This window comes from Heterodontus francisci, chromosome 17, assembly GCF_036365525.1.
Source record: "Heterodontus francisci isolate sHetFra1 chromosome 17, sHetFra1.hap1, whole genome shotgun sequence".
NCBI lineage: Eukaryota > Metazoa > Chordata > Chondrichthyes > Heterodontiformes > Heterodontidae > Heterodontus > Heterodontus francisci.
In genome coordinates, this window is record NC_090387.1 from 90,347,903 (window position 1) to 90,419,399 (window position 71,497).

Consider the following 71,497-nt stretch of genomic DNA (forward strand, 5'->3'; position numbering starts at 1 on the left):
CTGGCAGGCTGTAGTGTGCCTATTCTGTAAATGAGGTGCTGTTCCTCGAGCTTGTGTTGATGTTCACTGGAACACTGCAGCAATCCGAGGGCAGAGATGTGGGCATGAGCCTCCACTACCTCCTCCACTCCCAACATCTCGATCCCCTTACCTGCCTGACTTGCAATCATACCCTCCTGTCCCTGATTACTGACCACCACCTCGTCCCCTTCACACGGCACCTTCCCTTGATATCATCAGAGGTGTAATACCTGCCCATTTACCTCCTCTATCCTCACTATCCATGGCCCCAAACATTCCTTTCAGGTGAAGCAGCAATTTACTTGTACTTAGAGTCATAGAGTCGTACAGCATAGAAACAGGCCTTCGGCCCACCACGTCCATGCCGACCATAATGCCTATCTATACTAATCCCACCAGCCTGCATTAATTCCATATCCCTCTATGCCTTGCTCATTCAAGTACCTGTCTAGATGCCTCTTAAATGTCGCTATTGTTCCTGCCTCCACCACCTCCTCAGGCAGCTCATTCCAGATACCCACTATTCTTTGTGTGAAAAATTTACCTCTTTGATCCCCTTTAAACCTCCTCCCTCTCACCTTAAATCTATGCCCTCTAGTTTTAGTCACCCCTACCATGGGAAACAGACTCTGGCTATCTACCCTATCTGTGCCTTTCATAATTTTATATACCTCTATCATGTCCCCTCTCAGCCTCCTTCGCTCCAGGGAAAACAGACCCAACCTATCCAATCTCTCTTTATGACTCAAATCCCCCATACCAGGCAATGTCCTTGTGAATCTTTTCTGCACCCTCTCTAGCTTAATCACATCTTTTCTGTAGTGCGGCGACCCAAACTGCACACAGTACTCCAAATGTGGTCTAACCAACGTTATGTACAACTGTAACATGACATCCCAACTCTTGTACTCAATGCCTCGGCCGATGAAGGCAAGCATGCCATATGCCTTCTTCACCTCCCTGTCTACCTGTGTTGCCACTTTTAAGGAACTATGTACTTGCACCCCAAGGTCTCTCTGCTCAACAACACTCCCCAGGGCCCTGCCATTCACTGTATATGTCCTGCCCTGGTTTAACGTCCCAAAATGCATCACTTCACACTTGTCTGCTTTAAATTCCATTTTCCAATCCCTTGCTCACTTTCCCAGTTGAGCTATATCCTGTTGTAACCTTAGACAACCTTCTTCACTGTCCACTGTACCACCAATTTTGGTGTCATCTGCAAACTTACTAATCATGCCTCCTGCATTCACAGCCAAGTCATTAATATATATGACAAACAACAGATGGCCCAGCATCGATCCCTGCAGCACACCACTGGTCACTGGCCTCCAATATGAATAACAACCCTCCACTACAACCTTCTGCCTCCTAACACCAAACCAATTATGTATCCAATAGCTCACCCTGGATCCCATATGTTCGAACCTTCTGGACGAGCCAACCATGCGGGACCTCATCAAAGGCCTTGCTAAAGTCCATGTAGACAACATCCATCGCCCTGCCCTCGTCAATCCTCTTGGTCACCTCCTCAAAAAACTCAACCAAATTCGTGAGACATGATTTCCCATGCACAAAGCCATGCTGACTATCCCTAATCAGACCTTGCCTTTCCAAATGCATATAAATCCTGTCTCTCAGAATCCCTTCCAATAACTTTCCAACCACTGATGTAAGGCTCAACGGCCTGTAGTTCCCTGGTTTATCCCTGCTGCCCTTCTTAACTAAAGGCACAACATTAGCTATCCTCCAGTCTTCCAGTCCCTCACCCGTGGCTAATGATGATACAAAAATCTCTGCCAGGGCACCAGCAATCTCCTCCCTTGCTTCCCATAGCATCCTAGAATACACCTGGTCAGGCCCTGAGGATTTATCCACCTTAATGCACTTCAAAACTTCCAACAACTCCTCCTTTGTAATGTTGATATGCTCCAGGATATCGCTGTTCCCTCCCTTGCACTCACTAGCTTCCATGACCTTCTCCACGGTAATTACAGATGAGAAATATTCATTTAAGACCTCGCCCATTTCCCGTGGCTCCACACATAGATTATCACACTGATCCTTAAGGGGACCTACTCTCTCCCTAGCTACCCTTTTACTCTTAATATACTTATAGACTCTTTTAGCAATCTCCTTTATCTTATCTGCCAGGGAAATCTCATGGCCCCTTTCCGCCCTCCTAATTTCCTTCTTAAGTGTACTCTTACATCCCCTATACTCCTCGAGGGACTCGCTCGATCCTAGCTGCCGATACCTGACATATGCCTCCCTCTTTGTCCTGACCAGACCCTCCATATCCCTCGTCAGCTAAGGTTCCCTAAACTTGCCAGCCTTGCCGTTCCATCTAACAGGAACATGCCGGCCCCGAACTCTTCCTATCTCACTTTTAAAAGCCAGACGTCCCTTTACCTGTAAACAGCCTCTCCCATTCAACTTGAGAGTTCCTGTCTAATGCCATCAAAATTAGCCTTCCCCCAATTTAGGACTTCAACGTGAGGACCAGTCCTATCCTTTTCCATAACTATCTTGAAGCTAATAGAGTTATGGTCACTGGTCCCAAAGTGCTCCCCCACTGACACATCAACCACCTGCCCAGCCTCATTTCGTAAGAGGAGATCGAGTGTAGCCCTTCTCTAGTAGGGCCATCCACATATTGTTTCAGAAAACTATCCTGGACACACTTAACAAATTCTTCCCCATCTGATCCCTTAGAACTAAGGCAGTCCCAGTCAATATTAGGGAAGTTAAAATCACCTAATATTAGAACCCTATAATTCCTACACCTATCTGTGATTTCCCTATATATATGCTCCTCCAATTCCCTCTGACTATTGGGGGACCCTTAGTGTCATCCCATCAAAGTGATCACCCCTTTCTTATTTCTAATTTCTACCCATATGGCCCCGCTGGACGTTCCCGCCGGAATATCCTCTCTACGTACTGCCTTGATGTCCTCCCTAATCAATTGTGCAACTCCCCCTCCTCTCTTATCTCCACCTCTGTCACGCCAGTATGCCAGAACATTGAGCTGTCAGTCCTGCCCATCCCTCAACCACGTTTCCATAACAGCTATAATATCACAATCCCATGTACCGATCCATGCTCTAAGTTCATCTGCCTTACCTGTAAGGCTTCTTGCATTAAAGTAAATGTAGTTTAACCTACCAGACCTTCCACGCTTCCTGTCCTGCCCCTGCCCGGTCTGCCTACTGGACTTGCTTGCTTTAACCTCTACATTTGCCTCAACTATCTCATCAGCGAGACTACTACTTTGGGTCCCACCCCCCTGCAAGACTAGTTTAAACCCTCCCGAGTAGTACTCGCAAACCTCCCCGCAAGGATATTGGTCCCCTTCCAGTTCAGATGCAACCTGTCCCTCTTGTACCGGTCACCTCTGCACCAGAAGAGATCCCAATGATCCAAGTAGCTGAAGCCCTCCCGCCTACACCAGCTCTTCAGCCACGCTTTCATTTGCCTTATCCTCCTATTCCTACCCTCACTAGCATGTGGTACAGGGAGTAATCCTAAGATTACAACCCTAGAGGTCCTGCTTTTTAACCTTCTGCCTAACTCCCTATATTCACTTTATAGGACCTCATCTCTCTTCCTGTCTATGTCATTAGTACCAATATGGACTACGACCTCTGGCTGCTCACCCTCCCCTTTCAGAATATCCTGCAGCCACTCTGAGACATCCTTGACCCTAGCACCAGGGATGGAGGCAACATACCATCCTGGAGTCTCGTTTGCGGCCACAGAAACGCCTATCTGCACCCCTTACGCTAGAATACCCTATCACTATAGCTCTTCCCCCCCTTTTCCTCCCCTGCTGTGCAGCAGAGCCCTCCGTGGTGCCACGAACTTGGCTGTTGCTGCTTTCCCCTGGGAGGTCATCCCCCCAACAGTATCCAAAGTGGTATATCTGTTTGAGAGGGGGATGGCCACAGAGGACTCCTGCACTACCTGCCTGCACCTATTACTTTGTCTGGTGGTCACCCATCCCTTTTCTGCCTGTGCAGCCATTACCTGCGGTGTGACCACCTCACTAAACGTGCTATCCACGATGTCCTCTTTCAATTTACTATACTGTATTCGCTGCTCACAATGTGGTCTCCTCTACATAGGGGAGACCAAACGCAGATTGGGTGACCGCTTTGTGGATCATCTCAGCTCAGTCCAAAAGCATGACCCCGAGCTTCCGGTTGCTGGCCATTTCAACACACCCCCTTGCTCTCATGCACACATCTCTGTCCTGGGATTGTTGCAGTGTTCCAGTGAACATCAACGCAAGCTTGAGAAACAGCACCTCATTTTCCGATTAGGTGCGCTAAGTATGATCTGATAGCCATTACAGAGACATGGCTGCAGGATGACATAGATTGGGACCTGAATATTGAAGAGTACATGACATTTAAGAAGGACGGGAAGCTAGAATAAGGTAGAGGAGTGGCTCTGTTAATTAATGATGGCATTAGCACAATCAAGAGGATGACCTAAGTTCAGGAAACCAGGATGTAGAAGCAGTTTGGGTAGAGATGAGAAATGATAAAGGCAAGAAGTCATTTGTAGGAGTGGTGTACCAGCCCCCGAACAGTAAGCACATGGTAGGACGAGGTAAAAAGGAAGAAATAATGGGTGCTTGTCAGAAAGGTACGGTAATAATCATGGGGGATTTTAATCTACATAGGGCAGCACAGTGGTGCAGTGGTTAGCACTGCAGCCTCACAGCTCCAGCGACCTGGGTTCGATGCTGGGTACTGCCTGTGTGTAGTTTGCATGCTCTCCCTGTGACCGTGTGGATTTCTGCCAGGTGCTCTGGTTTCCTCCCACAGCCAAAGACTTGAAGGTTGATAGGTAAATTGGCCATTGTAAATTATCCCTCGTGTAGGTAGGTGGTCGGAGAATGGTGGGGATGTGGTAGGGAATTTGGGATTAATGTAGGATTAGTATAAATGGGTGGTTGTTGGTTGGCACAGACTTGGTGGGCCGAAGGGCCTGTTTCAGTGCTATATCACTATGACTATATAGACTGGAAAAATCAGATGGGTAAAGGTAGCCTAGATAAGGAGTTCATGGAATATTTTCAGGATAGTTTCTTCAGACAGCACATTCTGGAACCAACCAGAGAGCAGGCTATGCTTTACCTGGTATTGTTCAATGAGTTAGGATTAATTAATGACCTCATAGTGAAGGTGCCCCTCGGCAGCAGCAATCATAATATGATTGAATTTTACATTCGGTATGAGGGAGAGAAGAGTGGGTCTAAGACTAGTATTTTAAACTTAAAATAAAGGCAATTATGTGGGCATGAAAGCAGAGCCAACACAAGTGAACTGACAAAGTAAGTTAAGGGATAGGTCAATAGAGATGCAGTGGCAAACATTTAAGGGGATATTTCAGAATACACAGAATAGATACATTCCAACAAGAAAGAAAAATTCCAAGGGGAGGACCCATCATCCGTGGTTAACTAAAAAAGTTAAAGATAGTTTCAAACGTAAACAAAAAGCATATAATTTCACAAAGATGGGTGGTAGGTCAGAAGATTGGACAGAATATAAAAAGCAGCAAAGAATGACTAAAAGATTATCAAGGAGGGAAAAATTAGTGTACAAGAGAAAGCTGGGTAGAAATATACAAACAGTTAGCAAGAGTTTCTATAGAGATTTAAAAACGAAAAGTTAACAAAGTGAACGTTGGTCCTACAGGAAGTGGAACTGGGGAATTAATAAGTGAGTGTAAGGAGATGGCAAATGAATTAAACAGGTATTTTGCATCAGTCTTTACCATAGAGTATACAAGTAACGTCCGAGAAATAGCTGTAAATCAGGAAATGGAAGGAAGGGAGGAACTCAAGAAAATTACTGAGCAAATTGTTGGAGCTGCAGGCTGACAAGTTCCTGAGTCCTGATGGACTTCACTCTCAGGTCTTAAAACAAGTGGCTAGTGAGATAGTTGATGCAATAGTTTTAATTTTCCAAAATTCCCTAGATTCGGGGAAGATTCCATTCGATTGGAAAATAGCGATTGTAACTCCTTTATTCAAAAAGGAGGGAGACAGAAAGCAGGAAACTGCAGGCCAGTTAGCTTAACATCTTTGAAGAAGTAACCTGTGCTGTGGATAAAGAGGAACTGGTGGATGTACTGTACTTAGATTTCCAGAAGGTATTGATTGGGTGTCAATTCAAAGGTTATTGCAGAAAATAAAAGCTCATGGTGTAGGGGATCGGAAGATTGGCTAGCGAACAGGAGAGCAAAGGCATAAATGGGTCAGTTTCTGGTTGGAAAGATGTAGTGAGTGGTGTGCCACAGGGATCAGTACTGGGGCCTTAACATTTTATAATTTATGGAAAAGACTTGGATGAAGCGACGGAAGGTATATTGCTAAATGTGCTGATGACACAAAGATAGGTAGGAAAGTAAGTTGTGAAGAGGACATAAGGATGCTGCAAAGAGATATAGAAAGGTTTATTGAATGGGCAAAGATCTGGCAAATGGAGTATAATGTGGGAAAATGTGAAATTGTCCATTTTGGTAGGAAGAATTAAAAAAGAAGCATGTTATCTAAATGGTGAGAGATTGCAGAGATATGAGATGCAGAGGGGTCTGGCTGTCCCAGTGCATGAATCGCAAGTACAGCAAGTAATTAGGAAAACTAATAGAATTTTATCATCTATTGCAAGGGGAATTGAATACAAAATTAGGGAGGTCATGCTTCAATTATGCAGGGCATTGGTGATACCGCATCCGGAGTTGTGTGTGCAGTATTGATTGATGAAGGAAGGGCAGTGGATGTTATCTATATGGACTTCAGTTAAGCCTTTGACAAGGTCCCTCATGGCAGACTGGTACAAAAGGTGAAGTCACACGGGATCAGAGGTGAGCTGGCAAGATGGATACAGAACTGGCTCGGTCACAGAAGACAGAGGGTATCAGTGGATGGGTGCTTTTCTGAATGGAGGGATGTGACTAGTGGTGTTCCGCAGGGATCAGTGCTGGGACCTTTGCTCTTTGTAGTATATATAAATGATTTGGAGGAAAATGTAGCTGGTCTGATTAGTAAGTTTGCGGACGACACAAAGGTTGGTGGAGTTGCGGATAATGATGAGGATTGTCAGAGGATACAGCAGGATAGAGATCGGTTGGAGACTTGGGCGGAGAAATGGCAGATGGAGTTTAATCCGAACAAATGTGAGGTAATGCATTTTGGAAGATCTAATGCAGGTGGGAGGTATACAGTAAATGGCAGAACCCTTGGGAGTATTGACAGGCAGAGAGATCTGGGTGTACAGGTTCACAGGTCACTGAAAGTGGCAACGCAGGTGGATAAGGTAGTCAAGAAGGCATATGGCATGCTTGCCTTCATCGGTCGGGGCATAGAGTATAAAAATTGGCAAGTCATGTTGCAGCTGTACAGAACCTTAGTTAGGCCACACTTCGAATATTGCGCGCAATTCTGGTCGCCACACTAATAGAAGGACGTGGAGGCTTTGGAGAGGGTACAGAGGAGGTTTACCAGGATGTTGCCTGGTCTGGAGGGCATTAGCGATGAGGAGAGGTTGGAAAAACTTGGATTGTTTTCACTGGAACGACGGAGGTGGAGGGGGCGACATGATAGAGGTTTACAAAGTTATGAGCGGCATGGACAGAGTGGATAGTCAGAAGCTTTTTCCCAGGGTGGAAGAGTCAGTTACGAGGGGACATAGGTTTAAGGTGCGAGGGGCAAAGTTTCGAGGGGATGTGCGAGGCAAGTTTTTTACACAGAGCATGGTGAGTGCCTGGAACTTGCTGCCAAGGGAGGTGATGGAAGTAGATACGATAGCGACGTTTAAGAGACATCTTGACAAATACATGAATAGGAAGGGAATAGAGGGATATGGGCCCCGGAAGTGCAGAAGGTTTTAGCTTAGGCAGGCATCAAGATCGGCGCAGGCTTGGAGGGCCGAATAGCCTGTTCCTGTGCTGTACTGTTCTTTGTTCTTTGTTCTATTGGTCTCCTTATTTAAGGATGTAAATGCTTTGGAAGCAGCTCAGGGAAGGTTTACTAGATTAATACCTGGAATGGGCAGGTTGTCTTATGGGGAAAGGTTGGACAGGCTAGGCTTGTATCTGCTGGGGTTCAGAAGAGTAAGAGGCGACTTGATTGAAACATAAGATTCTGAGGGTTCTTGACAGAGTGGATGTGGAAAAAATGTTTCCTATTGTGGGAGAATCTAGAACTAGGAGTCACTGTTTAAAAATGAGTCGCCCATTTAACCATAGAAAATTTATGGCACAGGAGGCCATTCAGTCTTTCCTGAAAAAACTAGCTGCCCTATCTAATCCCACCTTCCTGCATCAGGTTCATAGCCTTGCAGGTTACAGCAATTCAGGTGCATGTCCAGGTTCCTTTTAAAAGAATTGAGGATTTCAGCCTCCACCACCATTCCTGGCAGTGAATTCCAGACGCCCACCACCCTCTGGGTGAAAAAGGTTTTCCTCATGTCCCCTCTAATCCTTTTACCGATCACCTTAAGTCTGTGCCCCCTGGTAATTTACCTCTCTGCTATGGGAAACAGGTCCTTCCTGTCTACTCCATATAGGCCCCTCAGAGACAGAGATGAGGAGATTTTTTTTTCTCTGAGGGTTATGAGTCTTTGGAACTCTCCTCCACAAAAGGCGGTGGAAGCAGAGTCTTTGAATATTTTTAAGGCAGAGGTAGATAGATTCTTAATAAGCAAGGGGTGAAAGGTTATCGGGGGTAGGCGGGAATGTGGAGTTGAGGTTACAATCACATCTTGTTGAATGGCACTGCAAGGGGCCTACTCCTGCTCCTAATTCATATGGTCTACGTTTTACTCTACTTTCCCATCATAAAATTTCCCAAGGTGCTTCACAGGAGCATTATCCAAATAAAGTTTGACAATGAACAATGAGATGACTTCAGCACAGATGACCAAATACTTGGTCAAAGGGGTAGCCTTTGAGAAATGTCTTGAAGGATGAAAGAGGTGTTCCAGAGCTCAGGATCTAGGCCACTGAAGTAAAATATATCAAATACACTCCCATCAAACACACCCAGACAAAGCCAGTTGAGCTTCTCTGTGATGCACCAAGGTCACCATACTTCTCCCCTCCGCCCCCCACCAAATTGTTTTTATAACAACTCCGGATGATTATTGGCTTAATTGTGCTGCAACATTTTAGCCAATCAGAGGGCGGCATCAACGGGTGACGTCAGACACTGTCTGAACGGCAGGAGACGTGATGGGAATCCCTCTGCCGCCGGCCCGAGGCCGGGGATTCGGTGTCAGTGACAGGCCTCCGCTTCCACTCGGGCAGACATTTCCGGCCGGCGGAAGAACCCGGGTGAAACACGCGGGTTTGAGAGGGCCGCATGCGCAGTGGGCACCGCGATCGGCGAGAGGGCCGCATGCGCAGCGTGAGTGATGTGTTTGTTGCTGTTGGAATAACCTTTCACAACCTTAACTGCATTACATTTACCAACTCAGAAGTTTTTGTTGCATCATTGAGTGATTTTCCCCTTTTCCCCCAATGTATATGTGAGGAATGTAGCTCTGTGATAGAGTGTCAGCGATTGGCTCTGTTTATAATTCATCCAAGATTGTCGCAGAATCCGTAATGACTGGATCTTTCCCTCTCAGCAGCTTCTGGATTGGATGGAGCATTCCCTGTAAGGAGCTTCTATAAAGGACAAGTGTCATTTCTACATAGAATTTTACACAGAAACAAGCCTTTCGGTCATACAGGTATGTGCCGCTGTTTATGCTCCACACGAGCCTCTTATCACCTTGCTTCATCTGACTGCTGCTTCCATTCCTTTCTCTCTCATCTGTTTATCTAACTTCTGGAGGAAAACAAATCTCAGCCTGTTCAGTCTATCCTGATAGTTGTACTCTCTCAGTCCTGGTATCATTCTTTTTTTTTTACACTTTCTCCTTTTTGTCATATTAAGACCAGAACTTTGCATAATATTATTAGGGGCAAATGGTTCGATCTAATCGCCATTACAGAAACATGCTTAAAAAGTGACCAAGGTTGGAAAATAATCCAGGATATACAACATTTGGAAAAGACTGACAGAATTTAAATGGAGGAATAGCCCTGATAATAAAAGATTTTGGCTCAGAAAATCAGGAAGTACAATCAGTATGAGTTGAGGTTAGGAATACCAAAGGTCAGAAAATGCTGGTGGGAGTAGTTTTAAGCCTGCTAATAGTACTTATAATCATTGGATAGAGCATTAAGGGAGAAATAATTGGAGCTTGTAGAATGTTTGCACAACAGCCTCCGAGAACCATACGTTGTGGAACCAACTTGGGGTAAAGCAATTTTAGATCTAGTATTGTGTAAGAGGGGGGTTTATTTAATAATCTCATAGTAAAATATCCTCTGGGAAAAAGTGATCACAATAAACTTAATATGGAATTCAATTGTGAGAGCGACATGCCCAAGTCCAAAACAAGAATCTTGAACTTAAACAGCCAATTATATAGATATGAAGGGAGAGCTGGCTAAGCTTGATTGGGTAAATAAGCTAAAAGGTATGGAGGTAAATATACAGTGTGAAATATTAAATAAATGATGCAAAATGTTTATCAAAAGTATGTTCCATTAAAGAACAAAATCTCAGCGAAAAATATCCATCCGTGGCTTACCAGAGAAGTTAAGGATAGTATTTGAGTAAAAGAAGAGGACTAGAATGTTGTGAGAAATCTTAGTAAGCCTGAGGATTGGGAGAGTTTTAGAAGCCAAAATGTTGATAAGGTAAAAAATAGTATAAAAGTAAATTAGCCAGGAATATAAAAATGGATTGTAAGAGCTTTTACGAGTAAATAAAAAGGAAGAGAGAAGCTAAAGTGCACGCTGGTCCCTTAGAAACAGAGACATGAGAAATTTTCATGGGGAATGAGGAAACGGCTGAGACGTAGAACAAATATTTTGTGTTGTCTTCACAGTAGAAGACGCAAGTAACAGCAGAAATAGAGGGTAACCACAGGGCTAGTAAGAGTGAGGAACTTAAAATAATAAATATCAACAGAGAAAAAGTATTAGAGTAACTTAAAGAACTAAAAGCCACAAATCCCCAGAATCTGATGACCGATATCCTCGGGTTCTGAAAGAAATAGCTGCAGGGATAGTGGGTACACTAGTTCTGATTTTCCAAAATTCCCCAGATTCTAGAACAGCCCCAGCGAATTGGAAGTTACCAAATGTAGCACCGCTATTCAAGAAAGGAGGGAGAGAGAAAACGGGGAACTACAGGCCAGTTAGCCTGATGTCCGCCTTTGGAAAAGAACTGAAATCTATTATTAAGGAAGTCTTAACAATGCACTTTAAAAAATCATAGTAAGATCAGGCAAAAGTCACCATGGTTTTATGAAAGTGAAATCGTGTTTGACAAATTTATTAGCATTTTTTGAGAATGTAATTAGTTGGGTAGACAAAGTAATTGTCGTATACTTGGATTTACAAAATATATTCAATAAGTTGCCATACAGAAGGATAGGTAAGGGCTCATAGAGTTGGGGGTAAAATATTAGCATGCATGGAGGATTGGTTAACAGACAGGAAGCAGATAATGGGGATAAATGGGACATTTTCAAGTTGGCAGGCTGTAAATAATGGAGTGTCCCAAGGATCAGCACCTGGGCCACAGCTATTTACAATCTGTGTTGTTGACTGAGACAAAGAGACAATGCAAACCTATGTTAGATGTGAGGAGGAAGCAAAGAGGCTGAAAAGAGCAATAGGCAGATTAAGAAAGTGGGCGATAAAGTGGTAGATTAACTCTCGTGGGGAAGTGTGAGGTTATTTACTTTATAGAATAGTTACAGCACAGAAGGAGGCCATTCGGGCCTTCAAGTCCATGCCGGCTTTCTGTAAGAGCAACTCACTAAGTTCCACTCCCCCGCCTTATCCTGGTAGCCCTGCAAATTTCTCGCTTCAGATAATTATTCAATTCTCATTTGAAAGCCACGATTGAATTTGCCTCCATCACACTCTCGGGCAGTGCATTCCAGATCCTAACCACTTGCTGCGTAAAAAAAAAAGTGTTCCCTCATGTCGCTGTTGCTTCTTTTGCCAATCACCTTAAATCGGTGCCCTCTGGTTCTCAACCATTCTGCCAATGGGAACAGTTTCTCCCTATCTATCCTATCTACTCTATCCAGAACCCTCATGATTATCAAATTTCCTCTCAACCTTCTCCAAGGAGATCAGCCAGTTTCTCCAACCTATCCACGTGACTGAAGTTCCTCATCCCTGAAACATGTGAATGTTCTCTGCACCATCTCTAATGACTTAACATCTTTCCTCAAGTGTGGTGCCCATAATTGGACACAATATTTCAGTTGAGGCTGAAATAGTGTTTTATGCAGGTTTATCATAACTTGCTTATGTTCTTATTTGATTGATAAATGCATCCAACTTGGAGCGGAACAAGTGATGGTGATTCCCCCTCTTTAAAAAAAAAAGCTGATGAAAATCTAAAGCCATTTTGATAATTTATCATATAATTAAAATCAGTGTTCAATTAATTAATCAGATCTGGGGATGAAGTTAAAATTAAATAGCAAGGGATAGTAGTACTGAATTTTAAGTAAATTAAAATCTGAGGTAAAAGTTAAGTAAAACATTTAACTCCCTATATAATAAAGTGACACCAGCACAAGGGAAGCAGCTGATTGGTGAGTAGTTGGGGTGAATCTTTATTTGGTTAAGTCTTAACTTTATTATTGTTAGGTCAGTTAATAGTCTAATGACTGTTGTCATGGCAGAACATCTCAGTCCCGTGGAGTGCGCATCCTGGATCTGTGGAGAGAGAAGAGGAGTTAACGTTTCAGGTCAATGACCCTTCATCACTGCCATCACCATCCCCAGGTATGTCCTGTCCCACCGGCAAGACAGACCCAGCAGAGGTGGTGGCACAGTGGTATACAGTAGGGAGGGAGTTGCCCTAGGAGTCCTCAACATTGACTCCAGACCCCATGAAGTCTCATTGCATCAGGTCAAACATGGGCAAGGAAACCTGCTGATTACCACCTCCTGCCCTCCCCCAGCTGATGAATCAGTACTCCTCCATGTTGATCACCACTTGGAGGAAGCACTGAGGGTGGCAAGGGCACAGAATGTACTCTGGGTGCGGGACTTCAAAGTCCATCACGAAGTATGGCTCAGTAGCACCACTACTGACCAAGCTGGCTGAGTCCTAAAGGACATAGCTGCTAGACTGAGTCTGCGGGAACCAACCGGAGGGAAAAGCATACTTGACCTCGTCCTTACCAATTTGCCTGCCGCAGATGCATGTGTCCATGACAGTATTGGTAGGAGTGACTACTGCACAGTCCTTGTGGAGACAAAGTCCCATCTTCACATTGAGGATACCCTCCATCGTGCTGTGTGGCACTACCACCGTGCTAAATGGGATAGATTTTGAACAGACCTAGCAATACAAAACTGGGCATCCATGAGACGCTGTGGGCCATCAGCAGCAGCAGAATTGTACTCAACCACAATCAAACCTCATGGCCCTGCATATCCCCAACTCTACCATTACCATCAAGCCGGGGGATCAACCCTGGTTCAATGAAGAGTGCAGGACGGCATGCCAGAAGCAGCACCAGGCAAACCTCAAAATGAGGTATGAACCTGGTGAAGCTACAACACAGGACTACTTGCGTGCCAAACTGCGTACGCAGCATGCGATAGACAGAGCTAAGCGATCCCATAACCAATGGATCAGATCTCAGCTCTGCAGTCCTGCCACATCCAGCCGTGAATGGTGGTGGACAATTAAACAACTAACAGGAGGAGGTGGCTCCGCTAATATCCCCATTTTCAATGATGGGGTAGCCCAGCACATCAGTGCAAAAGATAAGGCTGATGCATTTGCAACAATCTTCAGCCAGAAGTGCCGAGTTGATGATCCATCTCGCCCTCCTCCTGATGTCCCCAGCATCACAGATGCCAGACTTCAACCAATTTGATTCACTCCACGTGATATCAAGAAACGACTGAAGGCACTGGATACTGCAAAGGCTATGGGTTCTGACAATATTCCGACAATCACACTGAAGACCTGTGCTCCAGAACTTGCCATGTCCCTAGCCAAGCTGTTCCAGTACAGCTACAACAGTGGTATCTACCCGGCAATGTGGAAAATTGCCCAGGTATGTCCTGCACACAAAAAGCAGCACAAGTCCAACCCGGCCAATTACCGCCCGATCAGCCGATTCTCAATCGTCAGTAAAGTGATGGAAGGTGTCATCGACAGTGCTATCAAGCGGCACTTGCTGAGCAGTAACCTGCTCGGTGACACTCAGTTCGGGTTCCGCCAGGGCCACTCGGCTCCTGACCTCATTACAGCCTTGGTTCAAACATGGACAAAAGAGCTGAACTCCAGAGGTGAGGTGAGAGTTATTGCCCTTGACATCAAGGCAGCATTTGACCGAGTATGGCATCAAGGAGCCCTAGCAAAACTGAAGTCAATGGGAATCTGGGGAAAACTCTCTCAAACATGGACAAAAGAGCTAAACTCAAGAGGTGAGGTGAGAGTGATTGCCCTGGATGTGAAGGCAGCATTTGACCGAGTGTGACATTAAGGAGCCCTAGCCAAACTAAAGTCATTGGAAATCAAGGGGAAAACTGTCCCCTGGTTGGAGTCATACCCAGCACAAAGGAAGATGGTTGTGGTTGTTGGAGGTCAATCATCTCCATGGCCAGGACATCACTGCAGGAGTTCCTCAGGGTAGTGTCTTAGGCCCAACCATTTTCAGCTGCTTCATCAGTGAACTTCCCTCCATCATAAGGTCAGAGTGGGGATGTTCGCTGATTGTACGATGTTCAATACCATTTGCAACTCCTCAGATGCTGAAGCAGTCCGTGTCTGTATACAGTATGATCTGGGTAACATTCAGGCTTGAGCTGATAAGTGGCAAGTAACATTCGTGCCACACAAGTGCTGGGCAATGACGATCTCTGATAAGAGAGAATCCAACCAGCTTCCTTTGACATCCCCTTGGCATTATCATCGCTGAATCACCCATGATCAATATTGTGGGGGTTATCGTTGCCCAGAAACTGAACTGAGCAGCTACATAAATACTGTGGCTACAAGCGCAGGTCAGAGGTTGGGAAAACCACCTTCTGACTCCCCAAAGCCTGCCACATCTGCAAGGCACAAGTCAGGAGTGGAGTGTGATAGAATACTCTTCACATGCCTGAATGAGTACACCTCCGACAACATTCAGGAAGCTCAACACCATCCAGGGCAAAGCAGCCCTCTTGATTGGCGCCCCATCCACCACCTCAACATTCACTCCTCCACCACCGAGGCACAGTGGCAGCAGTGTGTACAATATACAAGATGCACTGCAGCAATCCAAGTTCCACACCATCCTGAGTAAGAAATATCTTGTTGCTTCACTGTCGCTGGAACACAATCCTGGAACTCCCTCCCTAAGAGCTGTGTGGGTGTTCCTGCACCGGATGGATTGCAGCAGTTCAAGAAGGCAGCTCACCACCAGCTTCTCAAGGGCAATTAGGAATGGACAACAAATGCTGGCCTTGCCAGCGATGCCCACATCCCATGAAAGAATACATTTTTAAAAAGGGCCTCTATAATTGCAGTAAGATGTCTTCACTCTTATACTCCATTTTTGTTTGCTATAAGTGTTAACATTCCATTTGTTTTCCGAATTGCTTGCTGGACATGCATGTTAACTTTCTGTGAACTGTATACAAGGACACCCAGATCCCTCTGAATACTAACATTTCCCAGTCTCTCTCCATTTTAAAACATTCTGTTACTATTTTTCCTTCCAATGTGGATAACTTCACATTTCTGCAAATTATATTACATTTGCCAGATTCTTACCCACTCATTTAACCTGTCTCTGTCTCTTTGGATCATACTTACGGCTTAGTTTCCCACCTAGCTGTGTAGCATCAGCAAACTGGGATACATTACACTCAGTCCCCTCATCTAAGTCATTGGTATGGATTGTAAATAGCTGACAGCCAAGCATTGATCTTGGTACCCCACTAGTTGCAACCTGCCAACCCAAAAATGTCCCATTCATTCCTACTCTTTTTGTTTTGTCTGTTAACCAATCCTCAATCCTTGCAAATATATTGCCCAAATGTAATGAATCCTAATTTTATGTAATAACCTCATGTGTGGTACCCTATTGAATGCTTTTTCAAAATCCAAATACGCTCCATCTACTGGTTCTGCCATATCTACCCTACTGGTTTCAACCTTTGAAAACAAATATGTTAATACGAGTCCCTTTCATAAACCTGTGTTAATCGTACTCTGATTTTCCTGCCATCACATCCCGCCATCACATTGGCACCAACGACGTAGGAAGGAAGGGTGGCACAGATGTTAGAAGTGAGTTTAGGGAGTTAGGCTGGAAGCTGAAAGCTCGGACGGACAGAGTTGTTATCTCTGGTTTGTTGCCGGCGCCACGTGATAGTGAGGCTAGGAATAGGGAGAGAGCACAGCTGAACACGTGGCTGCAGGAATGGTGTAGGAGGGAGGGCTTCCAGTTCTTGGATAATTGGACTGCATTCTGGGGAAGATGGGACCTGTTCAAACAGGACGGGCTGCATCTGAACCAGAGGGGCACCAATATCCTGGGAGGGAGGTTTGCTAGTACTGTTCGGGAGGGTTTAAACTAGTTTGGGAGGGGGATGGGAACCGGACTTGTAATCCAGGGACCAGTGGGTCCACTCAGAAAGACAAAGAGTGTAGTGAGGTATTGGGGAAGGTAGCACTGTCACAGAGGACAGATGGGCACGGAGAAGGGTTAAAGTGCGTATACTTCAACGCAAGAAGCATCAGGAATAAGGTGAGTGAATTGAAGGCGTGGATGGGCACTTGGGACTACGATGTTGTGGCCATCACTGAAACGTGGATAGGTGAGGGGGAGGAATGGTTTTTGGAGGTACCTGGTTATAGATGTTTTCATAAGATTAGGAATGGTGGTAAAAGAGGTGGGGGGGTGGCATTGTTAGTTAGAAATAGTGTAACAACTGCTGAAAGAATTTTCGAGGAGGATCTGCCGACTGAGGCACTGTGGGTTGAGGTCAGGAACAGGAAAGGAGCAGTCACCTTGATGGGAGTTTTCTATAGGCCCCCCAATAGCAGCAGGGAGGTGGAAGAGCAGATTGGGAAACAGATTTTGGAAAGGAGCAGAAGTCACAGGGTAGTAATTATGGGGGATTTCAACTTCCCAAATATTGATTGGCAACTCTTTAGATCGAATAGTTTGGATGGGGTAGTGTTTGTGCAGTATGTCCAGGAAGCTTTTCTGACTCAGTATGTAGACTGCCCGACCAGAGGGGAGGCAATATTGGATTTGGTACTAGGTAATGAACCAGGGCAAGTGATAGAGCTGTTGGTGGGCGAGCACTTTGGAGATAGTGATCACAATTCTGTAGCATTCACTGTGGTAATGGAGAGGGATAGGTATGTGCAACAGGGCAAGGTTTACAATTGGGGGAAGGGTAGATATGATGCTGTCAGGCAGGAACTGAGGAGCATAAGTTGGGAGCATATGCTGGCAGGGAAGGGCACGGTCGAAATGTGGAACTTTTTCAAGGAGCAGATAGTAGGGGCCATTGATAAGCATGTCCCTGTCAGACAGGGAAGGGATGGTCATGTGAGGGAACCGTGGTTGACAAGAGAGGTTGAGAGTCTTGTTAGGAAGAAGAAGGATGCGTATATAAGGTTGAGGAAAAAGGGCACAGGCATAGCTCTGGAGGGATACAAGATGGCCAGGAAGGATCTGAAGAAAGGGATTAGGAGAGCTAAGAGAGGGCATGAAAAATGCTTGGCGGGTAGGATAAAAGAAAACCCCAAGGCCTTTTACGCGTATGTCAGAAATATGAGGATGACTAGGGGGACCGTAGGTCCGGTCAAGGACAATAGCGGGAGACTGTGTGTTGAGCCGGAAGAGATAAGTGAGGTTTTGAATGAGTACTTCTCTTCGGTATTTACGAATGAGAAGGGGTGTATTACTGAAGAGGACGGTGGGAAGCAGACTGGTAAGCTCGAGGAAGTGCTCGTTAGGAGGGAAGATGTGTTGGGGTTTTTGAATAACTTGAAGATAGACAAGTCTCCCGGGCCTGACGGGGTATATCCAAGGATGTTATGGGAAGCAAGGGATGAAATTGCAGAGCCGCTGGCAATGATCTTTTCATCTTCTCTGCTGACGGGGGTGGTACCAGGTGATTGGAGGGTGGCAAATGTTGTGCCCCTGTTCAAGAAAGGGAATAGGAACAACCCTGGGAATTACAGGCCAGTTAGTCTTACTTCGGTGGTAGGCAAGTTGATGGAAAAGGTGCTGAGGGATAGGATTTCTGAGCATCTGGAAAGACACTGCTTGATTCGGGACAGTCAGCACGGTTTTGTGAGGGGTAGGTCTTGCCTCACAAGCCTGATTGAATTCTTTGAGCAGGTGACCAAGCAAGTGGATGAGGGTAAACCAGTGGATGTGGTGTACATGGATTTTAGTAAGGCATTTGATAAGGTCCCCCATGGTAGACTTATGGAGAAAGTCAGGAGGCATGGGATAGTGGGGAATGTGGCCAGTTGGATTAAGAATTGGCTAACTGATAGAAGGCAGAGAGTGGTCTTAGATGGTAAATACTCAGCCTGGAGCCCAGTTACCAGTGGCGTGCCGCAGGGATCAGTTCTGGGTCCTCTCCTGTTTGTGATTTTTATTAACGACTTGGATGAGGAAGTCGAAGGGTGGGTCAGTAAATTTGCAGATGATACAAAGGTTGGTGGAGTTGTGGATACCGAGGAGGGCTATTGTCGTCTGCAAAGGGACTTGGATAGGTTGCAGTGCTGGGCTGAAAAGTGGCAGATGGAGTTTAACCCTGAAAAGTGTGAGGTCGTCCATTTTGGAAGGACAAACATGAATGCAAAATACTGGGTTAACGGTAGGGTTCTTGGGCATGTGGAGGAGCAGAGAGACCTTGGGGTCTATGTGCATAGATCATTGAAAGTTGCAACTCAAGTGGATAGGGCTGTGAAGAAGGCATATGGGGTGTTAGCGTTCATTAGCAGAGGGATTGAATTTAAGAGCCGTGAGGTGATGATGCAGCTGTACAGGACCTTGGTAAGGCCTCATTTGGAGTACTGTGTGCAGTTCTGGTCGCCTCATTTTAGGAAGGATGTGGAAGCCTTGGAGAGGGTGCAGAGGAGATTTACCAGGATGTTGCCTGGAATGGAGAATAAGTCTTACGAGGAAAGGCTGAACATTCTAGGCCTCTTCTCATTAGAACGGAGAAGGATGAGGGGTGACATGATAGAGGTTTATAAGATGATCAGGGGAATAGATAGGGTAGACAGTCAGAAACTTTTTCCCCGGGTGGAGCAAAGCGTTACAAGGGGTCATAAATTTAAGGTGAAGGGTGGGAGATATAAGGGGGATGTCAGGGGAAGGTTCTTTACCCAGAGAGTGGTCGAGGCATGGAATGCCTTGCCCGGGGAAGTTGTTGAGTCAGAAACTTTAGGGACTTTCAAAAGGCTTTTGGATAGGTATATGGATAAAGGAGAATGATGGGGTATAGATTAAATTGTCCTTGACAGAGGACAAAGGATCGGCACAACATTGTGGGCCGAAGGGCCTGTTCTGTGCTGTATGTTCTATGTTCTATGTTCTATGAATACTAAGTCCTCCGGTCTTCTAATGGAATAGGTGATTGTTGGGGGATTGGTTTCGGGAACAGCAAGCTGCTTGTAACGATTTCACAAAAAGCACATTGACTTTTGTTTGCTACTATGATTGGGGAAACATTTTTATGATGAAGTAAACATTTATTAAACTATAATGGAATATTGCCCCAATTGAAACTATGCACCGAACAAATGTCAGCTGAATACATTAGGAGTGAATGTAACTGTGTGATAATGAAGTGTTGTTCTGTGGATTGCGATGGTTGAAAGTTGAATGTATGTTTCAAAGTCTTTGAGAAAATACCAATTGGGTTATCTCCTTTGGGTCCTGAGTCCAAATTCAGCCCAGTATGATGGTTATCAATCTCCGTTCACAGATACTTGAAATGTGTTTGAGTAGTTTCTACTGCCTGTTCACAAGCCCAAGCCAGCCGGAATTAGACAGGACTGATTTTACACATATACGGTCATTCTGTCACACTGCAAGATGGTGTCAGTGTATTTCGGCTTTAGCATTGCTCTGATGCCAGGTTTGGGAAATGTAAATTGGATATTAATACCCAAATTGCCTTTGGATTCAGGTTTTGTTTACACAATAACTGCTGCTTCACACAGAGCCTACGGTTGTAGTCTAAGTAAAGCCCTCGGATAGTACTCGAATGCTGTGTCAGTAATAGTTGCCGATGCTTGTTTGAGGCATCTGCCAACAATGTGTGGTGGTTTTGTTGCAACTGGGAACCTGAAAGGTGATTACTGATTCATATGTTCTGTGTATTCAGGTTTGCAAGACGGATACTCTAGGACTAACAGCCAGCATGGAAATACTGAAAGCAGCGGAAAAGTTAGTAAATGATCAGCCTGGATCATCAGAGACTCCTGGGCCTAGATCAGCTGAGTGTCTTGGACCCAGTCAGCAGGGGTCTGTCCCTCTGGAAGCGGGGGGCTTTCAGTGTTTTGTCTGTGGGAAAAGCTTCAGGTGGCCCCATCTTTTGAAAATGCACCTGCGAGTTCACACAGGAGAGAAACCATTCGAATGCACGCTATGTAAAAAGCGATTTAATAAAGCCAGTTACTTAACAATACATCAACGCTATCACACAGGAGAGAAACCTTTTGAATGTAAAGAGTGTAAGAAGCGATTTTGCACATCTCGTGACCTGAAAACACATCAACGAACTCACACTGGGGAGAAGCCATTTGAATGCACAGTGTGTAAGAAGAGATTTGGACAGTCCGCTAACTTAACACATCATCAGCGAACTCACACAGGTGAGAAACCTTTTGAATGCACAATGTGTAAAAAACGCTTTAGCAAATCCAGTAACTTGATCCAACATCAGCGATTTCACACTGGAGAGAAGCCATTTGAATGTACTGCATGTAAAAGACAATTTTATACATCTGGTCAATTAACACGGCATTACCAAACTCACACTGGGGAGAAACCGTTCGAGTGCACAGTATGTACAAAGCACTTTTATACATCTGGCTGCTTGACCAGACATCAACGAATTCATACTGGTCAGAAATCACTGTAATGTTCAGTGTTTGCCCAGTAAAGTGACTTGATCCAGTATCAGTGAATTCACATTGGAGAGTTATTGTTTCCTGCAGTGTTTGTCGCCAGTACTTGATCCACCACAAGCAGTTCCCTGGTCTGTCGTTCTGGTCTAGGATGGGTACCAGAACTCTGTGTTAACTGAAACCTCCAGGTACTGTCCATAAGTAAAAGCGCAGTTACAATGCTAATGGATTAGATCATAGGATGTTGGATTTTTGTATCTGTGCTCACAAGCCTGTCATTGTTCAGGGGTAGGTGAGTGCAGATCCTGGCCAATATATCAATTGTGGAATTACAATAGTCACTGTACTCTGTTCTGTCTTCATTTATGTCTTTAAGGAACTAATTAAACCTGTTATAAAAGCAAAAACGTTAACTCTGCTTCTCTTTCCACAGATGCTGCCAGACCTGCTGAGTGGTTCCAGCATTTCTTGTTTTAATTAAACCTGTTGTTTGAATGCATTCAGTGTTCACTGATAGCATTAATAACTGGCTGGCTCACTTCTGTAAGATGAAACGGGGCCATTCCCTTATGGGCTTGGGAAAAGACTTATTTTCACAATTCTATTGTACGATTACCAGATCTCCTACTTTATACTATAATAAAAACGTTTCGGGTCAGTTAACTCTGCTTCTCTTTTCACAGATGCTGGCAGACCTGCTGAGTGGTTCCAGCATTTCTTGTTTTTATTTCAGATTTCCAGCATCCGCAGTATTTTGCTTTTATTCTCCTGCTTTATACTCTTTGGTGCTGCACCCTTATTAAAATATATCTGCACCTTATCCTAGTTCTTGCTGTTCAAAAAGAAAGCAGATTGAGAGTAAACTTGCCAGAAATATAAAATCAAACAGTCACACCTTCTACAAGGATATAAAAAGGAAGGGAGTAGCTAAAGTAAATGTTGGTCCCTTCAAGGGACTGGGAATTAATAATGGGAAAGAAGGAAATGACAGAAACTTTGTATCTGTCTTCATTATAGAGTACATTAAAAGCATCTCAATATTTTGGAGAATCGAGGTAAAAGGAAGGGAGGAACTTAAAACAATCATTATCACTAGAGAATAAGTGCTAGGTAAACTTATGGGACCAAGGTGGATACAGAACTGGCTCGGCCATAGAAGACTGAGGGTAGCAGTGCTTTTCTGAATGGAGATCTGTCACTAGTGGTGTTCTGTAAGGATCAGTACTGGGTCCTTTGCTGTTTGTAGTATATGTAACTGATTTGGAGGAAAATGTAGCTGGTCTGATTAGTAAGTTTGCGGACGACACAAAGGTTGGTGGAGCTGCGGAAAGTGATGAGGATTGTCAGAGAATACAGCAGGATATAGATCGGTTGGAGACTTGGGCGGAGAAATGGCAGATGGAGTTTAATCCGGACAAATGTGAGGTAATGCATTTTGGAAGGTCTAATACAGGTGGGAAGTATACAGTAAATGGCAGAACCCTTGGGAGTATTGACAGGCAGAGATATCTGGGCGTACAGGTCCACAGATCACTGAAGGTGGCAACGCAGGTGGATAAGGTAGTCAAGAAGGCATACGGCATGCTTGCCTTCATCGGTCGGGGCAAAGAGTATAAAAATTGGCAAGTCATGCTGCAGCTGTAAAGAACCTTAGTTAGGCCACACTTGGAATATTGCTTACAATTCTGGTCGCCACACTACCAGAAGGATGTGGAGGCTTTGGAGAGTGTACAGAAGAGGTTTACCAGGATGTTGCCTGGTCTGGAGGGTATTAGCTATGAGAAGAGGTTGGATAAACTAGGATTGTTTTCACTGGAACGACTGAGGTGGAGGGGCGACCTGATAGAGGTTTACAAAGTTATGAGCGGCATGGACAGAGTGGATAGTCAGAAGCTTTTTCCCAGGGTGGAAGAGTCAGTTACTAGGGGACATAGGTTTAAGGTGCGAGGGGCAAAGTTTAGAGGGGATGTGCGAGGCAAGTTTTTTACACAGAGGGTGGTGAGTGCCTGAAACTTACTGCCGGGGAAGGTGCTGGAAGCAGGTATGATAGCGTCGTTTAAGAGGCATCTTGACAAATACATGAATAGGATGGGAATCGAGGGATGCGGACCCCGGAACTGCAGAAGGTTTTAGTTCAGACAGGCATCATGATCGGCACAGGCTTGGAGGGCTGAATGGCCTGTTCCTGTGCTTTGTTCTTTGTAAAGGCTGACAAGTCTCCTGGACCTGATGGCCTGCATCCTAAGTGTCTTAAAAGAAGTAACTGCAGCGATAGTGGATGTATTGGTTTTAATCTTCCAAAATTCCCTAGATTTTGGAAAACCACAATTGTAACCTGCTTTTCAAGAAAGGAGGAAGACAGAAAGCAGGAAACTATAGGGCAGTTAGCCTAATATCTGTCCTTGTGAAAATGCTGGAATCCATTATTAATAAAATAGTAGCAGCACATTTAGAAAATCATAATACAATCAACATGGTTTTATGACAGGGTAATTGTGTTTGACAGATTTATTAGAGTTCTTTGAGGATGTAACAATCAGGATAAAGGGGAATCATAGATGTAGTGTATTTGGATTTCCAAAAAACATTTTATCAGGTGCCACATAAAAGGTTAGGACACAAGATAAGAGCTGATGGTGTTGGCGGTAATAATATTAGCATGGATAGAGGATTGGCTAACCAACAGAAAACAGAGTCTTGGGATAAATGGGTCATTTTCAGGTTGGCAAACTGTAACTGGTGGGGTGCCACAGGGATCAGTGCTATGGCCTCAACTATTTACAATCTATATGAATGAATTGGATGAAAGGACAGAGCGTACTGTAGCCAAATTTGCTGAAAATGCAAAGATGGGAGGGATAAAGCAAGTTGTGGAGAATCTGCAAAAGGATATAGGTAGATTATAGGTAGAGTGGACAAAAAATAGGCAGATAGAATATAATGTGGGAAAATATGAGGTTATTGGCTTTGGTAGGAAGAATAGAAAAGCAAAATATTTAAATGGAGAGAGACTATGGAATGCTGCGGTACGGAGGAATCTGTGAAACAAAAAGTTAGCATGCAGGTACAGCAAGTAAATTGGAAGGCATGTGGAATGTTGGCATTTATTGCAAGGGGGAGCGAGTATATATGTCGGAAAGTCTTGCTACATCTATGTAGGGTGTTGGTGAGACCACACCTATAGTACTGCATACAGTTTTGCTCTGCTTACTTTAGGAGGGATATACTTGCATCGGAGATTCACTATGTTGATTCCTGGGATGAAGGGGTTGCCTTAAGAGGAAAGGCTGAGCAGGTTTGACTATACTCATTGCAGTTTAGACGAATGCGAGATAATCTTATTGAAATATCTAAGATTCTGAAGGAGTTTGGCAGGGTTGATGCTGAGAGGATGTATCCCTTTGTGGGAGAATCTACAGTTGGGGGCATAATTTCAGAATAAATAGTTGCTTATTTAAGATGGAGATGTGGACAATTTCTTCTCTGAGGATTATGAATCTTTGGAATTCTCTACCCTAGAGAGCCATGAAGGCTGAGTCATTGAATATATTCAAGCTTGAGATTAACCGATTTCTGAACTTGGGGGAGTCAAGGGTTACAGGGAACAGGCAGGAAAGTGGAGTTGAGGCCAAGACCAGATCAGCCATCAACTTATTGAATAATCGTGCAGGCTTAAGGGCCTGAATGGCTCACTCCTGCTCCTATCTCTTATGTTCTTAAAACTATTGGGTCAGTACAGGCAGTAAATCATCCCAATAATAGTAGAAAATCAGGAACAAGAGGGAGGGAGGGACTTAAAACAATCATTATCACTAGAGACAAAGTACTAGGCAAAATTATGGAACTAAAGGCCATCAAGTCTGCTGGACGTGATGGCTTGCATCCTATTGTCTTAAAGAAATGGCTACAAAAAACCAGCAGATTTACCGTCTGCACTGACCAACAGGTTTACCGTCTGCACTGACCAACAGGTTTACCGTCTGCACTGACTGACTCAACAGGTTTCCACTCTGCACTGACTGACTCAACAGGTTTCCACTCTGCACTGACTGACTCAACAGGTTTCCACTCTGCACTGACTGACCCAACAGGTTTCCACTCTGCACTGACTGACCCAACAGGTTTCCTTTCTGCACTGACCCAACAGGTTTGCAGCTTGCACTGACCCAGTGGGTTTCCTTTCTACACTGGTTCAGTAGGTTTTTTTCATTTCGTCATCTGATGTAAGCGTTGCTGGCAGGCCAGCATTTATTGTCCATCCCTAATTTAATATGAGATGGTGCTAGCGAGCTGCCTTCTTGAACTGCTGCAGTCTGTGTGTTATAGTTACATCCACAGTGCTATTAGGGAGGGAGTTCCAGGACTGATCCAGCGATGATGAGCAAACAGTGATATATTTCCAAGTCAGGATGGTGTGTGGCTTGGGGGTGAACTTGCAGATGCTGGTGTTCCCATGCACCTGCTGCCCTTGTTCTAGGCGGTAGAGGTCAAGGCTTTGGAAGATGCTGTCGACTGTGATGTTACACACTCCTGCCACTGTGTGCCAATGGTGGAGGGAGTGAATATTTAAGGTGATTGATGGGGCGCCAATCAAGCAGGTTGCCTTGTCCTGGATAGTGTTGAGCTTCTTCCATGTTGGAGCTGCACTGATCCAGGCAAGTGGAGAATATTCCGTCACGCTCCTGATTTCTGCCTTATAGATGGTGGAAAGTCTTTTGGGAGTCGGGAGGTGAGTAATTCGCCACAACATACACAGCTTCTGTACCCAGAGTATTTAATGTGGCTGATCCAGGTAAGTTTCTAGTCAATGGCAACCCCCGAGAATGTTGATAGTTGGGAATTCAGCAACAGTAATGCCATTGAATATCATGGGGAAGTGCTTATACTCTCTCTTGGAGATGGTCATTGCCTGGGACTTGTGTGGAGCGAATGTTACTTGCCAAATAGTCCAAGCCTGAATGTTGTCCAGGTCTTGCTGCATGTGGACACAGACTGCTTCTGTATCTGAGGAGTTGCGAATAGTACTGAACATTGTGCAATCATCAGTGAACATCTCTATTTCTGACCCTATGATGGAGGGAAGGTCTTTGATGAAGCAGCTGAGATGGTTAGGCCTAGAACACTACCCTGGGGAACTCCTGCAGCACGTTCTGAGGCTGAGATGATTGGCTTCCAGCAGACAAAACTAGAGATGAAGGTGTAGTGGTAACGTCACTGGATTAATAATCCAGAAACCCAGATTCATGCCCTGGGGACACGGGATCAAATCCTACCACGGCGGCTGGTGGAATTTATATTCAATTAATAAAAATCTGAAATTGAATGCCCGTCTCAGTAATGGCGCCATGAAACTATCATCGATTTGTAGTAAAATCCCATTTGGTTCACTAATGTCCTTTAGGGAAGGAAGTCTGCTGTCGTTACCTGGTCTGGCCTACATGCGACTCCAGACCGACAGCAATATGGTTGACTCATAACTGCCCTCAGTAATGGCCTAGAAAGCCACTCAGTTCAAGGGCAATTAGGGACATGCCCACATCCCATGAAAGAATGAAAAAAAAAATCTTCCTTTTGTGCTAGGTATGAATCCAGCCAGTGGAACGCATCACCAGTGAACAGATTGTGAATAAGTACCATTTGATAGCAACGTTGGCAACGCCTTCCATCACTTTGCTGATCATTGAGAGTGGACTGATGGGGCAGTAATTAGTCAGATCGGATTTGTCTTGCTTTTTGTAGTCAGGCATGCCTGGGCAATGTTTCCACCTAACAGACTGCACTGACCCAATAGGTTTACCGTCTGCGCTGCCCTAATAGATTTACAGTGTGCACTGACCAACTCGGACCCAAAAACAAGATTAGGGGACATCACTATAAGATAGTCGCCAAGAAATCAAGTTGGGAATTCCCAAAACTCTTCTTAACCCTTAAAGAGTGGTGAAAATGTGGAACTCTGAACCACAGAGAGTGGTTGAAGTGAGTGGTATGGATGAATTTAACAGGAGGATAGATAATCATATAAGGGATAAGGAAATAAGGGGGTTATGCTGACAAAGTTAATGAAAGATGGGAGGAGAGTTGAGTGGGCTTAAATGCCAGCATAAAGTAGTTGGGCCGAATGGCCTGGTTCTGTGCTGTATATTCTATGTAAATCTATTTAATTCCACATATATTCACCATCTGCTCTGATATAATAGGGTTACAGTCTGCTCTGCCCCAGTAGGTTTACCATCTGCACTGGTCATTGGTTTAGTGTCTGCTCTGACCAAATATGTTATGTAGCCTCTCGAGCCCGTTCCAATATTCACTCAGATCATTTCTTTTTTTGTTCTTGGGATGTGAGCATTGCTGGCAAGGCCAGCATTTATTGTCCATCCTAATTGCCATCGAGAAGGTGGTGGTGAGCTACCTTCTTGAACCACTCCAGTTCTCATGGTGTAGTTACGCCTACAATGCTGTTATGGAGGGAGTTCCACAGTTTTGACCCAGTGACTGAAGGAAAAAAGACAAAAAGAAAGACTTGCATTTAGAGAGTACTTTTCATGATGACCAGACATCTCAAAGCATTTTACAGCCAATGAAGTACTTTTAAGGTGTAGTCACTGTTGTAATATAGGAAATGCGGCAGCTAAGTTGCACACAGCAAACTCCCACAACAGCAATGTGATAATCTGTTCTTATCATGCTGATTGAGGGATAAATATTAGCCAGGGCACCAGGGATAATTCCCCAGTTCATCTTCAAAATAGTGCCATGGGATCTTTTACACCCACCCAAGCAGGCACGTGGAGCCTCAGTTTTACATCTCATCGAAAAGGCAGCATCTCAAACTCCCTCAGAACTGTACTGGAGTGTCAGCCTTGATTTTTGTGCTCAAGCCCTGGGGTGGGCTTTGAACCCAGAACCTGATAACTCAGAGCTGAAAGTGCTATCAACTGAGCCATAACTGACAGTTCAACAGCAAAATAGTTCCAAGTCAGGATGTTGTGTGACTTGGAGTGGAACTTGTAAACGGTGGTTTTCCCTTGCATTTGCTGCCCTTGTCACTCTAGGTGATAGAGGTTGCGGGTTTGGAAGGTGCTGTCGAAGGAGCCTTAGCGATTAGCTGCACTGAAGCAATGGTGCTGTTTAAGGTGGTGGATGGGTTGCTGATCAAGCAGGCTGCTTTGCCTTGGATGGTGTCAAGCTTCTTGAGTGTTGTTGGAGCTGCACTCCTCTGGGCTAGTGGAAAGTATTCCATCACACTCCTGACCTGTGCCTTATAGGTGGTGGGCAGGCTTTGGGGGAGTCAGGAGGTGAGCCAATTGTCACAGAATTCCCAGCCTCTGATCTGCTCTTGCAGCCACAGTATTTATACGGCTGGTCCAGTTAAGTTTCTGGTCAATAGTAACCCCCGCAGGATGTTGATGGTGGGAGATTCAGTGACAGTAATGCCGTTAAATGTTAAAGGAAGATGTTTAGATTCTCTCTTGTTCGAGATGGTCATTGCCTGGCACTTGTGCGGCACGAATTTACTTGTTACTTATCAGCACAAGCCTGAATGTTTTCCTGGTCTTCTTGCAGCACGTGGACACAGACTGCTGCAGTATCTGAGGAGGCGCGAATGGTACTGAACACTGTGCAATCATCAGTGAATGCCCCCACTTCTGACTTTATGTTTGAGGGAATGTCATTGATGAAGCAGCTGAAGATGGTTGGGCCGAGGACACTGCCCTGAAGAACTCCTGCAGTGATGTCCTGGGGCTGAGATAAATGGCTTCCAACAACTTAACTCCACATACCTACCTTTTCCCCATAGCCATTGATGCCTTTGATAAATTTTTGTTAATTAATCTCAGAGTTAAAATTAACAATTGATCTCGCGTCAATTGCCATTTACAGAAGAGAATTCCAAACTTCTACCATCCTTTATATATAGAAGTGTTTCCTAATTTTACTCCTGAAAGGTCTGGCTTTAGTTTTTTGATGATGCACTCTAGTTCTAGACACCCCAAACAGCAGAGATATTTGTTTCTCTATCTACACTATTTCTTCCCCGTAATATCTTGAAAACTTCTTTCGTAACTGCATTGGTCCAATTGGTTCACCATCAGCAATAATCTAAGAGTTAATTAATTGGAGGAGGGCCAATTTCCGTGGGTTGGAAACAGACCTGTCTTGGGTAAATTGAAATCAAAGATTGGGAAGCAAAATTGAGCAATGAGCTGCCTTTAAAGAGGAGATAGTTTGAGTACAGTTGTGGTGCATCCTTACAAGCAGAAAAGGTAGGGCAAACAAAGCCAGTGCTCCCTGGATGTAGAAAGAGATCGTAAAATGAAACAGAGAAGAGGGGATGTATGACAGATATCAGGTTAATAATACAAATGTGAACTAGACTGAATATAGAAAGTTCAAAGGGAAAGTAAAAAAGGAAATAGGAGTGGCAAAGAGAGAGTATAAGAAGAGACTGGCAGCTAACAAAAGGGAATCCAAAAGACTTCTATAGGCATAAAATAGTAGATGGGTCATAAGAACAGGGCTGGGGCTGATTAGGGATCAAAAAGGAGACCTATACATGGATACAGAGAGCATGACGGAGGAGTTAAGCAAAAGGATGCTGCCAAATACATAGTGAAAGAGGAGGTAGTTGAGATACTGATACAAAAGCAAAATACTGCAGATGCTGGAAATCTGAAATAAAAACAGAAAATGCTGGAGATACTCAGCAGGTCTGGCAGCATCTGTGGGGAGAGAAACTGAGTTAACATGTATAAACTAAAGGGTACAATTCTAAAGAGGGTGCTGGAATAGAGAGACCTGGAGTATAGGTGCACAAATCATTGAAGATGGCAGGGCTGGGTGAGAAAGTTGCCAAAAAGGTCATACGGAAGCATTGGCTTTATAAATGCAGGCATAGACTAGAAAGGAAGGAAGTTATGGTGAACCTTTGTAAAACACTGGTTTGGCCTGAAATGGAGCATTGTTTCCAATTCTAAGCACCACACTTTAGTAAGAATGTGAAGGCATTGGCGAGGATGTGGAAAGGAATTACGAGAAAGGCTCCGGGGATGACGAACTTAAGTTATGTGGATAGATTGGACAGGGACGTTCTCCTTAGAGAAGATAGGGTTCAGATGAGGCTTGATTGAGGTGTTCAAAATCATGAGGGGTTTAGACAGAGTAGATCGAGAGAAACTGTTCATATTAGTAGAAGGGTAGAGAACAGAGGACACTGATTTCAGGCAATTGGCAAAAGAACCAAAGGCAACATGAGGTAAACCTTTTTACACAACAAGTGGTTATGTTTTTTTTATTTGCTCTTGGGATGTGAGCATCACTGGCAAGGCCAGCATTTATTGCCCATCCCTAATTGTCCTTAAACTGAGAGGCTTGTTCCACCATTTCAGAAGATGGTTAAGAGTCAATCACATTGCTGTGGATCTGAAGTCATGTGGAGGCCAGACCAGGTAAAGACAACAGATTTCCTCCCCTGAAGGTCATTTGTGAACTGGATGGGATTTTATGACAATCAAGTTTGATTATTATTAATGAGACTAGCATTTTATTCCAGATTTATTAATTGAATTTAAATTCCCTCAGCTGTTCCAGTGCGAATTGAACTCATGTCTCTGGAGCATTAGTCCAGGCTGCTGGACTACCAGTCATGGCTTTCTGAAGAGAATTGGATAAACGTCTGAAGGAAAAAAAAGGCAGAGAAAGGGCCAGAGAATGGGATTAGCTAAATTACTCTTGCAGAGACCTTTCATGGACTCAATTTGCAGATTGGCCTCCTTCTGTGATGTAACCATTCTATGATTCCAGGTTTACCGTCTGCACTTGACCACTAGGTTTACAGTCTGCACTGACCCAATAGGTTTACTGCCAGCACTGGCTATGAAAATATCAATATCCCTTTTATCCTAATTTTGTTTCCAATAGAGACAAAACTGTAATTTAGATAGAATTGGCTTAAATCGTGTTCTTGAAAAGCCTGTCCTTTCCTTGTATTGATGCTGATGAGATAAACTTTTGAATCACAGGCTTATCATCACAGTGGGGGTAGTGTAAGGGCACGAAACATAAAGGATAACCTGCTCTTCAGGGAAGCATGTCAAAAGATTGTTTACAATAAAGCCACGACTTAGGAAAGTAATGATAGGAACTGATGGTATGATGTGAAAGGACATGGAACTCCGCATCTCTGGCGAACTGTTCCAACAACTGGATGGTCAGAAAAATATACATAGGCATCCAAGAATGGAAGAAAGCTCTTACTGCCTTTGTAACCCTGTCGCTTGATTAGGCTTGAAGAAGCCACCTTCGCAATCACGCATTTAAAAACTTCACACATAACTTTCAGATGTGGTTCTAATGTGTGCTACTCTGTGTGGTTATTCAGAGTGTTTAAGATAAATGTTTTGTCGATAATAAATGAAGTGAATTATGAAACATATTACTGTCTACTGATACAAATCTTCTTTTGTCACTATTGGAAGCAAAATTAGGATAAAAAGGATATTGATATTTTCAAAGCCAGTGCAAGTACAAAAAGGTTTTGGATTGGGGGAGAGCGAATTTTAGTAAAATAAGGCAGGATCTGGCCAAGGTAGACTGGAAAGAGTTACTTGTCGGGAAATCTACAGAAGAGCAGTGGGGGGCATTCAAAAAGGAAATGGGGAGGGTCCAGGCCCAACATGTTCCCTCTAGGGTAATAGGTAGTAGCAACAAGCCCAGAGAACCATGGATGACCAGAAACATTCAGGGTACGATGAGAAGGAAAAGAGAGGCTTTTAGCAAATACAAGGAGAGCAAATCAATGGAAGCATTAGTGGAGTACAGAAAGTGTAGGATGGGGCTTAAGAAAGCAATTAGGAGAGCAAAGAGGGGATATGAGAAAGCTCTGGCTGGTAAAAGTAGGGAAAATCCTAAGATATTCTAGAAGTATATCAATGGGAAGAGGATAACCAGAGAAAGAGTAGGACCCATTAGAGACCAAGGGGGAAATTTGTGGGTGGAGCCAGAGGACATTGGTAGGGTGTTGAACGAATACTTCACATCTGTCTTCACCCAAGAGAATGAGGATTTAGATATGGATCTTAGAGAGAGAGACTGTGAGGTTCCTGAGCAAATTGTCATAGGGAGTGACAAGTTATTGGAGGTTTTGGAAGGCTTAAAAGTGGACAAATCTCCAGGTCTGGATGATTTGTGTCCCAGGATGCTGTGGGAGGTGAGGGTGGAGATTGCAGGGGCTCTGACCCAAATTTTTAATTCCTCTCTGGCCACGGGGGAGGTGCCAGAGGACTGGAGAACAGCTAATGTGGTCCCACTATTTAAGAAAGGTTGTAGAGATAAGCCAGGGAACGACAGACCAGTGAGTCTCACGTCAGTGGTAGGAAAACTATTGGAGAAAATTCTGAAGGAGAGAATCTATCACCACTTGGAGAGGCAAAATTTGATTAGGAATAGTCAGCATGGCTTTGTCAGAGTGAGGTCATGCCGAACAAATTTGATAGAATTTTTTGAGCATGTGACCAGGTGTGCAGATGACGGTAGTGCAGTTGATGTAGTTTACATGGATTTCAGCAAAGCCTTTGACAATGTCCCACATGGGAGAGTTATCAAGAAAGCAAATGCACATGAGATACAAGGTAACTTGATAAGGTGGATTCAAAATTGGCTTAGCTGTAGGAGACAGAGAGTGATGACAGACAGCTGTTTTAGTGACTGGAAGCCAGTGTCCAGTGGCGCACCACAAGGATCTGTGCTTGGTCCCCTACTGTTTGTCATTTATATAAACGACATAGATGACTATGTGGGGGGTAGGATCAGTAAGTTCGCGGATGACACAAAGATTGGCCGAGTGGTTAACAGTGAGGTTGAGTGTCTTGGGATACAGGAAGATATAGGCGGGATGGTCAAATGGGCAGAAAAGTGGCAGATGGAATTTAACCCTGAAAAGTGTGAGGTGATACACTTTGGAAGGAGTAATGTGACACGGAAGTATTCAATGAATAGCCTGACACTGGGAAGTTCCAAGGAACAAAGGGACCTTGGCATGTTTGTCCATAGATCTCTGAAGGCCGAAGGGCAGTTTAATAGGGTGGTGAAAAAGGCATATGGGACACTTGCCTTTATCAATCGAGGCATAGATTACAAAAGCAGGGAGGTCATGTTGGTGTTGTACGGAACTTTGGTAAGGCCACAGCTGGAGTCTTCTTTGGCCTCCTTGTCTCGAGAGACAATGGGTAAGCACCTGGAGGTGGTCAGTGGTTTGTGAAGCAGCGCCTGGAGTGGCTATAAAGGCCAATTCTAGAGTGACAGACTCTTCCACAGGTGCTGCAGATAAAATTGGTCGTCGGGGCTGTTACACAGTTGGCTCTCTCCTTGCGCTTCTGTCTTTTTTCCTGCCAACTGCTAAGTCTCTTCGACTCGCCGCGCTTTAGCCCCGCCTTTATGGTTGCCCGCCAGCTCTGGCGATCGCTGGCAACTGACTCCCACGACTTGTGATCAATGTCACAGGACTTCATGTTGCGTTTGCAGAGGTCTTTAAAGCGGAGACAAGGACGGCCGGTAGGTCTGATACCAATGACGAGCTCGCTGTACAATGTGTCCTTGGGGATCCTGCCATCTTCCATGCGGCTCACATGGCCAAGCCATCTCAGGCACCGCTGGCTTAGTAGGGTGTATATGCTGGGGATGTTGGCCGCCTCGAGGACTTCTGTGTTATCTCACTTCTGTGAGATACGGTCCTGCCACCTGATGCCAAGGATTCTCCGGAGGCAGCGAAGATGGAATGAATTGAGACGTCGCTCTTGGCTGACGTACGTTGTCCAGGCCTCGCTGCCATAGAGCAAGGTACTGAGGACACAGACTTGATACACTTGGACTTTTGTGTTCTGTGTCAGTGCGCCATTTTCTCACACTCTCTTGGCCAGTCTGGACATAGCAGAGGAAGCCTTCCCCATGCGCTTGTTGAATTCTGCATCGAGAGACAGGTTACTGGTGATAGCTGAGCCTAGGTAGGTGAACTCTTGAACCACTTCCAGAGTGTGGTCGCCGATATTTATGGATGGGGCATTTCTGATGTCCTGTCCCATGATGTTCGTTTTCTTGAGGCTGATGGTTAGGCCAAATTCGGTGCAGGCAGCCGCAATCCTGTCGATGAGTCTCTGCAGACACTCTTCAGTGTGAGATGTTAATGCAGCATCATCAGCAAAGTGGAGTTCCCTGATGAGGACTTTCCAAACTGTGTGCAATTCTGGTTGCCACATTATAGGAAGGATGTGATTGCATTGGAGGGGGTGCAGAGGCAATTCACCAAGATGTTGCCTGGGATGGAACATTTAAGCTATGAAGAGAGGTTGGATAGGCTTGGGTCGTTTTCGCTGGAGCAGAGAAGACTGAGGGGTGACCTGATCGAGGTCTACAAGATTATGAGAGGCATGGACAGGGTGGATCGGGAGCAGCTGTTCCCCTTAGTTGAAGGGTCAGTTACAAGGGGTCACAAGTTTAAGGTGAGGGGCGGGAGGTTTAAGGGGGATTTGAGGAAGAACTTTTTTACCCAGTGGGTGGTGATGGTCTGGAATGCACTGCCTGGGCAGGTGGTAGAGGCAGGTTGCCTCACATCCTTTAGAAAGTACCTGGATGAGCACTTGGCATGTCATAACCTTCAAGGCTATGGGCCAGGTGCTGGCAAATGGGATTAGGTAGACAGGTCAGGTGTTTTAATGCTTCGGTGCAGACTTGATGGCCCCAAGGGCCTCTTCTGCACTGTATTATTCTGTGATTCTGTGAAATCTGTTTAATAAGTGTCAAGGACTTATTCAACCATTTGGCAGAAACTAAGACAGTAATTTTTTGAACATCACATTGGGATCTGAGCAGTTCTGTTTTGATAAGTAGCGTATTGTAGTAAAGTTGGACCTTTTGAATATCTTAACAATAAATAAATTAGAGGAGTTTGTAGCCAATATTTCACAGGGCATGAAGGTGGGACCCTACAGATTTAAGATCTCGTCTTCTTGGGCAGTCCCTCGGGAACGAGGATGACTTTCTTCCACTCCCGGGTTGTGGGTCCTTAGGTGACTGAATAGTCTAATTCTGGATCCGCACACTCTGCCACAGGTGGGGCAGGTAGTGTTTGGTGAGGCGAGTGAATGGGATGCTCAAATTTCCGAAATTTCCTTCGCAGATGCTTCTTCTCCATTTTGGGCGGTCTCTGGCAAAAGATTCCCATGAATCAGTGGCGATGTCACATTTCTTCAGGGAGGCTTTAAGGATATCCTTGTAGCGTTTCCTCTGCCTTCCTGGTAGCCTCTTGCCGTGACGGAGCTTGGAATAGAAAGCTTGTTTGAGAGTCTTGTGTCAGGCATGCGGATGACGTCGCCCGCCCAACATAATTGACTAGCCATGACCAGTGTCTCGATACTGGGAATGTTGACCTGAGCGAGGACACTGATAATGGAGCGCCTGTCCTGCCAGTGAATTTGCAGGATCTTGCGGAGATATCTCTCCAGGGCTTTGAGATGTCTGCTGTACAGTGTCCATATTTCCGATGCATACAGGAGGGCAGGTAATACTACGGCCCTGTAGTCCATGAGCTTGGTACCAGGTTTGAGATCTAGAGTGTAAAGCACACCCCAAGGTGAATTGGCAGACATACTCAATAAGGAGTTTTGGGACTATGTCTTCTGTAATACAAGAGTTGTTTGCTGTGGGCAGAACCCTGTACAATAAAGGTTTAAAGAAAGAGTGTAAGATTGAAAGATCTTTCCAAGAAGAAACAGGAGGCGAAGGAGCAATTGTTAGAGCACTTTAGGTTAACTTGGGCAAATAATGTTCCCTGTGTGGAGACTTTAACAGAAATCAATTGGAACAAAGTGTACTGGAATTACAGAATAATCTGGCTGAGATAGAATTAGAGAGGGATGATCTGAAGAGTAGCATTAAACAAACAATGCAAGCCCTTCAGGAATTAGGGCCAAGGGGCTTGCAGCAGCTGCTTGCAGTTTTGGATGCTGAGCCAGTATCATTCAGAGAGAATTATTTAGCCCCAGTGAGGGAAATGGTGCTTTGGGTTCAATGAAGTTGTAGAGCTTGGTAATATTGCTCAAAATCTAAATGAGAACTCCCATTCATATGATGAACACTTCTGATTTGCCTTCATAGTCAGGGCACAAAACATAGCCACTCACAGGACCATGCACCTCCACAATAACAGGTGCCATCCCTTCCTCACCCCAGTCTACCATGGTTTAAGTTTGATAAGTGGTGACGACCCATTGTTTCATTACCTATAGGGGCAGAACAACGAGCAGTGTTAATAGATACAGGATTAACAGTTAGTTTAACATCTAGGGTGACACCAAATCAAATAACGCACAATGTCATTAATATCCAGGGAGTAACTGGCAAACAGTTACCATGGTGATTCAGATGGGAGAATGGTGTGGCAATTCTGAGGAGTGACTGGATGCGATGCAATGGGATAATAATTCTCTATCAGATCTATTGTATCTGGTCATCAGGAAAGTTAGCTGACCACATACAAATAATCCAGCATTCATTTTATGTGATAAAGAGAGTGGGAGTCCAGATTGACGAGACTGTGTTGAGGACTCGGGCATCCGGGGAGTTGAATTGCAACACAGTGATTGCAAAAAGCAACTTTTAGCTCTATAATAGGCCCTCTCTAAATTCTGATACTCAGGAGGTTACCCTGTCGAAGTTCAGATCTCCCACACCCCGTTTAACTGTCTCACTAATGGCTACGTGAAATGCAGCAACATCTCGAGTGCCCAGATTAATAAATAGCTTACAGCTGTCCTTACAGAGAAGTTACACTCACTGACCCATGTCCGGCAGTTCTGGGACTAATTGTGTCCAGAACTCCACACATCTTCCCCTTTACAGACCCTGCCAATCTGGTGCTAAAAGGCAAGTTTGTTGCCGTAGAGATTTGTCAATGACTAATCTGAGTGATCACACAGATTTACATTGATGGTTCCTGCTATTACATCAAGGGCTCTCTAATGCATGTCTGAATCAGTTGTTTGGTACCTGGGAGTATATGTGTGCACATATCGTTAAAAAACATAAGAACTAGGAGCAGGAGTAGGCAATTCAGCCCCTTGAGCCTGCCCTGTCATTCAATACAATCATGGCTGATCTCATCTCGGCCTCAACTCCACTTTCCTGCCCGTGTTCAGTTCTGGTCGCCTCATTATAGAAAGGATGTGGAAGCTTTAGAGAGGGTGCAGAGGAGATTTACCAGGATGCTGCCTGGACTGGAGGGCATGTCTTAAGAAGAAAGATTGAGGGAGCTAGGAGAAGCTCTCATTGCAGCGAAGAAGGATGAGGGTGACTTGATAGAGGGATACAAGATGATGAGAGGCATAGATAGAGTGGATAGCCAGAGACTTTTTCCCAGGGTGGAAAGGGCTATCACCAGGGGGCATAATTTTAAGGTGATTGGAGGAAGGTTTCGGGGAGATGTCAGAGGTAGGTTCTTTACACAGAGAGTGGTGGGTGCGTGGAATGCGCTGCCAGCGGTGGTAGTAGAAGCAGATACATTAGGGGCATTTAAGTGACTCTTGGATAGGTACATGGATGATAGTAGAATGAAGGGTATGTAGGTAGTTTGATCTTAGAGTAGGTTAAAGTTCGGCACAACATCGTGGGCCAAAGGGCCTGTACTGTGCTGTACTGTTCTATGTAACCCTTCAACCCATTACTAATTAAAAATCTATCTCCTCCTTAAATTTACTCAATGTCGTGAAATTCACTGCACTCTGGGGTAGTGAATTCCACAGACTCACAACCCTTTGAGAGAAGTAATTTCTCGTCATCTCTGTTTTAAATCTGCTACCCCTTATCCTAAAATTGGCACAGATACTCAATAAGGAGTTTTGGGATACTCCAGGAAGGACAGGACTATGTCTTCTGTAATACAAGGATTGTTTGTTGTGGATTGCCTCACAAGAGGAAACACCCTCTCTATATCTACTTTGTCAATCCCCTTCATCATCTTATATACCTCAATTAGATCTCCTCTCATTCTTCTAAACTCTAGAGAGTAAAGGCCTAAATTGCTCAATCTCTCTTCATAAGACAAATTCCTCATCCCTGGAATCAATCTAGTGAACCTCCTCTGAACTGCCTCCAATGCAACTACATCCCTCCTCAAGTAAGGGGACCAAAACTGTACACAATACTCCAGGTGTGGTCTCGCTAATGCCTTGTACAGTTGCAGCAACACTTCCCTACTTTTATATTCTATTCCTTTAGCAATAAATGCCAAAATTCCATTTGCCTTCCTTATTACCCACTGTACCTGCATACTAGCTTTCCGCGATTCATGCACGAGGACACCCAAATCCCTCTGCACCGAAGCACTCTGAAGTTTCTCTCCATTTAGATAATTTGCCTTTCTATTCTTCCGACCAAAATGGATAACCTCACACTTATCCACGTTAAACTCCATCTGCCAAATTTCACCTAACCTATCCACATCTATTTGTAAATTTCTTATTTCTTGACTGTAACTTACTATTTTAGTGTCATCTGCAAATTTGGCTATAGTACCTTCTATGCCTGCATCCAAGTCATTAATACATAACTGGAGAAAAAGAAACTTGCAGGGCTACAGGGAAGAGGTTGTGGGGTAGGGGGCAGCGGGGTGGGTGCACGTTGGGGCCGGGGAGGTGAGACAAGCTGAGTTCCTCTTGCAGAGAGCCAGCATGGACATGATGGGTCAAATGGCCTCTTCTATGCTGTAAACCATTTTGTAATTCTATGAAAGTTCTTGTGCAGCAAACTCTTTCCAGGTGAGGATTTCAAGGTGCAATGGTGATAACAGAGACAGTTGACAATGCAAGGTGATCTAATATTTATCTGCCAGACTGATGACAAAAGAAACATCAAAAATTCTAGGACATCAGTTATGGCAATCGTTAGAATTATGGACTCATGTTAAAAAGGAAAAGAGGAGGATCAGATATTAACAAACAACAGATATGACCATAAACAAACAGAAAATGCTGGCAATACTCAGCAAGTCTGTCAGCGTCTGTGGAGAGAGGAACAAAGTTAACATTTCAGGTTGATGACCTTTCTTCAGAACTGGAAAAAGTTAAAGATGTAACAGGTATAGTGATAGGGAAAGAGGGCACAGTGGGGCAGGAGAACAAAAGAGAAAGTCTGTGATCGGGTGGAAAGCAGGAAATATGACAAAAGGGATGATGGTACATGGCAAAAGGAGATAGTACAGTCAGTGTAAATGGAAATAGCAGAATCATTACCAGCAGCTGCTGTCTGAAAAAATGGGGACAGTGGTTATGATCTGAAATTGTTGAACTCAATGTTCAGTCTGGAAGGTGATAAAGTGCCTAATCAAAAGATGAGGTGCTGTTCCTTGAGCTTACATTGAGCTTCATTAGAACAGTGTAGGAGGCTGAGGACAGAGAGGTCAGAGAGTGAGTGGGATGGAAAATTAAAATGACAGGTGACCAGAAGCTCAGGATCATGCTTGTGGATGGAACGGAGATGTTCAGTAAAGTAATTAAGCAATCTGCATTTAGTCTCCTCAACGTACAGGATGCCACACTGAGCAGCGAATATAGTATACTAAATTGAAAGAAGTACAAGTAAATCGCTGTTTCACCTGAATAGAGTGTTTGGGACCCTGGATGGTGGGAAGGGAGGAGGTAAAAGGGCAGGTGTTGCAACTCCTGCATTTGCACAGGAAGGTGGCATGTGAAGGGGAGATGGGGATGTTCGGGTGATTGAAGACCGGACCAGGCTTTCTTGGAGGGAATGCTGAAAGGGGAGTGATTGGAAAGATGTGTTTGGTAGTTGCATCACCCTGGAGATAGTAGAAATGGCAGAGGATGATGCATTGATGTGGAGGCTGATAAGGTAGAAATTGAGGACAAGAGGAACCCTATTACGGTTCTGGGAGGGAGGGGAAGGGGCAAGGGCATAAGTGTTGGAAATGGGGCAGTCACAATTGTGGACCCTGTCAACTATGATGCAGGGGAACTATGGTTGATGAAAAAGGAAGATATATTGGAAGATAACATCACCAGAACAGATGTGATGGAGATGGAGAAACTGGGAGAATTTTTTTCCCTTTGTTCTTATATGTATACTGTTAAAACACTAAGTCGCCTAAACATGAAGCTATCAAAGTTTCTAAGTAAATGCATTTGGGTCTACAGATCCATAACTCTTGGGAAGACTGGGAATCTCCACAACTGGTACAACGTGCAAATGTTTGAAACTTCACTGCGATATTGGGTGCTGAAGGACTCCGTAAATATCTCCCAGAAGTGCCATGGAGTGTGTTTGTGTGAATCTAGAAGGGGAGGAGTTGATGCAGTCATCTAATAGCAGAGTCAGAAAAAGCTTAGTAACCCAAGAGCCATGGTGTTAGGGCTGGGAATACCATATTTTAGTGACTCAGCAAAGATGAATAAGACAGTGTGGGCTGGTTTAGATTGGCCAGTTTTGGACAAGATATGCATGTACATTCAGGGGGCCCAGAGAATGGTGGCCTAACTATAATGCAAAGATAATTCAAGCATATTTGGGAGCTGAGGATGATGCTCAGGGTGCACTGAATTAAAAAGTAAAAATTCCCAAAAATAGTCTGATAGTTACGAGGATCCATGGAACATTATTTAATAAAATAAGTGAGGGAATCAGTGATTGCAAAACTTTTTTTTTAGACCCTAACTGAGAGGGAAACCAGAATTGGAACAGAAATGGAACCTAAAAACTGAAACAGGAACAGAAATCAAAATTGAAACAGAAGCTGGAAAAACAACTGGGAACTGACCACAGAATCAGAGAAAAATTAAGAAAAGTTGCAGAACAGAAAGAGGCCATTCAGCCCATTGTGTCTGTGCAGGCTGAAAAACCTAGTCCCCCCCAATCTAATTCCACCTTCCAACACCTGGTCCGTGGCCTTGCTGGTTACAGCACATCAGATGCAGGTCCAGGTACCTTTTAAATGAGTTGTGGTTTTCTGCCTCCACCACTGATCCGGGCAGTGAATTCCAGTGTCAGGGGTGAGAGCTTGCCCAAGTACCCAAAAACGCCTGGAGAGTCGGCTGTCTTGTCCAAACAAGCGATCTTTATTATGAGCATGCAAGGAGAAGTCTTACTATCACGAATGGTCGTACGGGTTCTACTAGTACAATGTTTGAGCAGTTAATTTATACAGTTACAGGAGGTTTACTTGACAAGCTGTTTCTTTAATTACATCATCTTCCCATCTTACTCTCTTCCCTGATCTCATCTTTCCTTGAACATCCTTCCTTGATCATATTATTCACCTCGTCAACCTCTTAGTTAGGTTATTCATGCATTTCTCTGTATCGCACAGACAAGGTTTTCTCAAGTTTTAGCATCTTTGGTTTTATGCCAAGTCTCCCATCTGGATCCCCATAGGCCAGTCTCCCCTTACACCAGACACCCACCATCCTCTGGGTGAAAAAGCTTTTCCTCATGATTTCTCTAATGCTTCCACCAATCACCATAAATCTGTGCCCCCTGGTAATTGACCTCTCTGCTAGGGGAAACAGGTCCTTCCAGTCTATTCTATATAGATCCCTCATAATTATGTACACCTCAATTAAGTCACCCCTCAGCCTCCTCTGTTCTAAGGAAAACAACCCTAGCCTATCCAATCTTTCCTGATCGTTGCAACTTTCAGGCCCTGGCAGTATTCTTGTAAATCACCTCTGTACTCTCTCCAGAGCAATTATGTCCCTCCTGTAATGTGGTGACAAGAACTATACGCAGTACTCCAGCTGTAGCCTAACTAGCATTTTATGCAGTTCCAGCATTACATCCCTGCTTTTGTATTCTATATATCAGCTAATAAAGGAAAGTATTCCAGATGCCTTCTTCACCACTTTATCTACCTGACCTGCCACCTTCAGGGACCTGTGGACATGCACTCCAAGGTCTCTCACTTCCTCTACCTCTCTCAGTATCCTCCCATTTATTGTGTATTCCCTTGCTTTGTTTGCCCTCCCCAAATGCATTACCTCACACTTTTCCGGATTCAATACCATTTGCTGCTTTTCCGCCAACTCAACCAATCCATTGATTTCATTCTGGCGTCTACAGCTATCCTCTACATGGCCAATTTTTGTGTCATTTAAAAATTTTCCAATCATGCCTTCCACATTTAAGTCCATTTAAGACCAGATAAATGGAGACAGTGTCCTCCCCAGATTAGGCAGATGAGACAAATCAGGCAGGAGTGAATCGCTGGAAAGCTGAAGAAAGTGAAGCAGTTTCTGTTACTTGAAGTAGCCGACTAACAAGACTCAGCCATACAGTGCACAGGTGGTCACTGCAGGACTTGGATAAAGGGAAGACTGGTAAATCCATGCCATCAAGACTGTTGTGAGCAGAGCTGTGGGGGTTCTGGAGAAGTGAGCCTTGTGGTGAAGACCACACCCATGGAGTTCGGATGAGAGGGAACTGCTGTTGGAAGAAGACCAGAGGCTAAATCCTTCAAGAAAGAAGCTGAAAATATATCTGAGGAGCTTCAGAAATGTGCAGAATTGTGTGACTGTAATTTGGTGCCATATATGCTGGATGGACTGCCCAGTGAAAACGTGAGACCCATCTCTGTTGTATCTGATCGTTAAGGTGTAATTTGTAATACATGGACCGTGATCTGTCTGTTACTTCATGTTTAATTTATGTTGGTTTTGGTTTGAGTATTAAAGTAAAATTTATAAAAGTGAAAGCTTGTCCGTTTGGTTTCGTTTCCTAAATTGGGGTCAATCGATGGATTATTTTGGTTTGTTGGTGGTCTTCACAGGGATCATAACAAAATTGGGGGCTCATCCGGGTTCGGATCGTTCATGAAGAGGCTGTGAAATAGGTTCTCTGGGATTTTCCAGTGTTTAAACAAACAAGATTTTGCATTTACTCTGGCTGGGTTCAGTGGGAAATCAACATGAGTGCCATCAATGTACAAGAACTTGTTAGGAGGGGAGATTGACTGTCACTATATTGCAGCAGTTAAAAAAAGATGGATTTGATCACGATATTGACATAATTGGAAGTTAGTGTAAGCCCAGGGGCTAGGAAAGCAGAGATAATTCAAGAATTGGTTCCTTGCTTGAAGTTTGAGGAAGAAACAAATGTTTCTGCTGTTACAGTCAGGTGAGGAAAGGGTCTGAGGCCTACCTTTTGCCCCTTCTCTGATTTGGCCATACAGGGTTTATCCTTTTTTAACACAGTGATTGAACTTATCACCTCAGTGAGTACTTGCTCCTGTTCCTCTAATATAATTTGCAAAAGAACCAATCAGACAAGATGTAAATTTATTAATCTTAACAGTCTAAACTGGTTAAAATTACTATAAATACACTATGCATTCATGTACACATTCACGTGAGTCACACACACAAACAATAGATTACAGAAATAAAAACGGGCGGCACAGTGGCACAGTGGTTAGCACCGCAGCCTCACAGCTCCAGCGACCCGGGTTCAGTTCTGGGTACTGCCTGTGTGGAGTTTGCAAGTTCTCCCTGTGTCTGCGTGGGTTTCCTCCGGGTGCTCTGGTTTCCTCCCACAGCCAAAAGACTTGCAGGTTGATAGGTAAATTGGCCATTATAAATTGCCCCTAGTATAGGTAGGTGGTAGGGGAATATAGGGACAGGTGAGGTTGTGGTAGGAATATGGGATTAGTGTAGGATTAGTATGAATGGGTGGTTAATGGTCGGCACAGACTCGGTGGGCCGAAGGGCCTGTTTCAGTGCTGTATCTCTAAAATCTAAAAAAAAACATCTCTGGTGATTGGAGTAGAGTCTGGATTAAATGGAATTTAAATACATTTTATCAGTCCCAGAGTCCTCAGTTGAAATTTTAGTCCTGAAGTTCTCACTGGGCCACATGCACAGTTATGGGCTTGCTTCTCAGGCTCTGGAAGGCAGAAGAGGAGGTTTGATCCTTGTCTCCTAGTTGTTGGCTCTGGCGGTCTGACTGAAGAGAGAGAGAGAGAGAGAGCTGCTTCATTGTTGACTTTTTTCAGTTTCTCTCCTCTGCTTTCTGTGTGATAAAGCTTACAGTTTCCCCAGAACTGCACAAGCAGTCACATGGCATTACCAAACCTCTTTGTGGTGTTCATGAGGTCCTTCTGGAATCTTCTCTGAGATACAAGGCTATACCCCTCTAGCTGTCCAGTCACACTTGGTGGATGTTGGTTCTTTCAAAGTCAATGGATATCGATGGCCCCTGACAACTGTATTAATAAGGTCATTTCAGGTAATTTAATCAGAGAGCACTGACTAGGTTGAGTCAGTTGTATTGTTTCCAGTCTAATCTATTGGTGTTTCAAATGTAAATTGAAGTGGCCATCTTGGCTGCCAGTTTACTTTTTAAAAACATTATTTGTAAGAATTTCCAGTAAAAGTCTCAGGCAAGGTTCCAACTGATGAAATTAATATTTCCCATTTGGCATGTAGGGTTTTCATGATACTGCTAATATTCAAGTAGAACTAGCCAAAATTGAATCAGAAAAAGAAAGAGAAAGGGAAAGGAGGCAATTCGAATTCGAGAAGCTGAGTTTGGAAAGAGAAGAGAAAAACACAGAGAGGAAAGGGAAAAGGAAGGAGACAGACAATTTGAATTGAGAAAACTGGAATTTGAACTAGAGAGGATGAAACTGGGAAGGGAAGAGAAAGTGGTGGTTGGGGGCGGGGGGGAGGTGTGGGGTGCGAATTGAGGAGATCCTAGTTGAACCTGGCAAAGAATTTAAGCTTGCTACTTAAATTTAGTGAAGAGGGAGTAGAAATTTACTTCGCACCATTTGGGAAAATTACCATGAATCTGGAGTGGCCAAAATCATCTTGGCCAATGCTCCTACAGAGTACTTTCATAGAGAAAGCTTTGGAGATGTACTCATCCCTTTCAAATGAGCACTCACTCGACTGCTCTCAATGCCTATGAGTTGGTACCAGAGGCTTACAGACAAAAATTTAGGGATTTAAAAAAGAAACAGGGGCAGACATTTTTGGATTTTGCTAGAATGAAATAAATTGTGTTTGATAGGTGATACAGATCGATAAAAATTGCACAAGATTTTGAGAGCATGAGGGCAGTAATTCTGATGGAAAAATTCGAAAGAAACTTTTCTTTTCAGGAATAAGTTCCCACCCGGAAAAACGTAAAAGAAGGGATTCCGCAGTAAAGGCAGTTAATTACAAATTGACCCTACCCGCAGTTGGTACAATCTTTGGAAACTTTCAGAGAAGTTGGAGAAATAGGAAGGTTGATAATGACGAAAGATCTGGTTTGACTGAGAAAAATGACAAAAGTAAAGACAGACACACTCAGCTTAGTGAAAGGGAAAGCCAGGAGGAAAGGTTTGGCTAGAGGGTACTGACCTGCTATTTCTTTCATAAGAAGGGACATGTGAAGGCCAAGTGTTGGAAGTGGAAAAACAAGCCCTCTGCATTTGTACAGTCAAAGGGTGTTTCTACAGGAGATCGTGACTTGGCTGATAATGTTCACGACAAGCAGGTCAGTACTCCCACGTTCGCTCATAGAGTTGGCGTGGATGGCACTGTCAGTGCCGTTTTACACCAGCAGATCCTTCCAGGCTGGAACAGCTGACACCACCTATATATCCATCGCTGTATCTGGGAGGTCGCAGAGGCTCTGTACACCAAGAAAGGGAACTTCATTGTATTCTCTCTAAACACAGAGAAACAGGAGGAATGGGCATGTGACTTTGCCAGGATAGTGGGATTCCCAATAGGGCAGGGAGCCATCGACTACATGCACATGGCCGTGTCTTAATAGGGTGATGTACCAAAACCGTAAGACGTACCACTCACACAATGTGCAGTTGGTGTGCAACCATGCGCTTTATCCTTCCAGCAGTCATAATGCTTTCATCCTGCGCCAGTCCTCAGTTCCAGTCATCTACGAGCCAAAGACGTTGAACCAGAGGGTGGCTACCTGTTGTCAAAGGCTATCCACTGTAGACAAGGCTAATGACTCCCCTTCACAACCCCACTACAGATTATCAGTGCTCATACAGTACTTTAACAGTTTCCACTTTCCTGGCAGTAACAGTCTTCCCTTCATGGAAGTCAATCTCTACACCTCCATCTCCCACCAGGATGGTCTGAGGACTGTCCACTTCTTCCTTGAACAGAGAAACCTGGCTGAACTTGTTCTCACATTGAACAACTTCTCCTTTAATTCACTCATTTCCTCAAAATAAAAGGTGTTGCTGTGGGAACCTGCATGGGTCCTAGCTATGCCTGCCTTTTTGTGGGATATGTGGAACATTCCTTGTTCAGGTCCTACTCAGGATCCCTCCCTCACCTATTTTTTCTGCTACATTGTTGTCTGCATCAGTGCTGTTTCATGTTCTTGCCCTGAACTGGAAAATTTCATCAACTTTACTTCCAATTTCCACCCTTATCTCACCTTCACATGGTCCATCTCCAACTTTTCCCTTCTCTTTGGCAACTTGTCTGTCTCCATTACTGGGGATAGGCAACAACAACAACTTACATTTATATAGTGCCTTTAATGTAATGAAATGTTCCAAGGCACCTCACAGGAGCATTATAAAACAAAGTATGACACCAAGCCACAAAAGGAGATACAAGGTCAGATGACCAAAAGCTTCATCAAACAGGTACGTTTTAAAACATGTCTTAAAAGAGGAAAGCAAGGTAGAGAAGCAGAGAGGTGTAAGGAGGGTATTCCAGAGCTTGGAACTGAGGTAACTAAAACCATGGCCACCAATGGTGGAGCAATTAAAATCAGGGATGCACAAGAGGCTAGAATTAGAGGAGTGCAGATATCTTGGAGGGTTGTGGGGCTGGAGGAGATTACAGAGATAGGAAAGGGTGAGGCCATGGAAGGATTTGAAAACAAGGATGAGAATTTTAAAATCAAGATGTTTCTTGACCATGAACCAATGTTGGTCAACGAGCATAGGCATGATAGGGGATTGAGGGGAATGCGACTTGGTGCGAGTTAAGACACGGGCAGCAGAATTTTGGATAACCTCAAGTTTACGGAGAATAGAATGTGGGAGACCAACCAGGAGTATGTTGAAATGGTCAAGTGCAGAGGTAACAGATGAATGAGGGTTTCAGCAGCAGATGAGCTGAGATAGGGGCAAAGTCGGGTGATATGGAGGTGGAAATAGGCAGCCTTAGTGATGGCACAAATATGAGGTCTGAAGCTCATCTCAGGGTCAAATATGACACCAAGCTTGAGAACAGATTGGCTTAATCTCAGACTGTTGCCAGGGTGAGGGATGGAGTCAGTAGCTAGGGAATGGAGTTTGGAGCGGGGACTGAAAACAATTGCTTTAGTCTTCCCAGTTTTTAATTTGAGGAAATTTTGGCTCATCCAGTACTGGATGTTGGATAAGCAGTCTGATAACTTAGCAATAGTGGAGGAGTCGCAAAAAGTGGTGGTGAGGTAGAGCAGAGTGTTGTCAGCAGACATGTGAAAACTGGCGCTGTGCTTTCAGATGATGTTGCCAATGGGGAGCATGTAGATGAGAAATAGGGGGATCAAGGATAGATCCTTGAGAGATACCAGAGGTAACGGTGCAGGAGCAGGAAGAAGAGCCATTGCAATTGATTCTCTGGATATGATTAGATATATAAGAATGGAACCAGATAAGAGTAATCCCACCCAGCTGGACAACAGTGGAGAGGCGTTAGAGGAGGATAGTGTGATCAACCACGCCAAAGGCTGCAGACAGGTCGAAAAGGATGAAGAGGAAAATTTACTTTTAACATTGTCACGTAGGATGTCATTTATGACTTTGATAAGAGCTATTTTGGTACTGTGGTGGGGTGGAACTCTGATTGAAAGGATTCAAGCATGGAGTTCCGGGAAAGACGGGAATGGATTTGGAAGGCGACAACACATTCAAGGACTTTGGAGAGGAAAGAGAGGTTGGAGATGGGACAGTAGTTTGCAAAGGCACTGGGGTCAAGGGTTGGTTTTTTGAGGAGGGGGTGATGATGACAGATATAAAGAACAGAGGGACACACCTGAAGAGAGAAAACCATTTACAATATCGGCTAACAGGGGGACCAGGAGGGGAAGTTGGGTGGTCAACAGTTTAGTGGGAATAGGATCAAGGAAGCAGACAACTGGTCTCATGGACAAGATGAGCTCAGAGAGGGCATGAGGGAGATAGGGGAGAGGAGAGCGGGGGGCAGCATTATAGGAAGTTTGGCCAGGTGGGGTCGTGAAAGGGAGAAGCATGGTAGAAGCCACTGATCGGATGGTCTCGATCTTAGTGGCAAAGAGGGCCGTGAGCTCCTCGCACTTACTGTTGGAGCTGAGGTTGAAGGGGACGGGGAGAGGAGTTTAAGAAGACAGTTTGCAATAGAGAAAAGAAACAGGGTTATGGGCATTTCAGGATGATTCTGGAATAGTGAGCAGTTTTAGCAGATGACAGCAGGACCCAGTAGTGTTGAAGAGGTCCAGCCAAATCTGGTGATGGATGGCTAAATCAGTTGTCCCCCAGATGTTTTAAGTCTGCGTCCCTTGGACTTAAGGGAGCGGAGATGAGGGCCATACCAGGGGGAACAGCCAGGGTGAGAGAGACGATTTATCTTTTTATTGTAGACTGGCTGATCAAAGGTGAAGGTGAGGGTACAGTTGAGCAAATCAGTTTCTGCAGAAATGTTGTAGCAAACAGAAGGCCAAAGGCTAGACCATTGAGATTTTGAAATTGCAGTTGTAAGTGAATGGGGGGATACTTTTTCCCAGGGACGGATACAGAATGAGGTCCACTTGGGGCGTGGATGGAGGAAGTGGGTGGAAAGTGATACAAGGAAGTAATCAGAGATAGCCCTAACTTTAATTGATATGATGGCACTCATAAGACCATGTGAGATGGCAAGGCCAAGGGGGTGACCATGAAATGGGTTGTGAGTTTACATGGAGGGTGAGATTTAGGGAGGACAAGAGGGCAGTGAACTCAAAGGAGAGAACATGATGTGTTGAGTTGGAGATTGAAATCACTGAGGATGAGAAGTTGTTCAGTGCAGAGACTGAGTGAGGGAAGCAGTGAAGATATCCAATGATAACATTTTTATCGTACTTGGGAGGGTAGTAGAGAACGATGATTTTGAAAGAGAGGTGGGTGCTTGAAGGAGGAGAAAGTGCCAGAGGCGTAGGGGGTCAGGCCAAGGTGTGATCTAGTTAAAAATGCCACACTGCCACTGCAATGGTCCTGGTGGGGCAAGTGATGCAATATGTAGTCAAGCGGAGAGACTTCATTAAGTGGCAAGGTGTTATCACCCCTCACCCAGGTTTCCGTTAAGGCCATGTTGTCAATGCAATCATCCACAATAGGTTGATGGATGGCAAGGGCCTTGTTCACATTTGAATGGACATTCTGGAGGGAGATGTGTAGAGGGGTGATCCGCTGGTAGAGTCCAGTAGGGTCAGTAGGAGTGGTGAGTTGGACAGGAAGAAGATTGGCAAGATTAGCCTCCAGCAGGCACACTGGGCATGAAGATCGACGAGAGAGTGGGATGGGACAATTGGGGTTGCTGCTCATAATGAGCCAGTGGCGAGTGCCTCGATGAGCCCATTGGAGGTTGCTGAGAAAAGCACAGAGGGAAGCTCTAGGCTTATCTAATTGGAAGTCAAGCCTGGGATGAAGGCAAGAGAGCAGGAAGGTCGAGGAGTACTGAAGAATTGGGATAGCGAATTGGAGGACAGTGTATCTGAGAGTGGAGAAATGAAAGGAGACATGACAATAGAAGAGAGTCTAGGAGGTGTAAAGAGAAAGATAAAATGTGGAAATGGATTGATGGGCTCAGACCTGGAGCGGCAGCCAAAATACACATGAAGATGGACTCAGGGAGAGCTCAAGCTACTGAGATCATAAGAAATAGGAGCAGGAATAGACCATCCAGCCTGTTGAGCCTGCTCCACCATTCAATCAAATCATGGTTGATCTGACTGTGGCCTGAACCCAACTTTCCTGTTGGCCCTGCATAACCCTCGACCAAACCCTAGATCAAAGATCTGTCTAACTCAGCCTTGAATATATTCAATGACCCAGCCTCCCTGCTCTCTGGGGAAGAGAATTCCAAAGATTATCAACCCTCTGAGAGATGAAATTCCTCCTCATCTCTGTCTTAAAAGGGAGACCCCTTATTTTGAAACTGTGCCCCCCTAGTTCTAGATTCCTCCACGAGGGGAAACATCCTCTCAGCATTTACCCTGTCAAGCCCCCTCAGAATCTTATACATTTCAATAAGATCACTTCTCATTCTTCTAAACTCCAATGAGTATAGTCCCAAACTGCTCAAACTTTCCTCATAAGACAAGCCCTTCATCCCAGGAATCAGCCAAGTGAACCTTCTCTGAACTGTTTCCAATGCAAGTATATCCAACCTTAAGTAAGGAGACCAAAACTGTACACAGTGCTCTGGGTGTGGTCTCACCAATGCCTTGTTGAGTTGTAGCAAAACTTCCCTACTTTTATTCTCCATTCCCCTTGCAATAAAGGCCAGCATTCAATTTTCCTTCCTAATTACTCGCTGTACCTGCATGCTAACTTGTTGTGATTCATGTACAAGGACCCCCAGATCACTATGTGCTGCAGCATCCTGCAGTCTTTCTCCATTTAAATAATATTCTGCTTTTCTATTCCACCCGTCAAAGTGGACAACCTCACATTCTCCCACATTATACTCCATCTGCCAAACTTTTTCCCACTCACTTAACCTATCTACATTCCTTTGCATCCTCCTTTTGTCCTCCTCATAATTTGTTTTCCTACCTAGCTTTGTATCGTCTGCAAATTTGGCTACAATACACTCGGTCCCTTCATCTAAGTCATTAATATAGACCATAAATAATTGAGGTCCCAGCACTGAGCCCTGTGGCACTCCACTAGTTACAGTTTGCCAACCTGAAAATGCCCCATTTATCCCGCCTGTCTGTTTCCCGTCATTTCGCCAGCCCTCTATCCATGCTTATATAGCACTCCAACGCTATGAGCTCTTATCTTGTGTAGTAACTTTTTATGTGACAACTTATCACTGCATTTACTGGTTCCCCTATATCCTCAAAGAACTCAACTAAATTTGTCAAACACGATTTCCCTTTCATGCCTTAATAATGAATTCCAACATTTTCCCAATGACAGATGTTAGGCTAACTGGTCTATAGTTTCCTGCTTTCTGTCTTTCTCCTCTCTTGAATAAAGGTGTTACATTTGTGGTTTTCCAATCTGCTGAGACCTTTCCAGAATCTAGGGCATTTTGGAAGATTATAACCAATGCAGATGCAGACCATCAGGTCCAGGGGACTTGTTAGCCTTTAGTCCCATTAGTTTTCAGAGTACATTTTCTCTAGCAATCGTGATTGTTTTAAGTTCCTCCCTCCCTTTTGCCTTTTGATTTTCTGCTATTCTTGGGATGCTTTTTGTGTCTTCTACTGTGAAGCCAGTTACAAAATACTTGTTCAAAGTTTCCCGTTATTAATTCCCCAGTCCCATCCTCTGAGGGACCAATGCTTACTTTAGCAACTGTTCTCCTTTTTATATAATTCATAACTTGCAATAAATATTTATTCCCTTAAAAAATAAAAATCTCCAACCGTGGTCCAACTGTGGCTAACAAGAGAAGTTAATGACAGTATTAGCTTAAAAGACGCGGCTTGTAATGTTGCCAAAAACAGCAGTAAGCCTGAGGATTGGGACGATTTTAGAATTCAGCAAAGGATGACCTAGAAATTGATAAACAGAGAAAAAAATAGAATGAGGGTAAACTAGCAAGAGACATAAAACACATTGGAAAAGCTTCTATAGGTATGAAGAGAGGAAGAAATTAATGAAAGTAAACGTGGGCCCCTTACAGGCAGAGACAGGTGAAACTGTAAATGGGAATAAGGAAATGGCAGAGACATTAAACAAATACTTAGTATGTGTCATCATGGTAGAAGACAGGAAAAAAATCCCAGCACTATTGGGGAACTATGGGTCTAGTGGAAATGAGGAACTTAGGGATATTATTATCAGTAAAGAAATAGTACTGAAGAAATTAATGAGACTTAAAGTCAACAAATCTCCTGGAGCTGATGGCCTATATCATTGGGTTTTAAAAGAGCAAGCTACAGAGATAGTGGATGCATAGGCTTTGATTTGCCAGAATTCCTTAGATTCTAGAACAGTCCCCATGGATTGGAAGGGAGCAAACATAAGCCCATTATTCAAGAAAGGAAAGAGGAAGAAAACAAGGAACTACAGGCCAGTTAGTCTGACATCAATTGCAGGGTAGATGCTAAAATCAATTGTTAGGGACATGGTAACATAGCACTTAGAAAATCATAATAATATTAGGCAGAGTCAACAAGAATTTATGAAAGGGAAATGACGTTTGACAAATCTAGTAGTGTTTTTTGAAGTTGTAACTAGCAGAGTAGATAAGAGGGAACCACTGAATGTAGTATATTTAGATTTTCAAAAAGCATTCAGTAAAGTGCCACACAAAAGGTTATTAGACAAAATTAGGGCTCATGGGTTTGCAGACAGTATATTAGCCAGGATTCAGAACTGATTAAAAGAAAGAAAACAGAGAGTAGGAATAAATGGGTCATTTTCAGTTCAGCAGGCAGTAACGAGGTACCACAAGGATAAGAGTGAAGAAGTCTTGCTGCAAAAGTGCAGGGTTTTGGTGAGATCAGACCTGGAGTACTGTGGATAATTTTGGTCTCCTTACCTAAAGAAGAATATTCATTGTTTAAGCGCTATACCTCCATTGGTGTGGGTGACCCGGAACATTCTTTGTTCCAGTCCAGTCCAGTCCCCTCCATCACCTTTTTGGGCACTTTGTGGACTGTATCGCTGCTGCTTCCTGTTCTCGCCCCGAACTAAAAGATTTCATCAGCATTACTTCCAATTTCCACCCCTCTATCACCTTCATACTATTGAGCTCCGATTTTTCCTTTCCTTCCCTTGACTTCTCTATCTCCATTTCTACGGTTAGGCTGTTGATCAATATCTACTGTAAATCCACTAACTCCCACAGCAACCTTGTTTACTGTTCCTCCCATCCTGCTTCCTGTAAGGACTCAATTCCATTCTCCCAGTCTCTCCATCTCTCTCACATCTATTCTGATGATACCACCTTCCACATTAGTGCTTCTGATATGTATTCCTATTTTCTCAATCAAGGATTCTCTGTCACCATGGCTGACAGAACTGTTGACAATGTCCCCCCCTATTGCTGACAATTCTGCTCTCACCTCCCCTCCCTTCCTCCCAGAACCACAATAATGGCTCCCATTATCCTCACCTTGCACCCCTCCAGCCTCATTTCTGCCATCTCCGTTGTAATTCTACCACCAAACACATCTTCTCCTCCCCTTTCGGCATTCTGAAGGGACAGTTCCCTCAATGGTACCCACTGTTTAATCACCCCCAACAGCCTCTCCCCTTCCTATAGCACCTTCCCATGCAAGTGCCCAAAACGCAACACCTTAGGTGCCTCTACCTCTTTCTTAAGTTTGGAAACTGAGTATTACAATTGATACAATCTCACACTAAATCCAACACCTTTATTGAGAATTTTAAGCAAGACAGTTTCAATTAACTCATACAGTTACCCTTTCAACGATCAATCTGAGATGACTGCAGTCGCTTAGGAGTGATATTTGACAGAGGTCTTCCTGCTTGGTTCCCTGGGACTCTTCCCAACAATATGTATCTTCTGTGTAAGTGGGGGCACTGAATACAAAAACAAGGCAGTCAACCTAAACCTTTACAAATCTCTGGTTCGGCCTCAGCTATAGTATTGTGTCCAATTCTGGGCACCACACTTTAGGAAGGATATCAAGACCTTGGAGAGGATACAGAGGATGATATCAGGGTTTAGGGAGTTCAGTTATGTGGAGAGATTGGAGAAGCTGGGATTGTTCTTGTATGAGAAGGTTATAGGGAGACCTTTATTCAAAATTGCGAAGAATATTGATAGAGCAAGTAGGGAGAAACTATTTCTCTGGCAAGCGGTTGGTAATTGGAGGTCATCGCTTAAAACTCATTGGCAAAAGAACTGGCGAATGAGGAGAAATTTCTTCTTACAGAGGGTTGCTAAGGTTTGAAACACACTCGCAGAAAGCGTGGTGATATTCGATTTGATAGAAACTTTTAAAATGCAATTGGACATTTACTCAAAGAGAGGCAAGTTGCAGGGTTAGGGAGAAAAACTGGAGTGTGGGACTAAATTGTCAGGCACTTTCAAGGAGCCAACACAAGAGTGGCAGCCCAAATGACCTCCTTCTGTGCAGTAAGATTTATGATTCTACAAGATGCAATAATGGTAGAAACATTCTGGCAGTGTAATGGACACAGTTCCAGGTTTCATTTGAAGGGTTTTGGTGATTGGTGACAATCTTCACCAGAAGCAGAAGTGAATGTGGCTGTCATGGCAACGAGAGCCAATAGGAGAAGGTGAGTAACTGGCAGTGTGCTGACAGTAGGGGGCAGTGGTGCACCACATTAGAAACATGCAGTCCCTCATTGGCCAGAATGCTACCAATGAACAGGCAGCTTATCATTTAAGCAAATTAAATGATGGTCACATAAAGGGGAAGGACACAGACCGGTTGCCTGACCTAACTCTGTGATATAGATTCCTTAATTTCCTGGCAGGTTTCCTGTTCTAAAGTTATTCCTCCTGGCAGGAGAGAGAGCATGATCAGTGGCCTTTGATCCTGTTCCAGGTACGTTTTGAGTAAAATGGCTGTAACCAATTCTAGAGCTTCAGGCCAGGAAGTGCGTAACACCGTCCGGGTGGTGGTGAAGGATAATGGAGGAGGTGCACCCATTGACAGCGCCTTCTTCATTAAGAAAATCCTTATTAATTGCTGTGGATTCCAAGCTGCAGGCATCTTCTGCTTGCAGGACTTCCCCAGCAGTGGGTATTTCGACGTGACATTCAAGAATGTGGCGGGATGCATCAAGTTCCTGAAGGTATTCAAGGAAAGGGGAAACCAGGCGCCGCGTCGATCCTCACAGTGGAGCCACTCTTCACGCTGCCATTGCAACGTGACCGGGTGGTGACAATCCACCTCTACAACCCCCATGTTCCTGTCGTGGATGTACTCACCTTCCTCACCAGGTACATTGAGGTGGCCAGGAGCAGTACTGATGTCAAGGACCCATTTGGGATTTGGACCAGCAAGCGGCAGGTCAAGGTGACCTTGAAGGTCGATGCCAATGGAGCCATCATCCATCCTCCCTCCAGCTTCGCTATCAGGGGAAGTCGAAGCTTCTTGGTCTACGCCGGGCAGCCCAGAGGCTGTCATACCTGCGGCAGATCTGGTCATGTGGCAGCGAACCGCAGCACAGTCGTCTGCAAGAACTGCAAGAAGGAAGGCCAGCAGACCAAGGACTGTAAACCGAGTAAGTGCTGCAACCTGTGCAGTGGGGCAGACCATCTCTACAAGACCTGCCCCAAACGCTGCCTCAGTTATAGTCAGGCAGCAAAGTCCAAGGAAAGGCCGGAAGAAGGAACGGTGAACGTGTCTGGTGCTGGGAGGGAGACAAGCAATCCTCCCTGCAGCGAGGAAAGTCTATCTGAGAAGGAGAAGAAAGGAGAGGCAGCTGCTACCAGCAACCCATCACCTACCGCGTGCCTGGAAACTCCTCCTCTACAGCCAGAATCAATGGAGGTGGAGGCAGCAGATGGACAAACTGGTCAGTGGCAAGTGGTCAAAAGGAAAACCACAAAGAAGAAGCCTCCAGAAAAGGAACAGGTTGCCACACAAACAAGTGGCAAGAGGAGGCTACTGCCTGAGACAGACTACAGCAGCTGCTCCTCACTGGACGAGGAAGGGCTGGAACGACGGCACCTGCAAAAGAAGTGGCAGAACTCAAAGGAGCTGGAAGAGAAAGCCCCCTAGCTCCGGGACACTGGAAGCTGTGACGCACCCAACGCGCCCCAACCCCACAGTGCCAAACCAAGCGAGATGCCCAACGCACCCCAGCTCTGGGAGACCGAGAGCAGCGAAGCATCTGGTGCACTCCAGCTCCGGGAAACAGGAGCAGTGATGTCTTCGAGGAGGGACAGAGGGGAAAGACACCACCAGCACAGGACAGCCCAGGCGTTGCTGCCTACAAGACCCCCCCCCTCTGATGTCTCCCCAGCAGAACAAACTCCACCCCACCCCCACCCCCCCCGAATAACCAGGAGGGGTTTCTGAGCCCAATGAATGTGAAACAGCTTGTGTACACTATGGGTATGCAGGAACATACCCAAGGACTGGGACTAGCAAGGACACCTGGTGTGGTAAGCAACACCAAATTTTAAAATGGGTATAAAGATTGCTTCCATTAACATGTGTCGCATTAAATCCACTACGCAATGTGTTTTCACCTTGGACTACCTCGGTAGCCGACCTGCTGTTTCTGCAGGAGTGTGGAATTCCGCAACTCAGTAGCTACAGGCAATGGTCGCAATGGTCACAGTATTCTAGCACACACAACCGCAAGAAAACCTGTATTGAATTGGTCCCATGGGCCATCGATCTGGTCAGGGGGAAATGATTCCCGTTCCTCTGGCCTGGGTATTCTGCTGTGGGGAGGCAGCTTCACTATCTCCGAAGTTAAGGAGTTGGTGGGCGGTCACCTCTTCATAGCAGATGTAATCATCGTTGATCAACGTGTACACTCCAGCTCAATGCAGCGAGTGGCTGACCGTCCTCCAGCATCTCCCACTGCTGCTGGTGACATCCAGGCTGGTCATTCTTGGCAGTGACTTCAACTGCATCCTCGATGCATCTGGATGATCCGGCAGTGACGACAACAAACTGGACATGATGTCCAGACTCCTGATGGAAACAGTAAAAGATGCCAAGCTGCACAATGTCTTCAGCAAACCTGCAGATGGAGCGCTGCATGGATACACCTGGTCAAGACCGGACGTGTCTGTCCGTTCCAGGATTGACTTCCTGTTTGTGCCCCGTGTATTTACGGTCAGACCCAACAACGTCAAGCCAGTGTTCTTCTCTGACCCCTGCTTCTTACTGGCTAACTGTCACTTACTGGACGACCAGAAGGTTGGCAGGGGGACATGGAAGCTGAATGTTACACTGCTAAACCCAGAGAACATTGAAGAACTCAAAAGGGATTACAAAGATTGGAGAACCGTGAAACCCCTCTTTGAGTCTCCAGTGCACTGGTGGGAAGTGATCAAGGCGAATATCAAAAGGTTCTTTATCTTCGAAGGTATTCAAAGGATGAGAGAGAGACAGAGGGAAATGTCCCGACTCCAGAAAAGAATGCAAAATCTGCTCCGGCTGCAGTCGATGGGGGTCGAGGTTAAGGAGGATCTCCAAGAGGTGCACCAAAAACTGGAAGGAGTGAGTAGCCATGGTACACCATAAACAGAGCATGTGGGAGCAGTGTTCTTTCTCCATTGTAAGAACCTGGTCATCAGAGCCAGCAGGCCTCGCTCTTTGCCACGGAGGCCTCCAGGATCATCTTCCAATCCAGAGTCAGCTCCGCTAAGCAGGATGAGACGTGCTCGCGTTTCATCTTTCAAAAGGTACACAGAGAGAGCTCTGTGATCAGCAGCCTGAAGGTAAAGGATGACTCAGTAATGTCATTGCAGTCTGACATACCAAGGATTAGCTAATCCTTTTATGCTGGGCTGTACGACGTAAAGCCTATGGACAGCACAGCCGCCCAGTCCTTCACGGAGGTCTTAGATGACAGCATGAGGGAGAATCTGGACAAACCACTAACTCTGGACAAGCTGACAAAGGCCGACAGGTTCTCTGATATGAGTAAAACTCCCGGAAGCGACGGCTTACCGGTTGAGTTGTATTTGGCCCTGTGGGACTGGGTCGGCCCAGACCTGCTAAAAGTGTACAAGAGCATGCTTCTGGCCGGCAGCATGTCAGCATCTATGAGGAAAGGCATTATCACCCTCATCTACAAGCGGAAGGGGGAGAGGGCGGGAATCAGAAATTGGCGGTCCATTTCACTGCTAAGTGTAGACTACAAGATTCTATTCAAAGTCGTCGCCAGTCAGGTCAAGTCTGCTCTGGAGTTGGTGATCCACCCTGACCAGACCTGTACTGTACCCGGCAGGAAGATCTCCGATAGTCTCACACTACTCAGGGATACGATCGCCTATGTACGGGACAGAGGGATGGACACCTGCCTCCCCATCAAGCTTGGACCAGGAGAAGGTTTTTGACAAGATATCACACACATACATGATGGACGCACTCTCCAAAATGGGGCTTGGGGAGGGAACCCGAAATTGGATCAAACTGCTCTACACAAACATCAGTAGCGCAGTCTCAATCAATGGGTGGGAATCAGAAAGTTTCCCGATCCAATCTGTCCTCTCTCCCCTGTCTTTGTTGTTGTGTCAAACCTTTTGCTGAGTCCATTAGGAAGAATATGGGCATAAGAGGAATGACAATCCCACGCAGTGGAAGCAGTCAGGTCAAAGCCTCCCTGTACATGGATGACGTCGCCGTCTTCAGTTCGGATCTGCTGTTCGTTCGCAGGCTGATGAGCATCTTTGACCAGTTTGAACTGGCCTCGAGAGCCAAAGTTAACCACGGCAAGAGCGAGGCCCTGTTCTTTGGGAACTGGGCTGACCGATCCGTTGTCCCTTTCACCGTCAGGTCAGACTACCTGAAGGTGCTCGAGATATGGTTCGGAAGGGCTGGGGCATGCACCAAAAACTGGAAGGAGTGAGTCGCCAGGGTACAACATAAACTGAGCATGTGGGAGCAGTGTTCTCTCTCCATTGTAAGAACCTGGTCATCAGGTGCAAGGTGATCACATTGTTGCTGTATGTGGTGCAGGTCTGGCCCATACCCCACTCCTGTGCCGTGGCAGTCACCTGAGCCATCTTCTGCTTTATCTGGAGATGCAAAATGGACGGGGTCCAGAAGGACACAATGTTTAAACCTCTGGATAAAGGTGGAATAAACATACCCAACCTCGCCCTCATCCTGATGACTACTTTCATGTGTGGCTGGATAAAGCTATGCGTAGAGCCCCAGTAGGCAAACACCATGTGTCACTACGTGCTGAGGTTCTATCCGTCCCCGGAACATTCCATTCAGTTGGACTGTGCCGTACCACCTATCCTTCGAAGAAAAGTTTGTACAGAAAAACACCTTTGATCACCAATCTATCTGCACGGAATGTCCTCAAGGCCCTATGGAAAAGGAGATGGTGGGTCCTGTCGGATGGTTCCCCGAGAAGACTGCCAAAGTCATTTGGCGGAATGCCTCATCACCAGAACTTTCAAACAAGCACCAAGACATAGCTTGGCTCGTGGTGAGAAGGGCCCTCCCCGTCAGATCTTTCCTGCACACCCAAAATCTCACCGCCTCCACACACTGCCCTCATGGTGGCTGTGGTGGGGAAGAGATTGTTGCCACCTCCTTCTGGAATGTGTCTTTGCAAAACAGGTGTGGAAAGAGATGCAGTGGTTTTTGTCGAGGTTCATCCCGAGCAGCTCCATAACACAGGAGTCTGTGCTCTGTTCCCAGGGACGCACACCGAGATAAACATCAACTGCTGCTGGAAGACCATCAACTCGGTGAAAGACGCTTTTTGGTCTGCCCAAAACTTGCTGGTGTTCCAGTGCAAAGAGTTGTCCACGATCGAGTTTTGCAGACTGGCACATTCCAAGTTCCAGGACTATGTGCTGAGGGACGCACTAAAGCTTGGGGCAGCCGCTGCAAAAGCTCAATGGGGAAAGACCACTGTGTAAAGCCCTCCCGCCATAGTGAACCGAGGGGCTGGACCCATGGAAAACCCCTCGGGCTGGATACGCCAAATATGGTTTTGCTGTAATATGGAAAATGGAATGGAAGAGTTGTGAGGCAATTCACTTCTGTATTGAAGAAAACTGATTTCCTTTGCACATTTTGGAATGTCAACTTGGTGATGTTTTGAACTGTTTTGTAATGTATTTTTTATACAGATTTTTATAAATTAAGTATATTTTTGGAAATATTTGTGGTATACAGTAGGGAGGGAGTTGCCCTGGGAGTCCTCAACATCGACTCCGGACCCCATGAAGTCTCATGGCATCAGGTCAAACATGGGCAAGGTAACCTCCTACTGATTACCACCTACCGCCCTCCCTCAGCTGATGACTCAGTACTCCTCCATGTTGAACACCATTTGGAGGAAGCGCTGAGGGTGGCAAGGGCACAAAATGTACTCTGGGTGTGGGACTTCAATGTCCATCACCAAGAGTGGCTCGGTAGCACCACTACTGACCGAGCTGGCTGAGTCCTAAAGCACATGGCTACTAGACTGGGTCTGCGGCATGTGGTGGGGGAACCAACACTAGGGAAGAACATACTCGACCTCGTCCTCCCCAATCTGCCTGGCGCAGATGCATCTGTCCATGACAGTATTGGTAGGAGTGACCACTGCACAGTCCTTGTGGAGACGAAGTCCCGCCTTCACATTGAGGATACCGTCCATCGTGTTGTGTGGCACTATCACCGTGCTGAATGGGATAGATTTCGAACAGATCTAGCAATGCAAAACTGGGCATCCATGAGGCGCTGTGGGCCATCAGCAGCAGCAGAATTGTACTCAACCACAATCTGTAACGTCATGGCCCGGCATAATCCCCCACTCTACCATTACCATCAAGCCAGGAGACCAACCCTGGTTCAATGAAGAGTGCAGGAGGGCATGCCAGGAGCAGCATCAGGCATACCTCAAAATGAGGTGTCAACCTGGTGAAGCTACAACCCAGGACTACCTGCATACCAAACTGCATAAGCAGCATGCGATAGACAGAGCTAAGCGATCCCATAACCAACGGATCAGCACTGTTTTTTTCAGGTTTGCACTTGCTGCTGTTCAATATACAGTGTATTAACACCTAATTTGTACTAATGCTTTGTCTTTCAACACACCATTAACATATTGTTTGCCTTTGCTCCGTGACCTTTTGGTCAGCTATGCGGCCTGGTCCAATCTGGACCTCCTTTGTTACCTCTTGCCCCACCCCCACCTCACTTGCTTATAACCTGTGACTTTTCTAATATTTGTCAGTTCCGATGAAGGGTCACTGACCCGAAACGTTAACTCTGTTTCTCTTTCCACAGATGCTGCCAGACCTGCTGAGTGGTTCCAGCATTTCTTGTTTTTATTTTGGATCAGATCTAAGCTCTGCAGTCCTGCCACATCCAGCCGAGAATGGTGGTGGACAATTAAACAACTAACTGGAGGAGGTGGCTCCACAAATATCCCCATCCTCAATGATGGGGGAGCCCAGCACATCAGTGCGAAAGATAAGGCTGAAGCATTTGCAACAATCTTCAGCCAGAAGTGATGAGTTGATGATCCAACTCGGCCTCCTCCTGAAGTCCCCAGCATCACAGATGCCAGACTTCAGCCAATTCGATTCACCCCACGTGATATCAAGAAACGAATGAAGGCACTGGATACTGCAAAAGCTATGGGCCCTGACAATATTCCAGCAATAGTACTGAAGACCTGTGCTCCAGAACTTGCCGTGCCCCTAGCCAAGCTGTTCCAGTACGGCTACAACACTGGCATCTACCCTGCAATGTGGAAAATTGCCCAGGTATGTCCTGCACACAAAAAGCAGGACAAATCCAACCCGGCCAACTACTGCCCCATTAGCCTACTCTCAATCATCAGTAAAGTGATGGAAGGTGTCATCAACAGTGCCATCAAGCGGCACTTGCTTAGCAACAACCTGCTCAGTGACGCTCAGTTTGGGTTCCGCCAGGGCCACTCAGCTCCTGACCTCATTACAACCTTGGTTCAAACATGGACAAAAGTGCTGAACTCCAGATGTGAGGTGAGAGTGACTGCTATTGACATCAAGGCAGCATTCGACCGAGTATGGCATCAAGGAGCCCTCACAAAACTGAGGTCAATGGGAATCAGGGGGGAAACCCTCCGCTGGCTGGAGTCATACCTAGCGAAAAGAAAGATGGTTGTGGTTGTTGGAGGTCAATCATCTGAGCTCCAGGACATCACTGCAGGGGTTCCTCAGGGTAGTATCCTAGGCCCAACCATCTTCAGCTGCTTCATCAATGACCTTCCTTCAATCATAAGGTCAGAAGGAAGGATGTTCGCTGATGATTGCACAATGTTCAGCACCATTTGTGACTCCTCAGATACTGAAGCAGTCCGTGTAGAAATGCAGCAAGCCCTGGACAATATCCAGGCTTGGGCTGATAAGTGGCAAGTAACATTCGCGCCACACAAGTGCCAGGCAATGACCATCTCCAACAAGAGAGAATCTAACCATCTCCCCTTGACATTCAACAGCATTACCATCGCTGAATCCCCCACTATCAACATCCTAGGGAGTACCATTGACCAGAAACTGAACTGGAGTAGCCATATAAATGCCATGGCTACAAGAGCAGGTCAGAGGCTCGGAATCCTGAGGCAAGTAACTCACCTCCTGACTCCCCAAAGCCTGTCCATCATCTACAAGGCACAAGTCAGGAGTGTGATGGAATAGTCTCCACTTGCCTGGATGGGTGCAGCTCCAACAACGCTCAAGAAGCTCGACACCATCCAGGACAAAGCAGCCCGCTTGATTGGCACCCCATCTACAAACATTCACTCCCTACACCACCGACGCACAGTGGCAGCAGTGTGTACCATCTACAAGATGCACTGCAGCAATGCACCAAGGCTCCTCAGACAGCACCTTCCAAAACCGCGACCTCTACTAACTAGAAGGACAAGGGCAGCAAATACATGGGAACACCACCACCTGCAAGTTCCCCTCCAAGTCACACACCATCCTGACTTGGAACTATATCGCCCTTCCTTCAGTGTTGCTGGGGCAAAATCCTGGAACTCCCTTCCTAACAGCACTGTGGGTGTACCTACCCCACATGGACTGCAGCAGTTCAAGAAGGCAGCTCACCACCACCTTCTCAAGGGCAATTAGGGATGGGCAATAAATGCTGGCCTGGCCAGCGATGCCCACATCCCATGAATGAATAAAAAAAAAATAGAGAGAGACAGACATAGACGCCTACAAACGCAGATACGCAAACAGACACACAAACACTTTCCTGCAGGAACAAAGAACAGTGCAGCACAGGAACAGGCCATTCGGCCCTCCAGGCCAGCGCCGATCTTGATACCTGCCTAAACTTAAAACCTTCTGCACTTCCGGGGTCCCTTTCCCTCTATTCCCATCCTATTCATGTATTTGTCAAGATGCCTCTTAAATGTCGCTATCGTACCTGCTTCCACCACCTCCCCCAGCAGCAGGTTCCAGGCACTCACCACCCTCTGTGTAAAGAACTTGCCTCACACATCCCCTCTAAACTTTGCCCTTCTCAGCTTAAACCTATGTCCCCGAGTAACTGACTCTTCCACCCTGGGAAAAAGCTTCTGACTATCCAGGAACCCTGGCTGAATATAGCATCTCCTGGGGACTGAGGCCAATTTTAGAGGCCGAACTGAGAACAGCTACTTAAACATAGGCAAAGGACTGACCTGGACACCTTTTGGCAGGTGTGGGTGAGGGGGATGTGGGTAAGGAGGATTTGGGGAAGGAGAGTGTGGGCAAAGTGAGTGTGAATATATGGAGTGTAGGTAAGGAGTGTGTGGGTAAGGAGAGTGTAGGTAAGGTGATTGTGGGTAAGCAGCATGTGGGAAAGGAGAGTGTGAGTAAGGAATGTGTGGGTAAGGAGGGTGTGGGTAAGGAGAGTGAGGGTAAGGAGAGTGAGGGTAAGGAGAGTGTGGGCAAGGGGTGTGGGCAAGGGGAGTGTGGGTAAGTAATGTGTGGGTAAGGAGAGTGTAGGTAAGGTGATTGTGGGTAAGCAGCATGTGGGAAAGGAGAGTGTGAGTAAGGAATGTGTGGGTAAGGAGGGTGTGGGTAAGGAGGGTGTGGGTAAGGAGAGTGAGGGTAAGGAGAGTGAGGGTAAGGAGAGTGTGGGCAAGGGGAGTGTGGGTAAGTAATGTGTGGGTAAGGAGAGTGTGGGTAAGGAGAGTGTGGGTGAGGAGATTGTGGGTGAGGAGATTGTGGGTAAGGAGAGTGTGGGTAAGGGGAGTGTGGGTAAGGGGAGTGTGGGTAAGGGGAGTGTGGGTAAGGAGGGTGTGGTTAAGGGGAGTGTGGGTAAGGGGTGTGTGGGTAAGGGGGATGTGAGTAAGGGGGGTGTGAGTAAGGGGGGTGTGAGTAAGGGGGGTGTGAGTAAGGGGGGTGTGGGTAAAAAGAGTTTAGATAAGGAGAGTGTGGATGTGGAGAGTGTGGATAAGGAGAGTGTGGATAAGGAGAGTGTGGGTAAGGAGAGCGTTGGTAAGGGGAGTGTGGATAAGGAGGGTGTGGGTCAGGAGAGTGAGGGTAAGGAGAGTGTGGGTGAGGCGAGTGTGGGTGAGGCGAGTGTGGGTGAGGCGAGTGTGGGTAAGGAAGTGTGTGGGTAAGGAGAGTGTGGGTAAGGAGAGTGTGGGTAAGTAGAGTGCAGGTAAGGTGAGTGTGGGTAAGGAGTGTGTGGGTAACGGGAGTGTGTGGGTAAGGACTGTGTAGGTAAGGAGAGTGTAGGTAAGGAGGGTGTGGGTAAGGGGAGTGTCAGTAAGGGGAGTGTTGGTACAGAGAGTGTGGGTAAGGAGAGTGTGGGTAAGGGGTCTCTGGATAAGGAGAGTGTGGTTAAAGTGAGTGTGGGTAAGGAGAGTGTGGGTAAGGAGAGTGTAGATAAGGAGGGTTTGGGTAAGGAGAGTGTGGGTAAAGAGAGTGTGGGTAAGCAGAGTGTCGGTAAACAGAGTGTGGGTAAGGAGGGTGTTGGAAAGGAGAGTGTAGGTAAGGTGAGTGTGGGTAAGGAGGGTGTGCGTGAGGTGAGTGTGTGTAAGGAGAGTGTGTGTAAGGAGAGTGTGGGAAAGGAGAGTGTGGGTAAGGGGTCTCTGGATAAGGAGAGTGTGGTTAAAGTGAGTGTGGGTAAGGAGAGTGTGGGCCAGGATGGTGTGAGTATGGAGATTGTAGGTAAGGTGAGTGTAGGGAAGGTGGGTGTTGGTAAGGTGAGTGTGGGTAAGGAGAGTGTAGATAAGGAGGCTTTGGGTAAGGAGAGTGTGGGTAAAGAGAGTGTGGGTAAGCAGAGTGTCGGTAAACAGAGTGTGGGTAAGGAGGGTGTTGGAAAGGAGAGTGTAGGTAAGGTGAGTATGGCAAAGGAGGGTGTGGGTAAACAGAGTGTGGGTAAGGAGGGTGTGGGTAAAGAGAGTGTAAGTAAAGAGAGTGTGGGGAAGGAGAGTGCAGGTAAGGGGAGTTTGGGTAAGAAGGATGTGGGTAAGGAGAGTGCAGGTAAGGTGAATGTAGGTAAGGAGAGGGTGGGTAACGAGGGTGTGGGTAGGAGGGTGTTTGTAAGGAGTTTGTGGGGAAGGAAGTGTGTGGGTAAGGAGAGTGTTTGTAAGGAGAGTGTGAGTTAACAAAGTGTGGTTATGGAAGGTTTGGGTAAGGAGATTGTGGGTAAGAAGAGAGTGGATAAGCAGTGTGAGTAAGGAGGGTGTGGGTAAGGGGTGTGTGGGTAAGTTGAATGTGGGTAAGGAGGGTGTGGGTAAGGAGAGTGTGGGTAAGGAGAGTGTGGGTAAGGAGAGTGTGGGAAAGGAGAGTGTGGGTAAACAGAGTGTGGGTAAGGAGGGTGTGGGTAAAGAAAGTGTAAGTAAAGAGAGTGGGGGTAAGGAGAGTGTTTGTAAGGAGAGTGCGAGTTAACAAAGTGTGGTTATGGAAGGTTTGGGTAAGGAGATTGTGGGTAAGAAGAGAGTGGATAAGCAGTGTGAGTAAGGAGGGTGTGGGTAAGGGGTGTGTGGGTAAGTTGAATGTGGGTAAGGAGGGTGTGGGTAAGGAGAGTGTGGGTAAGGAGAGTGTGGGAAAGGAGAGTGTGGGTAAACAGAGTGTGGGTCAGGAGGGTGTGGGTAAAGAAAGTGTAAGTAAAGAGAGTGGGGGAAAGGAGAGTGTAGGTAAGGGGAGTGTGGATAAGGAGGGTGTGGGTCAGGAGAATGTGGGTAAGGAGAGTGTGGGTAAGGGGAGTGTGGGTTAGGATGTTGCGGGTAAGGACGATGTATGTAAGGAATTGTGTGGGTGAAGAGAGTGTGGGTAAGTAGAGTGCATGTAAGGTGAATGTGGGTAAGGGGAGTGTGGGTAATGAGGGTGTGGGTAAGGGGAGTGTTGGTAAAGAGAGTGTGGGTAAGGGGAGTATGGCAAAGGAGGGTGTGGGTAAGGAGAGTGTGGGTTAGGAGAGTGTGGGTACAGAGGGTGTGGTAAGGAGTATGTCGATAAGGAGAGTGTGGGTAAGGGGAGTGTGGGTAAAGAAAGTGTGGGTAAGGAGAGTGTGGGTAAGGAGAGTGGCAGTATGGGGAGTCTGGGTAAAGAGAGTGTGGGTAAGGAGTTTGTGGGTAAGGAGTTTGTGGGTAAGGAGAGTGTGCGTAAGGGGAGTGTCAGTAAGGGGAGTGTCAGTAAGGGGAGTGTGGTTACGGAGAGTGTGGGTAAGTAGGGTGTGGGTAAGGAGCGTGTAGGTAAGGGGAGTGTGGGTTAGGAGGGTGTGGGTAAGGAGACTGAGGGTAAGGAGACTGTGGATATGGGGAGAGTGGGTAAGGAGGGTGTGGGTGAGCAGAGTGTGGGTAAAGAGTGTGCTGGAAAAGTGAGTGTCGGTAAGGAGAGTGTCTGTAAGGAGTCTTTGGGTAAGTAGAGTGTGGGTAAGGAGATTGTGAGCAAAGAGAATGTGGGTAAGGAGAGTGTCTGTAAACAGAGTTTGGTTATGGAGGGTTTGAGTAAGGAGATTGTGGGTAAGCAGAGAGTGGATAAGCAGTGTGAGTAAGGAGGGTGTGGGTAAGGGGTGTGTGGGTAAGGAGATTGTGAGCAAAGAGAATGTGGGTAAGGAGAGTGTCTGTAAACAGAGTGTAGTTATGGAGGGTTTGGGTAAGGAGAGTGTGGGTAAGAAGGGTGTGGGTAAGGAGAGTGTGGGTAAACAGAGTGTGGAGAAGGAGAGTGTAGGTAAGGGGAGTTTGGGTAAGGAGGGTGTGGGTCAGGAGAATGTGGGTAAGGAGAGTGTGGGTAAGGGGAGTGTGGGTAAGGGGAGTGTGGGTAAGGAGGGTGTTGGTAAGGGGTGTGTGGGTAAGGTGAATGTGGGTAAGGAGGGTGTGGGTAAGGATAATGTGGATAAGAAGGGTGTGGGTGAGGTCAGTGTGGGTAAGGAGAGTATGGGTAAACAGAGTGTGGGTAAGGAGGGTATGGGTAAAGAGTGTAAGTAAAGAGAGTGTGGGGAAGGAGTGTGTAGGTAAGGGGAGTGTGGGTAAGGGGAGTGTGGGTTAGGATGTTGCGGGTAAGGACGATGTATGTAAGGAATTGTGTGGGTGAAGAGAGTGTGGGTAAGTAGAGTGCATGTAAGGTGAATGTGAGTAAGGGGAGTGTGGGTAATGAGGGTGTGGGTAAGGAGAGTGTGGGTAAGGAGAGTGTGACTAAGGGGAGTGTGGGTAAGGGGAGTGTGGATAAGGGGAGTGTGGGTTAGGAGAGTGTGGGTTAGGGGAGTGTGGGTTAGGGGAGTGTGGGTAAGGGTAGTGTGGGCAAGGAGCGTGTGCCTAAGGACAGTGCGGGTAAACAGAGTGTCGATAAGGAGGGTGTGGCTAAGGAGAGTTTGGATAAGGGGAGTGTGGGGATGGAGGGTGTGGGGAAGGAGAGTGCAGGTAAGGAAAGTGTGGGCAAGGAGGGTGTCGGTAAGGTAAGTGTGGGTAAGGAGGGTGCAGGTAAGGAGATTGTAGGTAAGGAGTGTGTGGGTAAGGATGCTGTGGGTTCGGAGCGTGTGGGTAAGGAGAGTGTAGGTAAGTAGAGTGTAGGTATTGTGAGTGTAGGTAAGGTGAGTGTTGGTAAGGATAATGTAGGTAAGGTGAGTGTAGGTAAGGGGAGTGTGGGTAAGGCGAGTGTGGGTAAGGCGAGTGTGGGTAAGGTGACTGTTGGTAAGGAGAGTGTGGTTAAGGAGGGTGCGGGTAAGGAGAGTGTCGGTAAGGGGAGTGTGGGTTAGGAGGGCGTGGGTAAGGCAACTGAGGGTAAGCAGAGAGTGGGTATGGGGAGTGTGAGTAAAGAGGATGTTGGTGAGGAGAGTGTGGGTAAAGAGTGTGCTGGTAAAGTGAGTGTGGGTAAGGAGAGTGTGGGTAAGGAGGCTGTGGGTAAGGAGGCTGTGGGTAAGGAGAATGTGGGTAAGGAGAATGTGGGTAAGGAGAGTGTCTGCAAACAGATTGTGGTTATGGAGGGTATAGGTAAGGAGATTGTGGGCAAGCAGAGAGTGGGTAAACAGTGTGGGTAAGCAGGGTGTGTGTAAGGAGGGTGTCAGTAAGGTGAGTATGCGCAAGGAGAGTGTGGGTGAAGAGAGTGCTGGTAAGATGAGAGTGGGTAAGGAGAGTGTGGCTAAGGGGTGTATGGGTAAGGAGAGCATGGGTAAGGAGGGTTTGTGCAAGGAGAGTGTAGGTGAGGGGAGTGTGGGTTGGGAGGGGGAGGATAAGGAGAGTGTGGGTAAGGGGAGTGTGGATAAGGAGTATATGGGTATGGAGAGTGTGGGTAAGGAGAGTGTGGGTAAACAGAATGTGGATAAGGTGGGTGTGGGCAAGGAGAGTGTGGTTAAGGTGTGTGGGGGTAACACGAGTGTGGGTAAGGAGAGAGTGGGTAATGAGCGTGTGGGTAAGGTGAGTGTGGGTAAGAAGGGTGTGGGCAAGGAGGGTGTGGGTAAGGGGACTGTGGGTAAACAGAGTGTGGGTAAACAATAGTGTGGGTAAGGAGAGTGTGGGTAAAGAGGGTCTGGGTAAGGAGGGTGTGGGTATGGAGGGTGCGCATAAGGAGAGTGTCGGTAAGGAGAGTTGTGGGTATGGGGAGTCTGGTTAAGGAGGGTGTGTGTAAGGAGGGTGCGCGTAAGGAGAGTGTGGGTAAGGAGAGTTGTGGATATGGGGAGTGTGGGTAAGGAGAGTGTTAGTAAACAGAGTGTGGGTAAGGAGGGTTTGGGGAAGGGGCTTATAGGTAAGGTGAGTGTGGGTAAGGAGGGTGTGGGTCAGGGAGAGTGGCTAAGGAGAGTGTAGGTAAGGGGAGTGTGGGTAAGGAGAGTGTGGGTGAACAGAGTGTGGGTAAGGACGGTGTGGGTAATCAGAGTGTGGGTAAACAGAGTGTGGATAAACAGAGTGTGGTTAAGGAGGGTGTGGATAAGTAGAGTGTAGGTAATGTGAGTATAGGTAAGGACGGTATGGGTAAGGTGACTGTGGGTAAGGAGAGTTTTGGTTAGCAGATTATAGGTAAGGTGTTTGTGGGTAAAGAGAGTGTGGATACGGAGAGTGTGGATAAGTAGAGTGTTGGAAAGGAGAGCATGGGTAAGGAGGGTGTGGATAAGGAGAGTGTGGTTAAGGAGAGTGTGGGTAAACAGAGCGTGGTTAAGGAGCGTGTTGGTAAGGAGCGTGTTGGTAAGGAGAGTGTGGATAAGGAGAGTGTGGGAAAGGCGGGTGTGAGCAAGGAGAGTGTGGGTAAGGAGAGTGTGGATAAGGAGACTGTGGGTAAGGTGACTGTGGGTAAGGAGAGTGTAGGTAAGGTGAGTGTGGGTAAGGAGGGTGTGAGCAAGGAGAGTGTGGGCAAGGAGAGTGTGGGCAAGGAGAGTGTGGATAAGGAGACTGTGGATAAGGAGACTGGGTAAGGAGACTGGGTAAGGAGAGTGTAGGTAAGGTGAGTGTGGGTAAGGAGGGTGTGAGCAAGGAGAGTGTGTGTAAGGAGAGTGTGGGTAAGAGAGTGTAGGTAAGGTGAGTGTGGATAAGGAGTGTGTGGCTAAAGAGTGTGCTGGTAAGGAGAGTGTGGATATGTAGACTGTGGATAAGGTGAGTGTGGATAAGGAGACTGCGGATAAGGTGAGTGTGGATAAGGAGAGTGTAGGTGAGGTGAGTGTGGGTATGGAGAGTGTGGATAAGGAGAGTGTGGGTGCGGAGAGTGTGGGTAAGGAGGGAGTTGGTAAGCAGATTGTGGGTAAACAGAGTGGGGTCAAGGAGATTGTGGGTAAACAGAGTGGGGTTAAAGTGGGTGTGGGTAAACAGAGTGTGGGTATGGAAAGCACGGGTAAGGAGGGTGTGGGTCAGGATGGTGTGGGTAAGGAGGGTGTGGGTAATCAGAGTGTGGGTAAGGAGGGTGCGGGTAAGGAGGGTGTAGGTAATGTGAGTGTGGGTAAGGAGAGTGTAGGTAATGTGAGTGTGAGTAAGGAGAGTGTGGGTAAGGAGATTGTGGGTAAACAGAGTGTGGTTATGGAGGGTGTGGGTAAGGAGGGTGTGGGTAAGTGGAGTGTGACTATGGGGAGTGTGGGTAAGGGGAGTGTGGGTAAGGAGAGTGTGGGTACGGAGTGTGTGGGTAAGGAGGGTGTGGGTAAGGAGAGTGTGGGTAAGGGGAGTGTGGGGATGGAGTGTGTGGGTAAAGAGAGTGTGGGTAAGTGGAGTGTGACTAAGGGGAGTGTGGGTAAGGGGAGTGTGGGTAAGGAGAGTGTGGGTACGGTGTGTGTGGGTAAGGAGCGTGTCGGTAAGGGGAGTGTGGGTAAAGGAAGTGTGGGGAAAGAGAGTGTGGGTAACGTGAGTGTGAGTAAGGAGAGTATTTGTAAGTGGAGTGTTCGTAAGGAGAGTGTGGCTAAGGTGAGTGTGGGTGAGGAGAGTGTGTGTGAGGAGAGTGTTGGTAAAGAGAGTTTGGGTAAGGAGGGTGTGGGTAAGGAGAGTGTGGGTAAAGAGTGAGGGAATAAAGAGACAGTGGGTAAGGGGAGTGTGGGTAAGGAGTGTGTCAGTAAGGAGAGTTTGGGCAAGGAAAGAGTGAGTGAAGAGAGTGCTGGTAAGGAGAGAGTGTGGATAAGGAGAGAGTGGGGTAAGGAGGGTGTAGGTAAGGAGAGTGTGGGTTCGTTATGTGTCAGTAAGGGGAGTGTGGGTAAGGTGACTGTGGTTGAGGAGAGTGTGGGTAAAGAGTGAGTGAATAAAGAGACAGTGGGTAAGGGGATTGTGGGTAAGGAGTGTGTCAGTAAGGAGAGTTTGGGCAAGGAGAGTGTGGGTGAAGAGAGTGCTGGTAAGGTGAGTGTGGGTAAGGAGGGTGTGGGTAAGGAGAGTGTTGGTAAGGGAAGTGTGGGCAAGGAGGGTGTGGGTAAGAGGGTGTGGGTAAAGAGAATGTAGGTAAGGTGAGTGTGGGTAAGGAGAGTGTGGGTAAGGAGGGTGCGAGTAAGGAGGGTGTGGGTCAGGAGACTGTGGGTAAGGAGAGT

At 45.9% G+C, this 71,497-nt stretch overlaps 1 protein-coding gene and 1 pseudogene across 4 annotated transcripts; one reads left to right on the forward strand and one right to left on the reverse strand.

The window, feature by feature from the left end:
* The first annotated feature begins 9,254 nt into the window (after nt 1-9,254).
* On the forward strand, nt 9,255-31,675 carry LOC137379267 (zinc finger protein 583-like). Of its 4 annotated transcripts, none has more exons than XR_010976782.1 (4): nt 9,255-9,445; nt 9,672-9,773; nt 20,497-21,429; nt 28,805-31,675. XR_010976782.1 is itself a non-coding variant. In XM_068049989.1 (3 exons), exon 3 carries the CDS (start codon nt 20,533-20,535, stop codon nt 21,253-21,255), a length of 723 nt encoding a protein of 240 aa, XP_067906090.1. In that variant the 5' UTR covers nt 9,255-9,445; nt 9,669-9,773; nt 20,497-20,532; the 3' UTR covers nt 21,256-21,578. The 4 variants fall into 4 exon arrangements, 2 of the variants coding, with proteins under 2 accessions (XP_067906090.1, XP_067906089.1); XR_010976781.1 differs by lacking the exon at nt 28,805-31,675 and adding an exon at nt 21,675-21,891; XM_068049989.1 differs by lacking the exon at nt 28,805-31,675 and having other exon boundaries at nt 9,669-9,773; nt 20,497-21,578.
* Nucleotides 31,676-45,125: 13,450 nt separating this feature from the next.
* On the reverse strand, nt 45,126-53,589 carry LOC137378619 (uncharacterized; annotated as a pseudogene).
* Nucleotides 53,590-71,497: the final 17,908 nt, after the last annotated feature.

Bases quoted from the DNA above. Each gene is read 5' to 3' on its own strand.
- LOC137379267 (XM_068049989.1), top strand. From the start codon at position 20,533: ATGGAAATACTGAAAGCAGCGGAAAAGTTAGTAAATGATCAGCCTGGA.